The 72,089-nt window shown below is 37.2% G+C and overlaps 5 protein-coding genes across 5 annotated transcripts in view; 2 read left to right on the top strand and 3 right to left on the bottom strand.

Moving 5' to 3' along the window:
- Window positions 1-41,221: 41,221 nt before the first annotated feature.
- Window positions 41,222-42,856, top strand: LOC116125802 (berberine bridge enzyme-like 15). The gene has a single exon (XM_031411513.1). The coding sequence runs from the start codon at window positions 41,222-41,224 to the stop codon at window positions 42,854-42,856; it is 1,635 nt and encodes a 544-aa protein (XP_031267373.1).
- Window positions 42,857-43,230: 374 nt separating this feature from the next.
- On the bottom strand, window positions 43,231-45,471 carry LOC116125777 (probable small nuclear ribonucleoprotein G). The gene is made up of 4 exons (XM_031411493.1): window positions 45,396-45,471; window positions 45,273-45,295; window positions 43,502-43,623; window positions 43,231-43,398 (listed from the first exon to the last, which is right to left on the bottom strand). The coding sequence occupies exons 1-4, from the start codon at window positions 45,428-45,430 to the stop codon at window positions 43,336-43,338; spliced, it is 243 nt and encodes an 80-aa protein (XP_031267353.1). The 5' UTR covers window positions 45,431-45,471; the 3' UTR covers window positions 43,231-43,335.
- A 1,624-nt stretch (window positions 45,472-47,095) lies between these two features.
- Window positions 47,096-48,706, top strand: LOC116125768 (berberine bridge enzyme-like 22). The gene has a single exon (XM_031411484.1). The coding sequence runs from the start codon at window positions 47,096-47,098 to the stop codon at window positions 48,683-48,685; it is 1,590 nt and encodes a 529-aa protein (XP_031267344.1). The 3' UTR covers window positions 48,686-48,706.
- A 254-nt stretch (window positions 48,707-48,960) lies between these two features.
- LOC116125767 lies at window positions 48,961-56,909 on the bottom strand. The gene is made up of 9 exons (XM_031411483.1): window positions 56,812-56,909; window positions 56,673-56,728; window positions 56,469-56,583; window positions 54,835-55,859; window positions 52,578-54,181; window positions 52,268-52,398; window positions 51,337-52,136; window positions 50,712-50,824; window positions 48,961-49,591 (listed from the first exon to the last, which is right to left on the bottom strand). The coding sequence occupies exons 2-9, from the start codon at window positions 56,724-56,726 to the stop codon at window positions 49,279-49,281; spliced, it is 4,155 nt and encodes a 1,384-aa protein (XP_031267343.1). The 5' UTR covers window positions 56,727-56,728; window positions 56,812-56,909; the 3' UTR covers window positions 48,961-49,278.
- A 10,851-nt stretch (window positions 56,910-67,760) lies between these two features.
- Window positions 67,761-72,089, bottom strand: part of LOC116125778 (dihydroceramide fatty acyl 2-hydroxylase FAH1-like) — a 4,582-nt gene continuing 253 nt past the window's right edge. The window contains exons 2-7 of the mRNA XM_031411494.1: window positions 71,325-71,396; window positions 70,043-70,135; window positions 69,729-69,925; window positions 69,466-69,571; window positions 68,355-68,501; window positions 67,761-68,105 (exon numbers count right to left, since the gene is read on the bottom strand). Of these exons, the coding sequence (XP_031267354.1) occupies window positions 67,986-68,105; window positions 68,355-68,501; window positions 69,466-69,571; window positions 69,729-69,925; window positions 70,043-70,135; window positions 71,325-71,375 (714 nt within the window). The 5' untranslated portion in view covers window positions 71,376-71,396 and the 3' untranslated portion in view covers window positions 67,761-67,985. The remainder of the gene's footprint in view (window positions 68,106-68,354; window positions 68,502-69,465; window positions 69,572-69,728; window positions 69,926-70,042; window positions 70,136-71,324; window positions 71,397-72,089) is intronic.

The raw sequence follows: 72,089 nt of genomic DNA, 5'->3' as shown, positions 1-72,089 counted from the left end.
TAACCAACTCACCAGCAATTATCGTTCTTTTCAAAGTAGATACTCTGAATTAGGTTTTTGTGACCTCTGAACTTGAGCTATCCACTTGAAACAAGACACAGGGTGCTGGACATGAGACTGAGTCCATGAGGTGTTCTTCGAGTCCATGAGCTCCAACGGCAACAGAATCTGTGATTTCCAAAACGTGTGGTTATTCTTTGTCAATTTTGGTGAGATTACCGGAAGTGTTTGAAGAGGAGAAAGAAGAAGAATTGGAGAAATTGACTGAATCAAAAGAGTGTTTGAGACTTGAATCGTTATTTGCTTTGTCAAAGGAAGAAAATGTGATGGATCGTCATTTTCGACGTTGTGCAGTGGCTCTGATACCAGTTGATTTAGAGAGGAAATGTAAACCTAGTGAGCTGAAAAGAAACAGAGCAAGTGAAGAAGAAGACTGAAATTTTTCGTTTTTATTAATGCTCACTGTTTACAAGCCTTTTATAATACAAGGCAAGGTAAATCAGTAAATCCCAAACTACTTTAATTCTAATAATTATACTCACTTTTCACTTGACACTGTGATTCTATGTGAATGACCTTTGCCTCTATTGAAACTTTTATGGAATTCCCTATAAAACTATTTAATATATTTACATAACTATAAATATCCCTGCATATTTCTGAATGTGGTATTACATAATATTTAAATAATTAGGATGGCATTCAAGGTTTGAGCTGCACCAAGGGCGCCTCAGACTCACGAAGTGATGTGGACCAAATTTGTCGCCTGAGACGCATAGGAAAGAGTATATCCAATGGACATTCAGTGTGCGGTCTACAACCATTTGTTTTAAATATGAACCCAGCTTGGTCGATTCACCGGTTTCAACTAGATCTAGGGCCTTCACCTAGTCAGGTTACCATTTGCCTATTCACAGAAAGCCTAGAAATCAGGACACACATCAGCGAACACTTGAAGGCTGGATCTTGGAGGTTTTGAAGAGGAAGGTCGATGATGAAATGGTGACAACGAGGTGATTTTCGGTGATGACTCGACTGAAATCGCAAAACTAAATCGGCGATAACATTGGCGAGGAAATAGGGAGGATGAGATAGGTTTTGGCCATGAGGCTTAAGGGAGTTGTTTTCATGGTGATGAGTGAGTGTTTGTTGTCGGCCGATATAGACCTTATTTGCCCTGGTTTGTTGCATTGCGATAGTGTTTGGGTGTTTTTGTAAGATTTCAAACCTGTATGGACTTGTAAAATTTTGGGGTGTTTTGTTGGATTTCAAACTTGTGGACACAGATCACCGGGACCCAGCCACTTTGCTAGGTTCACCTGGGTTTGGTTATTAAAACACTTATCTACACTGTTTATAATGTCACTTTGCCCTCAATTAAACCATCTAAATCCGGTGGCATGTCCACATGGATATCAACTTGTATTACATGTGTTAATAAATCAACGATTTATCCATGAAGTTCTGTTTCACCAAGTCATCGTTATATGTAAAATTGATTTCTTCATGGTCAGAAGTGCATGTTAGCTATGCTATGAAAATGAAGACATGCAGCTAATTATCCGTACAATTCCTTAGACGTAAATAATGTAATCACTTCCTCTTGTTTTGGGTTTTTCTTAGTAAATCGCATAATTAGCTATTTAATTAGCACTTTTGATTGATTCCATGTGGAATTTAAATTAGTTACAATTAACCGCATAAACGGAAACCTGATTAAAATTATACATATCTTGTACTGAAAAATGCTAATCACAAGTGTAGAATAGAACGGCTGGCTATTCAGCCCATATTCTCTTCTCTATGTACATAGGTTGAAATCAGACGTTAGATTTAAATCAATCAATTTCCTTGATTATGCATAGCTAGAGAAGCAAACAATGACAGGTCTAGTCATTCACTTGATATCATCTATCTCAATTCGGAAATATCATAAAATCCTCCCTAACTATAAAAGAAAAATGTATGAAATTTTATTTAAGTCCCTTTAATTACTTTTTTTTTTTTTTTTTCCTTTTTTGAATTAGGTAAAACTAATTTAATACTTGTAATATAAATATGTTAAACAAAGAGGTTTTACGATATTTTTGAAACCTCGGGGTGCATATTTCAGAGATATCAGAGGAGTTTTTATTATTATTTCATAATTTAATACAATTTAATGACCGATTGGGTCGTGCCAAGCCAAGCCCAAGCACGAATGTGCTGCACAAAATTGTCACGAATGGACTTTGGGCTTACATAGAAGTTTCAGTTTCATAGTTTTTTTTACCAAAAAATAGTTACGTACAAGAATGTTGCAAATATTACAATGTCTTCAATCTCCAAAAGAGAGTCCATAACGTACCAAATGGGATAACGATATAAAATTAAAAGCTCAAAACTAAAACTTTTAACAGGAAATAAATTAACATATTGACAGAGGTATAGTGTAGGCATTGTTCTGAAACCGTGACCGACAATGACCCGTTCAAGGTCGGTTTCCGGTTTGACCGTTTGATCGGTCAGTTGACGTCAATTTAAAATCATTTTTAGTCCCTAAAGGTTTAAAATTCATCAAAACACCCTATAATACTCCCTTAAGTTTAAAATCTATCTAAAACACCCCTGTCATGCGAAGATTCTAGTGAGTGGTGACGGCAGCGACGATCGACGGCCAATCGAAGCTGGAATCTTGGGGCTTTTGATTGTATGTGCCGGCCGCTCTGATGATGGGCCAAGAGTTCCTCGGCGCCGGAAATCGCCTAATCAACAAAAGACTCTGACGGCGCGTGAAGTTTAGGTGGACGGCGAGCGACGATGGCTAGACGGCCACTGAAAATGGCAGGGTTTTGTAGTGGATGTCCCGTCATCTATTGGCGGTGGATTTCTCCCGTCGATCGGGTGCCGGAATCCGGCGGATTCACTGCGTTGTTTTTCTCATCAACGAAACACAGAACGAAAGTTAAACAAAAAATAACTAAGATTCAGAGCTCATAAATAAAATAAAATAAAACCTAACACATTAAAAGAAAAAAAGTAGAAAAATTAACCTCATTTTCTCGGTAACCAAACAAGCAAGAAACAGTTGAAAAGAGTGAATACCTTAGAATTCAAAGGTTGAAGTTGAAGAGAAGGGCAAATTAACCCTTTTTTATTTGAGGCCTACCCTTAATGGGCCTGGGTCCACCCTTATTGGGCATAGGTCCACCCTTGTTCTCAATTATATTGTAATCTCTTACTAGGCAAGTATTCACTGAGTATCCTATATAGAGAATCCAGAGAATTGCTAGCTTAAAAGGGTGTTCGTCTAAATTTTTTTATCCTTAATCCAGTTATAAAATACTATTACACAATGACCATTTCTCACATATATAAAAATAATGAAAACTTTTTTCTAATGAATCGGAAAGCGTGAAGATGTTTTTCTAAATATTATTACTACCAAAAATACATACATGTATCCACATTAATTCCTTCACTGAGACAGTGTGTGCAATCCTCTCACCAACTTGACGTCTCCCGACCATTACAATCTAATACTTGCAAAAATAAAGAAAGCAATGGGGTGAACTATAAATGCTTAGTAAGTAAATCAAATCTAACTATGCTCTTACTCTGTTATCCCCGTTTTCGATGTACTGCTTCTAAATTTCTACTTGCTTTCTCTCTTTATTCTCAGGCGTACTACTTAGCAGTCTTTTATTTTTTCTCAAATCTTTCTAGTGCTATGCTATTTTTTATCATTTTATTTCTCTTCTCTACTAGATTATATCTTTCTATTTCCTTTACTACTTAACAAATCGCTAAGTTTCCTTGCTATTTGTCACGTTTCTAATTTGTATTCTTCTCTAGCATATATCTAATTTCTATCATTTTCTCGTATATCTCTAATTTCTTTTATATTCTCGTATGCTTCTATTTTCTTTTCTTCTCTATTCTCATGGGCTTCTATTTTCTTTTCTTGGCTAGTCAGACACGCAATAATAAAAAAAAAATCTTTAATCTATGCATAAATTCATAAGATGCATTGCACATAAAATGTCTGATGCATATGCAAATGATCATGTTTGTATTCTTTCTGAATTTTTTTTTTTTAATTCTTTTCCATTCTTTCTGAAATTCTTTCTGTTTTCTATTTCTTATTCTATTTTTCTTTCTTTTTCTCTTTCTGTATTATGTTCTAGTTTGCCGATCGGACTGGGCTGAGGCATGGATTTGGAACTTTGGTCGTGTGAGCGTATTCTGAAATTCTTTCTAGGTATAGTCCTCATCCACATGCACTTCTAGCGGAGTGTACAATTTTGTTTTCTATTCTGAGGCCGCTCACTGATGGCAACGTGCATGTGGGAAACTTATGCATCTCCGTCGCCACTAACTAACGCAGCGAATGCTCATAGGTTCCCCACCACAACAGCCCACTGAAAACATGCTCTGTAAATATGAAAAATACTAGCTAGACATTTTCCAATAATTTCAAAATTTTTTAAATACATGCTATGCTATGTCATGTATTTATATGTTGTCTATGCATGATCCCAAGATACGTGTCTGACTCTGGCATGTATTTTATTAATTCTAAGGCTTTTATTTCTATACTTTTCTAGAAAGCCCAAAGTTCTATTCTAGTAACATGCTTAACTTAAACATTTTCTACTTTATTCTTTATTTCTGAATTCTATGCATCGTGTGGACATATATGATTCTATAATTTCTACATAATTCTGTAATTCTTCAATTCTATCATGCTATGTAAAATGTACACGTAAACAATTACATTATCTCTCACAAATTCTACTCTTTTATAATTCTATTAGTGAGATATTAAAATGGCACAATTCAACTAGGGAATGAATTCTACATTTTGGGCAATCTAATTTCTTCTATAATAATCTATGCCACAACTTAGGTATTAAGTCTACTAACTTGCCCAATTATGCTATATATATATATATATATATATATATATATATATATCACATAACCATGTCATTAAACTACTCTCTAATATTTTCTAATGTTACAAACATGCCTTGTACAACTTTCTAAATACAAATTTTAATGCCATAAATTTGCATTCTCTTAACATGACCATCAACTTCAATTGTTATACATGCCCTTCTTTCTTCTTTTCTTCTGGCTACATTTTATACATTAATCTATATTGCCATATTAATCACTGTAAATACAATCTAACATATGGCACAATATATATACTTTGGCTAAATTCTAATTTATTTCTAACATTCTTAACTAAACTTTTGGCCAATACAAAATATTCTCAAGATCTTCTAGCACAATTCTATAGCTTGCAATATCTAATAAGACATGAAAACTATACTCATACCAATCAATTTCTAAAATGGTCATGTATTTAATACATAAACCAAACTTCTATTTCTTTGATTTTTCTTTTGATATCTATACTCGGGAAAGCTTTTCTATTCTTTATACAATAAAATCACTTTTACATATTGTTTATAACTAATCTCAAAACAAGAAACAACAATATACTCATTTGGCCAAGTCATTCTTTGAATGATCTTTCTAATTTTAAGCACACAAGCTTGACAATTTATTGTGGCATATTTTAATATTATAATATAATCATCCATCTTTTACTATCATCAATACTACACTATTGCAACAATTTAATATGCAATTCTTGCCATAAAATGGTCATGTCTTTCATACATAAACCAAACTTCTATTTCTTTGATTTTCTTTTGATATCTATACTCGGAAAGCTTTTCTATTCTTTATACAATAAAATCACTTTTACATATTGTTTATAACTAATCTCAAAACAAGAAACCATATACTCTATTGCCAGTCATTCTTTGAATGATCTTTCTAATTTAAGCACACATTGACAATTTATGTGGCATATTTTAATATTATAATATAATCATCCTCTTTTACTATCATCAATACTACACTATTGCAACAATTTAATATGCAATCTTGCCATCACTTTTCTAAAGTCATAAGTTTCAAAACTCAAATTCAATGACTAAATACATATGCCATTCAAACTATGCAAAAGTTCAAGCACTGAACCATGCAAAAGGCCATTCATTTCATTGAACTAACATAACCAAGTGTATTCTAAATTTTGGCATAACAAAATGCACTTTTAAAAACACTAAACTATACTTGGTCAAGTCTAATACCACCTTTTAACACAATTCTTTCCTTTCTCCAACAATCTTCTTCAACAATATTTAACAAATTTTGTATGCATTTCTTTTCGAATTTTCATCAAAAAATTTATATGCACATACAATACTTGGTTGGCCCAACTTCCACATCTCTCCAAATACCTCAAAATTGGAACAAACTCACCAAAAACTCAACTCCTATTCTGGCCGAAATCATCTTCCCACATTCCATCAATTTCTCTTCCTATTTCATCTTAATTGCCAATCATCACATACACATGAACTAACTCTTCATGCTGAACTTCTACACATCATTCAAGCATTAAATGGCCACAATTCTCACCATACATCTATACACCATACAATAATCAACATTAAAATTATGGCTCAAAACAAGGCTTAAGTTTGATTCACTTATCTTTTCTTGCAAAAATCCTTTTCTTGCTTCCTTTGCTCACTTTCTCAATTGATTCATGCTAAAACACATAAATTCATGAGACTCATACTTATAAACACAAATCACAAACTTTACATATATATATAATATATATATATATAATATTATTATATATATAATATATATATATATATATATATATATATCATAATATATATTATAGGTGTGCACACCAAGTGTATATTCAATGATGATTTTAGGAGCATAGCAAAAAAACCCCGACCCAAAATGCTTAGTATATGAGTTTTTTACTAATTTCAAGTTTTAATCTTCAAAAAAATCATTAAAAAAAATCTGTCGTGCGAATTGCTTCTTTTTTTTTTTTTTTTTTTTGCGTTAGGTTCCTTGCATTTTCTTGACCACCACGTAAAAAAACACAACTTTCAAATTTCACGCCCCTTCCTGTGCACCAAAAAACCAATTTGAGGGATGGAGGTTAATGTAGGCTGTGTTTGCCCTTCGTGTGCACCAAAGCCTTCTTTTGAAAAGATTGTCCCCCACAAAGTTCAGGCTCTCCCGACCAAACATACCACACCACTTCAAATGGTGATTTTAGCACACATCAAAACAAACCCCGATCCAAAATGCTTAGTATATGATTTTTTACGATTTTCCAAAGTTTAATCTTTAAAAAATCATTAAAAAAATCCGCTCGTGCGAATTGTATACATTTTTTATGCGTTAGTTCCTTACATTTTTCTTCACCCCATGCAAAAAACCATAACTTTTGAATTTCAACCCCTTCCATGCACGGAAAACCCAGTTTTGGGGAATGAGGTTAATGTGGGCCGTGTTTGCCCTTGGTGTGCACCAAAAGCCTTCTTTTGAAAAGATTGTCCCCACAAAGTTCAATCTCCCGACCAAACATACACACCACAATCAAATGGGATTTAGGACACATCAAAACAAACCCCGATCCAAATGCTTAGTATATGATTTTTACGATTTTCCAAAGTTTAATCTTTAAAAAATCATTAAAAAAAAATCCGCTCGTGCGAATTGTATACATTTTTTATGCGTTAGGTTCCTTACATTTTTCTTCACCACCATGCAAAAAACCAACTTTTGAATTTCAACCCCTTCCTATGCACTGAAAACCCAGTTTTGGGAATGGAGGTTAATGTGGGCCGTGTTTGCCTTGGTGTGCACCAAAAACCTTATTTTGAAAAGACCACCACGTAAAAAATCACAACTTCAAATTTACAGCCCCTTCCTGTGCACAAAAACCAATTTTGAGGATGGAGGTTAATGTAGGCTGTGTTTGCCCTTCGTGTGCACCAAAAGCCTTCTTTGTGAAAAGATTGTCCCCCACAAAGTTCAGGATCTCCCGACCAAACATACCACACCACAATTCAATGGGGATTTTAGGAGCACATCAAAACAACCCCATCCAAAATGCTTAGTATATGATTTTTTACGATTTTCCAAAGTTTAATCTTTAAAAATCATTAAAAAAATCCGCTCGTGCGAATTGTATACATTTTTTATGCGTTAGGTCCCTTACATTTTTCTTCACCACCATGCAAAAACCATAACTTTTGAATTTCAACCCCTTCCTATGCACTGAAAACCCAGTTTTGGGGAATGGAGGTTAAGTGGGCCGGGTTTGCCCTTGGTGTGCACCAAAACCTTCTTTTGAAAAGATTGTCCCCCACAAAGTTCAGATCTCCCACCAAACATACACACCACAATTCAAATGGGGATTTAGGAGCACATCAAAACAAACCCCGATCCAAAATGCTAGTATATGATTTTTTTACGATTTTCCAAAGTTTAATCTTTAAAAATCATTAAAAAAATCCGCTCGTGCGAATTGTATACATTTTTTATGCGTTAGTGCCTTACATTTTTCTTCACCACCATGCAAAAACCATAACTTTTGAATTTCAACCCCTTCCTATGCACTGAAACCCGTTTTGGGAATGGAGGTTAGGTGGGCCGTGTTTGCCCTTGGTGTGCACCAAAAACCTTCTTTTGAAAGACGCCCCCCCCCCCCCCCCCCCACAAAGTTCAAGATCTCTAGACCAAATATATACACCACAATTATATAGGGATTTTAGGAGCACAGAAAAAAACCCCAGCCCAAAATGCTTAGTATATGATTTTTTACGATTTTTCAAAATTTTAATCTTCAAAAAACCATTAAAAAAAATCCACTCTTGCGAATTGGTTACTTTTTTTTGCGTTTGATTCTTTCCATTTTTCTCCGCCACTATGAAAAAAACAAGATCAAAAGGGCAATCTACTGAAAGATTGTCCCATGATGCGCACGCCCCCGGCGTGCACCAAAAGAAGGTTTTTGGAGCATACCAAGGGCGTGCACACCAAGTGTATAAACCACAATTCAAAAGGGGATTTTAGGAGCACAGCAAAACAAACCCCAACCCAAATTTTTCTTGACCACCATGCAAAAAACCGCAACTTTGAAAATTTGAAAGTTGTGGTTTTTTGCATGGTGGTCAAGAAAAATTTGGGTTGGGGTTTGTTTTGATGTGCTCCTAAAATCCCCATTTGAATTGTGGTGTACATTTGGTCGAGAGATCCTGAACTTTGTGGGGGACAATCTTTTCAAAAGAAGGTTTTTGGTGCACACTAACGGCAAACACAGTCCACATTAACCTTAATTCCTCAAAACTAGGTTTTTGGTGCACATGAAGGGGCTGAAATTCGAAAGTTGTGGTTTTTTGCATGGTGGTGAAGAAAAATGCAACGAACCTAACGCAAAAAAAGGAAGCAGTTCGCACGAACGGATTTTTTTTAATGATTTTTTGAATATTAAAAATTCTGAAAATCGTAAAAAATCATACTAAGCATTTTGGGTTAGGGTTTGTTTTGCTGTGCTCCTAAAATTCTTATTTGAATTTTGATGTAGACAATTGGTGTGCACACCGGGGTTTTGCGCACCAAGGGACGATCTTTCAAAGGTTGTCCTTTTGATCTGGTTTTTTTAATGGTGGTGGAGAAAAATGTAAGGAACCAAACGCAAAAAAAAGTAAGCAATTCACAAGAGCATATTTTGTTTTTTTCATGTTTCCCATTTTGCCCTTGCACTTTATGATAATTTCAAATATGTCATATGTGCATTTACCGATATACCCTCACTTTCAATGGATTTAATCCATTTTTTTTTTCATTTTCACTTCTCATCATAAACTCTAATTATGAGTGAAAAGACCATTTTACCCTTATTCTTTAATTTATTCCTATTACTTTACAAATAGTATTTATCTCGGCATCACATAACGTGTATTTTCCATAACCTTTCTACCACTCTATTCTCATGGCTAGCACACTTAATACATTATATTTATTATAGTTGATTTAGAGAGGAAATGTAAACCTAGTGAGCTGAAAAGAAACAGAGCAAGTGAAGAAGAAGACTGAAATTTTCGTTTTTATTAATAGCTTTCACTGTTTACAAGCCTTTTATAATACAAGGCAAGGGTAAATCAGTAAATCCTAGGCAAGGGTAAATCATTAAATCCCAAACTACTTTAATATTCTAATATCCTCCCTTAAACAAAACTTCTATCAGTAATAACTGTTACCAACTACTCTAATATCCACCCTTGAACCAAGGCATCAATTCCGCGTTACCATCACGGCTGCCTGTGGAGCTGATAAGCAATTGGTCACCAGTAGTAATTGGTCTACAGTTTGCACCAGAATATGCAAACTGCCCAGCAGGTTTTAATGCAGCTGAAGCAACTTCACGCCCACCTCTCCAACACAGACAGCACTTCCCAGAACTTCCAAAATAATGCTAACAAGCAGAATTCCATAATGAGCTTTCCATAATGCAGCAAACAACAGAGCACTTCCCAGAACTCAAATAATGCTAACAAGCAAATTCCATAATGCAGCTCTTCCATAATGCAGCAAACAACAGACAGCATTTCCAGAACTCCAAAATAATGCTAACAAGCAGAATTCCATAATGCAGCTCAAACAGCTTCAATGTACCAACAAGCTTTAACAAGCAAATGCCATAATGTGTCCTCATAATGCAACACCAGTATTCCATAATGCAGTTTCAAACAGCTTCAATGCACCAAAAACACGCTTCAACACCAGAATTCCATAATGCAGTTTCAAACAGCTTCAATGCACCAAAACAAGCTTCAACACCAGAATTCCATAATGCAGTTTCAAAAAACTTAATGCACCAAAACAAGCTCAACACCAGAATTCATAATTCAGTTTCAAACAGCTTCATGCACCAAACAAGTTTCAACACCAGAATTCCAAATGCAGTTTCAAACGCTTCAATGCACCAAAAAGACTTCAACACCAGAATTTCATAATGCAGTTCAACAGCTTAATGCACCAAAACAAGCTTCACACCAGAATAAACTGTCTTAAAAAAAAATTTCAAAAAAATCCCAGATCTGTAAAAAACTGAGGAACAATTCAGTATTATATTTTTTTTTTTTCAGTATCCAACACTAATCTCAACAACCAAAACTTCACTGACTGAATCAATATTCTGCACCAGACCATAATCACAAAAAAAAAAAAAAAAAACAGCAATCAACAGAACATATTTGCAACAACTACAACTGCATCAGATCATAAAACTCCACCAGAATCAGCAAAAACAACACTGAACACATTCGCAATAAACCACAAACTATTAGTCTAGTAACTAAACACTACCAGGTGCTTGTACAGTAAGTTTTTGAAGTGATCAAACTTGGAAGCTGAAGGTGCCTTAGTAAAGATATAGCTTTTGATACTCAGTTGGAACAAATTGAACCTTCACCTTGTTGGCTATAACTGTTCCCGTTATGTGAGCATCTAGCTCAATATGTGTTAGTCCTACCATGAAAGAAGGATTGGAGGCAAGGATCTGCACTTGGTTTACACACCAGATAATAGGAATTTCAGTCAACATGAAGACCAATTTCAGAAAAAAGACTGCAGAACCAGGCTATTTCAGTGGATCCTTGTGAAGAGCCCTTATTCTGCCTCAGTGAGAAAGAAAGAGCCACTAACCTTGCTTCCTTGAATTCCACTGAATGAGATTAGACCCAAGAAAACACACAGCAGCCACTAGTTGACCTTCTGTCCAGTGGATTGCAGCCCAATCTGTATTGTTATAACACTCTAGATTAAGCTATGATTGGGACAGAATTGAAGGCCATAACTGGAGGTCCCTTTAAGATATACCAGTAGCCTTTTACGGTGCAAGTTGCAGTGTGTGTAGGAGCTTTTAAAAATTGGCTGAGCTTATGACTGAGTAAGAAATATCAGGTCTAGACAATGTCAAATACTGTATGCACCCACTGTACTTCTGTAGGAGTGCTGGATTTTCAAAAGATTCACTGTCCTCAAGTGCAAGTTTGCTCCAGCCAGAGCCATTGGGGTATTACACGACTTACAATCAACCATATTTGTTTTAACCAGTAGATCTTTTGCATTTTTCCCGATTCATATGATCCGTCTTATTCTTGTCACTCAAACCAGCAAATATTGGAGAGATCCTAAAGCCTTTAAGCAAACGTGTATTAAGATCAGATACGTTTTTGAACCAGATGGGATCATTTCCTGTGGTAAAATGTCATCCACATAACGTAGAACAACATCAATGTGCCTTCTTTTTGATACACAAATAAACTAGGATCTGCTAGAGAAGAACAAAACCCCAACCAAGAAATGCTTTCTAAGTTTATCAAACCAGGCCCTAGGGGCTGTTTAAGTCCATAAAGAGCTTTGGTCAATCTACAAACATGATGAGGATGTGAATCAACAAATCCTCGGTTGAACCATATAGACTTTTCTGAAGATCTCCATTAAGAAAAGCATTATAATATCTACTGCTGGATATCCATCCAAAACTTACAGCCAAGCTAAAATAACTCTAATAGTTGGGATTTAACCACTGGACTGAATGCTCAAGATAATCTAACAGAGTCTACTGGAATCCTAGCAACCAACCTGGCTTTAAATCTCTGTATAGAACACAGGATTAGTTTTAACTTTAAACACCCATTTACAACCTACGGATTCATATCAGAGTTAGCTGGAACAAGCTCCAGGTCTGATTGCACATCAAAGCATCAATTCAGCCTGCATAGCAGCTTCCAAGATGGTGAGAGGAGTGCTTCTGACATAGTGACTAGTTCTTTGGTATCGGATGAAGAGGTCAGTAGGGCAGTGTATGGGTTTGTGGTTTTTGCTCTAGTTAACATAGGATGTGTATTTGTTCCATAAGGTAAAGGTACGCTAAAGCAAGTGAAAGCAAGTGGTAAGTTTCAAAGGAGTTATCAGAGGAGATGGTACAGGGGACATCAAGGAATCTCAGTCTAGAGGTTGTGGACTCAAGTGAAGACTCAGCATTTTTAGAAATTTGGACATCAATAGGCTGACAGGGTATGGAGATCTGAAGTGAACTGGAGAGATGAAACTGGAGAATGTATCCTGGTTGATTTGTTCCAATGATACTGGTTGATTGACATTGTGGGTTGGAGGTAATATAGGAGCGAATAAGTACTGCAGTAGGTACGTGCCAGGATGAAACTGTGGGTGGAATGACTCAGAAAATGGATGATATAATAGGGTGAAACTGGAGCTGAATTGGTAATGTTCTGAAATGGAAAATCTGAATCATCAAACTTGACACTTTGACAAGTATAAATTCTGACACGGAGCTAAGCACCTATACCCTTTAATGTAGACTATAACCAATGAAAGTACACTTGACAGTGTGAAAGTTAAACTTGTGAGTGTTATGGGTCTAAGGAAAGGGTAAACAGCAAACCAAACCCTCTAATGGCAGAGTAATTAGGGACAGTATGAAACAGTCTTTGAAAGAGGTGAAAAATTGTTCAAAACTGTGTGGGAAGTCTGTTTGTAAGATAGGCTGCTGTTTGGAATGCATACCACCAGAATTAATGGCCTGCCAGCTGTGCAAGAGGGTTAATCCTTGTTCAACTAGTTGTCTATTTTTTCTCTTACCCTCCCATTTTGTTGATGGGCGTGGGACAGGGATGCCTAAACAAGATACCATTGGTTTGAAAATAAGGAACTAGACTCCTATATTCACCCCCCAATCAGTTTGAGAACACATTTTAAGGAGGTGTCAATTGTTTCTCAACAAGTTTATGAATTGAGTGAAGATGGTGTAGTTTCAGATTTGGTTTTAGAGGAAAAATCCAGGTGAATCTTGATGATCATCTAAGAATTGAATGTAGTATTTAAAACCTTCAGGTGAAGGAATGGTGAAGGTCCCAAAGGTCCGAGTATACAAGTTCAAGAGGTTTAGAGGCTTGAAGGTAGATTTGGATAGGTAGATTGATGCAATTTACCATATTGGCAGGCTGTACAAAATGGAGGTCAGTTTTTTGTGTGAAGGGGATCTCCAAATTTTTAAGAATTTAGTAAGGGACTAAGTAGTTAGGATGGACCAGCTTTATTGCATATCATATGTCAGTTTTCTGAACAGGAAGATTGAAAACTATCTAACTTAGTGATAAAACCTGTCAAGAATAGAAGATTGCAAAACAGTAAGTTTCATTATTATTAGGTGCTACATCAAAAGAGGGTACATTGCTTGGAATAGACAAATAGAATACATGGCGATCAGTGTATTCTCTACAATTTTTACCCTTATTGAACGTACCAATCTTCATTACAATTATGAGAGTTGGAGAAATCAAAGGTGATTATTGAGACAAACAAGAGGACCTTGATTGGAAGAGCAAGAAAATGAGGCAGAGTTGGTGCTGTGATGTTGAGATTGTGTGAAGAGGACAACAAGGGAGACAAAGCTGCAATGGAAGTAGGACAGACTGGAGTTTGAAGTTGGTACAGACCAGCTTTAAGAACTCCTGGAGAAGAGTTGCTTTGGAGGATTTGTCCTAACAACACAATGATCATTGAAAAATTCAACCAAGACAATCATTATCTCTAGTTAATTTGGAAACACTAAGTAAATTTTGGTAATATTAGGAACAAACAAAACATTTCTAAGATACAAATTCCAGTGAACAGGCTAATATAGTAGACCAGTATGTGAAATAGTTAGCACCACCATTGCCAAACTGAAGCTGTTCTCCTCTGTGTAATGGAGCTTGTCGTCAGCTGGGAAAAATCAGAGGTAAATGGTCTGTGTTGCTCAAAGTCCATGTACCAAGCGTTACAGTGGATGGTGTAGCTATGTAGTAATGGCTGCTAGTCTGATTGTGGCTGATCATAAGTCTGAGACTGAGCCAGAAACACCTGATTCGAATATTTGAAGGACCAGCATTAGACAGTTAAGCCAGTGTTGCTAGAGGAAGCTCCAGGGGTTGTGAAAATGGAGGTTGTTGATTTGATAGACATTGAAATGGTGGGGGAACTGGCTCTGAAATGGTGGCAACGGGTTGCATTTGCAGGTTTGTGAGTAGTGCTGAGGAGGTATGGAAGGATAAAACCCTCCATGATAAGGTTCGGTGCTCTGCAAATCCATGAGGATTAAATTGTCGTAGCATTGAAGAGTTTCCTGAGAAATTCACATCAAACCTATGGTAGCAGTTCAAAGCCAGATGACCAGTTTACCACACACTTGACAGAAAATCTGTTTCTTCCTCTGCCGATTCTTCTCTACGCCAGAATATCCTCCAGCAAATTGTGAAGTAAAGAATTGATTCTGAGGTGGCATGATTGATTCTGAGAGGGGGGCATTCACTACGAATTCTGATTAGGTGCAGCAGTATGACTGGTTACCAGATTGGTTGAACTTAGAGGATTGTGAGGTTGGAGCTAGATTAGTAGAGAACTATGGTACAGATTGTAACTGTCTGTTCATGTCGTAGAAGACTAGCAATATTAGCTGAACTGTTATGAAATTCATTCTGAACCAAGGAATTCATTGTACTATTAGATTTCTCCAGCCTAATTCTAGCTTCTGTAAAACAATTGAGCTTTACACAGTTATCGGATCAACTTAGATTCAAGCCTAGGCTTATGGTAACACTGCCGATCATATTAGAATATAAACCATAAAATTGAATTCAACAATTCTTCATCGGTGATACATAACACACTAGCAATCAAACTCTCAGCATAACTTTCATCTTTAGGAAATAAGCATGCATACTAAACCATCCTTTTGTGTTTTGCAATAGACTTAACATGCACGTGTTTTAGCTTTCGATTCGGGTAAGAAATTCTTTTTCCAAGGTCAGCCATATCTGGTTGCAAACTGACACTTAGAGATCGCAGAAAACATAGACTATGATTGAAGATAAAACCAACTCACCAGCAATTATCAGTTCTTTTCCAAAGTAGATACTCTGAATTAGGTTTTTTGTGACCTCGAACTTGAGCTATCCACTTGAACAAGAACAAGGGTGCTGGACATGATACGAGTCCAATGAGGTGTTCTTCGAGTCCATGAGCTCCAACGGCAAACAGAATCTGTGATTTCCGAAACGTGTGTGATCTCTTGTCAATTTTGGTGAGTTACGAAGTGTTTGAAGAGGAGGAGGAAGAAAGAAGAAGAGAATTGGAGAAATGACTGAATCAAAAGAGTGTTTGAGACTTGAATGTTTTTGCTTTGGCAAAGGAAGAAGAAATGGTGATGGATCGGCCATTTTCGACGTTGTGGTCAGTGGCTCTGATACCAAGTTGATTAGAGAGGAAATGTAAACCTAGTGAGCTGAAAAGAAACAGAGCAAGTGAAGAAGAAGACTGAAATTTTCGTTTTATTAAAGCTTCACTGTTTACAAGCCTTTTATAATACAAGCAAGGGTAAATCAGTAAATCCCAAACTACTTTAATTTCTAATAATTATACTCACTTTCACTTGAACATGTGATTCTATGTGAAATGACCATTTTGCCTCTATTGAAACTTTTATGGAATTCCTCTAAAAAATAGTTAAATATTTTACATAACTATAAAATATCCCTGCCATATTTCTGAATGTGGGTATTACATAATATTTAATAAATTAGGATGGCATTCAAGGTTTGAAGCGACACCGGGCGCTCAGACTCACGAAGTGATGTGGACCAAATTGTCGCCTGAGACGGCATAGGAAGAGAGATCCAATGGGACATTCAAGTTGCGGTCTACACCATGTTTTTAAAATATGACCCAGCTTGGTCGATTCAACACGGTTCAACTAGGATCTAGGGCCTCACTAGTCAGGTTACCAACTCTATTCACAGAAAAGCCTAGAAATCAGGACAACAATCAGCGGAACAATTGAAGGCTGGATCTTGGAGGTTTTGAAGAGGAAAGGGCGATGAGTGAAATGGTGACAAACGGAGGTGATTTTCGGTGAAGACCGACTGAAAATCGCAAAACTAAATCGGCGATAACATTGGGAGGCAATCGAGGGAGGATGAGATAGGTTTTGGTCATGAGGCTTAAGGGAGTGTTTTCATGGTGATGAGGAGTGTTGTTGTCGCCGGAGTAGACCTTATTGCCGGTTTGTTGACATTGGCGTAGTGTTTGGGGTGTTTTTGTAAGATTTCAAACCTGAGGACTTGTAAAATTTTGGGGTGTGTTTTGTTGGATTTCAAACTTGTGGACACAGACACCTGGGACCAGCCACTTTGCTAGGGTTCACTGGGGTGGGTATTAAAACACTTATCTACACTGTTTATAATGTCACTTTGCCCTTCAATTAAACCACTAAATCCGGTGGCATGTCACATGTGATATCAACTTGTATTCATGTGTTAAATAATAACGGATTTATCATGAAGTTTCGTTCACCAAGTCATCGTTATAGTAAAAATTGATTTCTTCATGGTCAGGAAGTGCATGTTAGCTATGCTATGAAATATGAAGACATGCAGCATAAATTATCGTACAATTCCTTAGACGTAAAATAATGTAATCACTTCTCTTGTTTGGGTTTTTTAGAGAAATCAGCATAATTAGCTATTTAATTAGCACTTTTGATTGAATTCCATGATTGAATTTAATTAGTTACAATAACCGCATTAACGGAAAACTGATTAAAATTATACATATTCTTGTACTGAAAAATGCTACATCACAAAGTGGTAGAAATAGAACGGGCTCTATTCAGCCCATATATCTCTTCTTTGTACATAGGTTGAAATCAGACGTTAGATATTAAAATCAATCAATTTCCTTGGAATTATGCATAGCTAGAGAAGCAAAACATGACAGGCTTAGTCAATTCACTTGATATCATCTATCTCAATTCGGAAATATCATAAAATCCTCCTAACTATAAAAGAAAATGTATGAAATTTTATTAATGTCCCTTTTAATTACTTTTTTTTTTTTCCTTTTTTGAATTAGGTAAAACTAATTTAATACTGTAATATAAATATGTTAAGACAAAGGAGTTTTACGATTTTTGAAAACCGGGGTGCATATTTCAGAGATATAGAGGAGTTTTTATTATTATTTCATAATTAATACTAATTTAATGACACGATTGGGTCGTGCCAAGCCCAAGCCCAAGCACGAATGGGCTAGCACAAAAATTGTCACGAATGGATTTTGGGCTACATAAGAAGTTTCAGTTTCAAGTTTTTTTTACCACGAAAATAGTTACGTACAAGAATGTTGCAAATATTACAATGTCATCAATCTCCAAAAGAGAGTCCAAACGTACCAAATGGGATAACGAATAAAAATTAAAAGCTCAAAACTAAAACTTTTAACAGGAAATAAATTAAACATATTGAGCAGAGGTATAGCTGTAGGCAATGTTCTGAAACGGACCGGAACAATGACCGTTCAAGGGTCGGTTTTGGTTTGACGGTTGGATCGGTCAGTTGGACCGTAATTTAAAAATCATTTTTAGTCCCTAAAGGTTTAAAATTCATCAAAACACACCCTATAATACTCCCTTAAGGTTTAAAATCTATCTAAAAACCCCTGTCATGGAGATTCTAGTGAGTGGTGACGGCAGCGACGATCGACGGCCAATCGAAGCTGGAATCTTGGGGCTTTTGATGTGTAGGTGCCGGCGACTCTGATGATGGGGCAAGGAGTTCCACGGCGCCGGAAATCGCGGAATCAACAAAGAACTCTGACGGGGTGAAGTTAGGTGGACGGCGAGCGACGATGGCTGGACGACGGCACTGAAAATGGCAGGGTTTTGTAGTGGAGATGCCGTCAAGTCTAATGGCGGTGATTTCTCCCTCGATCGGTGCCGGAATCCGGCGGGATTCAACTGCGATTGGACCCGATTCGGCACTATTCGGCGGTCAACCGCGGTCCATCCGGTTAAATGTAGTTAAAGGTTTTTTACGTATTCCGGACCGGAATGCCGCGGTCACGGTCCGACCGGACGGTCCAGTCGGGTTTTCAGAAACTTGGCTGTAAGGACACTGTACAGTGTACACTGTACACAAACATCGATTCGTTTTGAAAAAGTTGGCTTTGGCCTTAAAAGAACTTGAGTTTCCTAAATCTTTTAGGTTGTGGTCCTCCTTACGCTTGCATTTCCACTTGGTTGTTGACAAGTTCGGATGGTTGTAGAAGTACTTTGCCTCATACCCTTGCGGAGTTCTAGCTGCAATCAAATAAAATTAACAAAATCAATATAAAATAAATAAAGAGATAACTAAATTAGTGTTCAGATTCCTACCTGGCTATACGAAATTTGATCATGATTATTAACAGTTTCTCCTTCTTAAAAGCAAACACAACAAGAAGTAGGGCAAAGTAGCGGGGAAAAAACGATAAATTATAGCTGTTTTTCACTCTTGCAACTGCTAGAATTTTTGAATGAATAAAGTAACTAATTGGAACACAGAGAAGACAACCTCCACCCACGCAAGTTCCTTCTCAGCTATTTGTTTAAATGCTGCAGTGGTTCTTTTCCTGATATAAAGCATATATGGTTTATAAAACCGAAGGCTGACAAGAGAAATGCTGCAAGAAGAAAATTCTTTTGCTTTCCCATATAGATCCAACACCAATGATATTGCCTCAAAACTAGGAAAAACACCGAAAGAAACCTGCAACCTGTGATTTAGAGATTAAGGTTACATAATAAGATATGAGCAATAATTTATATGAGCATCTTTCTCAATCTTAATCAATAAAATGACAATACTTCTCATAATAACAAATTCCTTCATGCATCACTAATTGGTTATACTCAATCATCAAATAGTTCGATATCTAAGAAAGAGTAAGATGAATATGATAAATGAAAATGAGTATTTCATTTTCAAGGATTGAAGAGCTAGTTGAAAACCAAGAGAGAAAGAAAATAACATAAAACGAAAACGAGTAAACTTCATCACCAAAAAGATCCTACCACCAAAAGCACCAGAGGGAGGGTAGAGAATATGATAAATAGCATCAAAAAAATATCCTTTGATATGTTGGAAGAAGTTATTTTATAGAAGTTCTGCCAATTTTTCCATTTTCGCCAAACATCATTCACAAAGTATAAATCAATTGTTGTTTTGCCCAAAATCCCTGCTATGCATACATTGACCCAATACATAATAGACGTTAATTTTTCTTTATGTTTTATGCTATACCAACCTGGTCATATTTAGGAGACATATCTTGCAATCTCTTCATAATGTCTTCAACGATTTTCTCTACAAGTTCGGGGTCAGGCCCAACAATAACAAAAGAAGGAAACAATAGTGAGTATTAAGTAGATCACAAAGAGATAAACACAATGTAATCCTAATTTCTATAGGCTACTTCGTCCATCCTGAACATGCATGAAAACATCTCCAATAAAATCTATTTTCAGTGTTATCGACTAAAAGTAATTACACATTATATTGGAATTTCAACCTTAGCATTTCACGTCTTTAAAATATAATAAATAGCTTGAAGTATTTTATCTCAATGTGCAGAACACATAAACTCTGTCTACTGATATATTTTAATACTCAAGTAGATCGAATAGTCTTTAATTAAATAAATTTATTTCTAAAATATTCTCGAGTGGAATATATGTAATGAATATATTCTATAACTGACCCAAAAAAAAATCTGCATAAAGTGAAAGTATATGTAAAAACAGTAGTTCACTAATAACCTGCCAATCAAAGCCATAAATATTACTGCTTCTTCCAAAGCGCTTTTATATCCACTAATGTTTGTGGGCTCTCCTTAAGTTGTTCTTCATCATAGCAATCTTTTCCCAAAATCCCAGTTTGTCCTTACGTCTGATGGATCTACGTGATAATAAACTGGTATTACAATCTGGCCGTACCGATTCTTGCATGCAAGAATCTTTTCAAGTCTTCAAGAAAAACATAGAGAAGCAGCATACTTTTCTGAGAACAATAACTGAAATCTTTGATTCTTCAATTGCATGTACAATAGATAGCGGAATACATCTCAGGATCAAGTTGGTTATCGATGAAAGTCTGAACTTTTTGCTACGTAAAGCTTTATCGAGATGATTGATAAAATTGTTGCGGACATCTTCGCCCCTAAAACAAAGGTAAACATCATTTTCTCGAGTAGTTAAAGACGAAGAAGCCATCAAGTGTCGATGATGAGAGATTCTTCGGATACGACAAATACAATGGAAGAAGAAGAGGAGGAAGAGGAGCCGAAAGAGGAGTAGACTTCAGCGGTAGATCAGAATTACATCTAAAGCAAAATTTCAGGAGGTTTTGCTATTATTTCATACTTCTGGGTTTCTTTGTTTAACACATAAAATAAAAATAAAACCTTTTCTCCGCACCCAGCTCCTTCCACCCTCTTCTCCCGTCTCGACGACGCACCGCACCCACTCGATCTGCACCCGTAGAACCTCTCCTCGCGTAGCTTCTATTAAAACAATGGTTACTACGAATCATGATAAGAAATATGAAAGAGACTATATTTAGCTCTTAATTATTATTAATGTATTATAAATCTTGGATTTAATATAATGAGTACGTTTCTTTTTTTTTTTTTTCTTTTTTTTTACTTGAATTAATGTTATCAATGTAATTTATTGCTACAGAGAAAACGCCAGCAACCTTCCAGGAAATTCAGTGGAATTCCAGGACAATTATCAGCCTTATCTTTATCAGACTTGACAAGAATGTGTACACAATGGAATCCTAGGGAGGTTTTTTTTTTTTTTTTTTTTTTTTTTTTTTTTTTTTTAATTTACTTTGAGTTTATTGTTATTAATATAATTTATATGCAGAGAAAACGCCAGCAACCTTCGGAAATTCGGTGTAATTCCATTACAATTACCAACTTCTACTTTTTCAAACTTTGACAAGAATTTTTTTTTTTTTTTTTTTTTTTTTTTTTTTTTTTTTTTTTGAGTTATTGTGTTATTAATTATGTTCATAAAAAATAAAAGGAAAATGATATATTGATACATTTCCTATATATATAATTTGAGTTATTTTCTCTATTCCTAATTTTTATTTATGATAGAGAAATATATTTTAATTATTCTTATTAGTTCACTTGCAACCATTTTAATATCTTTTTTTAAAATTATTAAGTATACAATAAGGTATTGTTGTATGATTTATATTGATTACATTTTTATTTTTGTTATTTGGATAAAAATAATTGAGCACATTTCATTATTTTTGTTTCCTTATTTTCAATTTTCAACAAAATAAAATATTTTTTACTCTTTTTCTTACGTTTTTTTTTTTTTTTTTTATTTTTAAGCAATTTTTTTCATTGCTTTTTAAATTTTTCACATATCTTAAGAAAGTTTGATGCACATTTTTTAAAAACCAAGATTTTATATCAATAATACTATACTTATAAAGTTAGAAATCTTTGATAATTGATTTGACAATATCTTCTTAATTATAGGATAATATAATATCTATCTCTAATCATATGTATATGATATTGTATCTAATTAGTTTATTACTATGTAATTACACATTTGATATAATAGCGTAAATAATGTTAAATTAATCACAGAGTATAGGAAGATGAGGCAATATTGCCTAAAGGCAAAGAATTTATCTCCCTTGATTAGTCATTCATACGATATCTCCTCTTTTTCTCTTTAATAAGCGTACTCCATTTACAAAGAAAATACACAAAACCTTCCTTGAAATCTCTCTTTTTTCAACTTTATTCATGTTTTCCTTTTTTCTTATTTGACTTGATTTTAGAATGGGAAAGCAAGTATGAAAAGGTCATTTTCACAAGCATAGCAATAACGTCTTTTTCACAACCATGACTGGGGAGCAAAATTAAAGAGTAAGTATAAGGTCAAAATGTGGTAGGACCAACCGTAGAATTTTCATGAAAGAAAATCTTAATCAAAGGAAACACATGCTTATGATAGGTATCTTCTTTAATTAATTGGTTTTGCAACGGAAGTTCAAGAACAAATTAACCCCTATGTAAATACCTTCTCAAATTGTTACAAGAACTAAGGCTCGTTGAAATTTTTTCTTGAAGTTTCTTAGCTACTTCGTTGAAATTATTATGAAATTTAAGCTAATAATACAACTTTAATTTATCTCTTTTCAAGGGATTTATAATATTATGTAAGGGTGTGTATTGCTATGGAGGGGTGAGCATGAGTAAATAGTAGAATCGAAACCGATGGGTACCCATTTGTCAGTTCTAGGTAGGATCTGGAACCGACCCTGTGTAGGTCTGGGTCTGATTCCACCACTTCAGGAGTTAGACCCAAACTGAGTTCCAGATACCTGAGGTGGAACAGACGGATACTTTAGGTGTATTTGTAATTTTTATAGACTTTGGGGTGTACTTGTAGTTTTTATGGGTATATTTGTCATTTTTAGACTATTAGGGGGTATAGTCAATTTATAGGGTACCCAGAATCGGAACCGGAACGACCGGTTCCGGTTCTATGATACTCATTTGTTGAGTCAATATGATCAATGTTGTTTGTATTAAGAACGAGTGAGAGACTTACTTGTGGAGTGTTTGCTGATCAATTGTTTCTAGTTGCATCTTCACACTGAAAATAATTAGTGATAGAAGAGAGACAAAGTAATTGAGTGATTAATGAAGAATTAACGTTAGTGATTTGCAAGGACGAATTTTTGCTCATGATTTGACAGAAGGGAAAATCGTTCTCATCAAAAAGTTGCACCTCTAACAATGAAGACCCTACCTAAGTTATGCAATAGGAAACTTTTGTGTAATGAGTTGTAGGCAATGAATGTGCATTTGCCGGAATGAAAATCAAACTTGTGCTTGTTGTAAGCCCCACGGTAAGGGTAACAAGCACATCCAAAACATTTTAGAAAATTATAATCAGGTTTGGTATTGAAAAATTTTTCTAAGGGAAAGATATTGTGAATGACAGAAAAGGGCATTATATTAATGAGGTATGCATCTTTACGAAAGGATTCCTACCAATAATTCAATGGCATATTAGCTTGAGCTAGGAGAGTTAGTCAAGTCTCAACAAGGTGTTTGTGATTCCTCTTAATCTTACCATTTTGGTAACGAGTGTGTGGACATGAATATCTACAAATGATTCAATTTTGTTGCAAATATGATGAGAAAGCAATGAACTCTCCTCCCATATCAGTTTGCAATACCTTAATGTCTCTAATTAATTATTTTTCAACAAGTGTTCAGAAGTTCTTGAAGGTTTCTAGGGTTTGTGACTTCAATGTCATAGGTATATTCTTAGGGCCAAAAATCATCTTGGGCTTGCCGAGGCCCAATAACGAAATAAACATGTCACGGCCCAAAGCCTCAACCCAATCCCAATTGGGCCTACGCTTAAAATCACTTTGTGAACTACCGACTCTACTAGTTGGGCTATCCTAAGTTAAGCTAAATTGGGTTTCAGCCCATTAGCCTGCAACAGTCCATAAATAGGAAATCAGAATCACATTTTATTTCCTCTTCTACTAAGATTCCAAATCTTACTTAAACTATTAAACTTAATCTGATAAGGTCAAGAAATCATATCTCTTTCATGATAGGGATTATCTCCCAAAATAGGACATAGTGTCTTGCTAAGANATTTTCGTTTTTATTAATAGCTTTCACTGTTTACAAGCCTTTTATAATACAAGGCAAGGGTAAATCAGTAAATCCCAAACTACTTTAATATTCTAATAATTATACTCACTTTTCACTTGAACATGTGATTCTATGTGAAATGACCATTTTGCCTCTATTGAAACTTTTATGGAATTCCTCTATAAAACTAGTTAAATATATTTACTATAACTATAAAATAATCCCTGCCATATTTCTGAATGTGGGTATTACATATATATTTAAATAAATTAGGATGGCATTCAAGGTTTGAAGCTGCCACCGGGCGCTCAGACTCACGAAGTGATGTGGACCAAATTTGTCGCCTTGAGACGGCATAGGAAAGAGATGATCCAATGGGACATTCAAGTTGCGGTCTACACCATTGTTTTAAAATATGACCCAGCTTGGTCGATTCAACCGGTTCAACTAGGATCTAGGGCCTTCACCTAGTCAGGTTACCAATTTTCCTATTCACAGAAAAGCCTAGAAATCAGGACAACAATCAGCGAACAATTGAAGGCTGAGATCTTGGAGGTTTTGAAGAGGAAAGGTCGATGAGTGAAATGGTGACAACGGAGGTGATTTTCGGTGAATGACTCGACTGAAAATCGCAAAACTAAATCGGCGATAACATTGGCGAGGCAATCGAGGGAGGGATGAGATAGGTTTTGGTCATGAGGCTTAAGGGAGTGTTTTCATGGTGATGAGGAGTGTTGTTGTCGCCGGAGATAGACCTTATTTGCCCTGGTTTGTTGACATTGGCGATAGTGTTTGGGGTGTTTTTGTAAGATTTCAAACCTGTATGGACTTGTAAAATTTTGGGGTGTTTTTGTTGGATTTCAAACTTGTGGACACAGATCAACCTGGGACCCAGCCACTTTGCTAGGTTTCACCTGGGTTGGTTATTAAAACACTTATCTACACTGTTTTATAATGTCACTTTGCCCTTCAATTAAACCAACTAAATCCGGTGGCATGTCACATGTGATATNTCACCCAAAAAAGAGGACTCAATGTCCTACTAGGATTCCAACCCCTTGGGTTCACTATAAAAACAGAGGCTTGCCCTCTCATTAGGCATGCAATCTCCCATAGTCAATCTATACTACTCAAAACCATCTATTTGTTTCAAAAGTTCTTGCTCCCAAGAACCCGGCACCTCTGCCGTAGTCCTAGCCTCCGACAAGACTCCTAGTAATTCTTCATCTCCTTAATTCTTATCAACTAATCTCTTTCAGCCTTGCTGACTTGAGCATCGAAGTGCCTATGGCAAACACCACCCCGATGTTTTTCGGAAGCTTCACGCTTGCCCTTTCATGTGTGCAGGTCTAGTGGATTGTCAGCGGCCTCAACCTTATAAGATCAGACCTTATTTTCATGATGGTAGATTTTTTGCATCAACAATTTGGCGCCCACCGTGGGGTCCTGACAGTCATCTGCCAACGATGACTTACAACATGGGAGGCGACATGAAACTCCTTTTGACTGACAATGTTAATCAGAAAATCCCATCACGATAAGAATTTTGTTTTCTTTATATTTCTTCGTTTGTTTTATCTATTCACATGCCATATTATATCAATTCGGCATATCATAATTTATTTTATATTATATCCATTCAACGGGTAGTATAAGACCTTGAAGCTCATATTATTGTTCTAAATTAATAATAGCTTCATATTATTGTTCTAAATTAATAATAGAGTAATAATGTGTGAGAGTTTAAAATGTTGTTCCTAAACCACTTGATTCATTGACTTTGCTTCAACAATCTATCTTCTCTAATCCTCTATTCAGATAAGGCAATAGCTTATGTCTCTAACCTCTCTACACGCACCTTTTCACTTCAATCATCAAACCACCAGGTTGTCTGCCACCATCATCAGAGCTTTGCAATGCATTACCCACCATAAAACTAGTCAATTTGTTCATTCAAGAATATGTTGCAATACGCCAATATCTCCAAGACCTCCGCTCCATTAGAAGGTAACTCAAACTTGACCAACCTTGATCCAATCCCAATTCAACTTCACGGAGATTTGCCACCACTTTGAAACCCAAAACCCGTCCACTCGTTCTCCTAAAATTGCCCTAACAACGTCTCCAATCATACAGTTAAATCCTAAAAACACAGCAATAATCCTTTCAAAACACCTAAAGTCATCTACTAAGCATGAAGAGAAACCCCCCAAACAAAACCTGCTTAAGTGACGCCACCCTACTCTCGCCTAATCTCCTTACCCCACTGTATTCCAAAACTCCAAACTCAAAACATCGCCCCTTCCCAACCAATATATATATCAACTCAAACTACCCTCACAACACAATCTCCAGCACACATGTCACAAAAGCCCTCACGCTTCCTGCTGTTTGCAAACTTTCCACTCCCTATTGCAACTCAACACCACTAAACAACACGAGTAGTCCACTCAATGATATTTGGGTCTACACATACAATATCAACGTGCCCATTCAGTTTAGCCCAAAAGTGAATCACGTGCCCACTCAACTTCAACTGGTTTAGCTCCGACATAGAAACTAACACCCCTCTCTCCACTCGGTCTAGCAATCATGGGTGGTAGCACTTGAAGGGGAAAAGGTATGTGTCATTATCTTCTTTTAACTACCACTCTATTTGGTTAAATCTTTCTCTCTTCAGCCCATTACTTAAATACATGCAGCCCATTTTTCCATTTAGCTCACTCTTTATTCAGTCCATAACACATGCATGTCATGCATATTGACTCTCCATTTGGCTCTTTGCTTAAAACATGCATGCCATGCATGTCACTGCTCCAGCTTCAATCAAATGTTTTCAACTACAAAGTCGGTCACATCGACTGGGCCACATAGCCCTCAAAGTTTTCAACTACAAGTCGATCACGCTGACTCGACTGCAAGCTCCATACAAGCTCCACTTGACATACACCTTCGATCAGCCTTGCCCAATTTATGAGTTTACACCTTCGATCGGCCCAGCCCGATTCACGAGTTTACACCTTCGGATCGGCCCAACCCGATTCACCAGTTTACACCTTCGGAACGGCCTTGCCTGATTCATGAGTTTTCACATCTTCAATTGGCCTAGCCCGATTCATGAGTTTTCACACCTTCAATTGGCCCAACCTGATTCATGAGTTTACAACTTCAATCTACCCTGCACGATTCATGAATTTACACATCCAGTCGGCCCAGACCGATTGAAGGGTACTTGCACCTTAAAATTGACAAGTCATTGACCCAATCCACACAACGATCCATCCGACCTAACGAGCTGCTATCACTAATCCACCCAGCCTGCACTCATTCGATTAAATCTACTCTTTAAGCTAAATACTCTTTAACTTAGAGAGTGGGGGGCTAACTGTTAAGGCCAAAAATCGTCTTGAGTTTGCCAAGGCCCAATAACAAAATAAACATGTCATGTCCCAAGGCCTCAACCCAATCCCGATTGGGCCTACACTTAAAATCACCTTGTGAACTACCCACTCTACTAGTTGGGTTATCCTATAAGTTAACTAAATTGGGTTTCAACTCATTAGCCTACAATAGTCCATAAATAGGAAATCAGAATCCCATTCTATTTTCTCTTCTACTAAGATTTCAAATCTTACTTAAACTATTAGACTTAATCTAATAAGGTCAAGAAATCATATCTCTTTCATGATAGGGATTATCTCCCAAAATAGGACTTAGTGTCCTATTAAGATTACAAATCTTACTTAAACTATTAAACTTAATCTGATAAGGTCAAAAAATCATATTTCTTTCTTGATAGGGATTATCTCCCAGATTCCAAATCTTACTTAAACTATTAAACTTAATTTGATAAGGCCAAGAAAACATATTTCTTTCTTGATAGGGATTATCTCCCAAAAAAGAGGACTCAATGTCCTACTAGGATTCCAGCCCCTTGGGTTCACTATAAAAACAGAGGCTTGCCCTCTTATTAGGCATGCAATCTCCCATAGTCAATCTACGCTACTCAAAATCATCTATTTGCTCCTAAAGTTCTTGCTCCCAAGAACCCAACACCTCCATCGTAGTCCTAGCCTCCGACAAGACTTCTAGTAATTCTTATCAAATAATCTCTTTTAGCCTTGCTGACTTGAGCATCGAAGTGCCTACGGCAAACACCACCCTAGTGTTTTTCGAAAGCTTCATGCTTGCCCTTTCATGTGTGTAGGTCTAGCGGATTGTTAATGGCCTCAACCTCACGGGATCAGACCTTATTTTCATGACGGTAGATTTTTTGCATCTACTAGTGAAATACTTGGAACATAATGAGCTCCTAATTGACAAAAACGAAGCAGGTCGCAAAAAAGCAAGAGTCGCCAGGTTCACCATATATGACGGCCAACTCCTCAGGAAATCATTCTTCGGTCCTTACCTCAAGTGCACAGACCTAGAAGAGGCCAAACATGTTCTCGTCGAACTCCATGAAGGCGAATGTGGAAATCATGCATGGGGACGCAACCTTGCATACTGAGTGATCACCGCTAGATATTATTGGCCAACCACACGCACTGATTCGGCTGCTTATGTTAAGAAGTGTGACAACTGTCAGAGGTTCGCCCATGTCTCACACCTCCCACCCGAGCGACTTCATTCCATCCTCACACCTTGGCCCTTCATGAAGTGGGGAATGGATATAGTAGAAAAGCTACCGACCACACCCGCGCAACGAGTCTTCCTATTGGCTGTGACAGATTACTTTACTAAATGGATCGAAGCCGAAGCTTTCGTACAAGTCAGAGACCGAGAGGTAAAAACTTTTATCTGGAAAAATATCATCTACAGGTTTGGGATACCAAAGGAGATCATCGCCGACAATGGATCTCAATTTATCAGTTCAGGCTTCAGGGATTTCTGCGACATGTAGGGGATCAAGTTAAGCTTCTGTACCCCCCGCAACCCTTAGCCCAACGGCAAGGCCGAGTCATCAAATAAAACCATCATACATACATTAAAGAAGCGACTGCAGAAAGCGAAGGGTGCATGGGCAGATGAGCTACTCGAAGTCCTCTAGTCCTATCGAACTACAGCAGTACATCCACGGGCGAGACTCCTTTCTCTCTCACATACGGATCTGAAGCAATTATCCCTGCCGAAGTATCAGTTCCTTCCACCAGACTCCAATGGGTAGACGAGGAAACCAACAACCAGAACCTGTGCCAGAACTTGGACACCGCCAATGAGCTACGCGAGCAGGAGAGCATCCGTAACGCTGTTTACCAGCAGCAAGCTGCCCGGCACTACAACTGTAACGTTAGGATTAGAACTTTTAAAACTGGTGATTAGGTCCTCCACAAGGCCTTCCAAAACACTAAGGAGATCAACTCTGGCAAACTCGGCCCCACCTGGGAAGGCCCTTACAAGATCACCAAAGAAGCAGGGAAGGGTGCCTACCGACTCCAAACTCCCGAAGGCAAAGACATAAGCAACTGTTGGAATGCAGTCCATCTCAAACACTACTACTTTATGGGGAACTCATTCATCTACATGTTCGTTTTTCTTTTTGTTTTCATTTAAAAGGGATGAGTGGGCCTATCCACCTAACGAAGTATTATTCAGAAATTTACATCTTCGAATTGACTTGCTCGATCAAATGATTTTTACACCTTCGGATCGATCCTGCTCGATCCATAAATTTTTTACACCTTCGGATCGACCCTGCTCGATCCACGGATCTATACCTTCGGATCGACCCTACTCGATCCACAGATTTTTTACACCTTTGGATCGACCCTACTCGATCCACGGATTTACACCTTCGGATCGACCTTGATCAATTCACGGATTTACACCTTCGAATCGACCCTGCCCGATCCATGGATTTTTTACATCTTCGGATCGACCCTCCTCGATCCATGAATTTTCACCTTCAGATCGACCCTACTTGATTCACGGATTTATGCCTTCGGATCGGCCCTACTCGATCTAAGGATTTACACTTTCGAATTGACCTTGCTCGATCCACGGATTTACACCTTCGGATCGGCTTTACCCGATTCACGGATCTACACCTTCGATCGGCCCTACCCAGTTCATGAAGCTACACAATCAATCGGCCAGACCGATTGAATGGTTCTTACTCCTTAAAATCGACAAGTCATCGACCTAACCAACAAAAAGTCTACCACTGGGCCGCACCAAAATCACAACACAAGCATAAGAGTTCAACCCCTAGTGCATCTGCGAACAAAGAACCAATCAACAACTCACTCCCCATCCAAGAAAACATCAAAAACAGAATAGCAAGTGTAACATATAAACAGCCTCAAACGACTCAGTTCAAGGTACAATAAAGGCACATATGCCAAGAAAGGGCATCGCATGCCCCAAAATACATCAGCAAAACAAAAACAAAGCTAAGTTTCATCAATGCGAGTCATCTCCCCCATCTCTGACTCGGTCGCTCTATCTCTAGCGCCAGCACCCATCCCTACAGCTTGGTCGCTCACACCCTCAATAGTCGATGGCCCCGACTGGCTAGCAAAGTCGAGCACCTGCTCATCAATCTACTCTTCCGCATGCCCAACTCCCTCCTCCAACATCTCTTCCATGAGCTGGATGTCCTCATCCCGTGAGAGGTCTTCCTGACCTTTTACTCGAGCATGAGCTCTCCTCGGGTCCTAATAATGGCATCATTTGCAATGGTGAGGCACTGCTCCTTGAGAGACTCAACCTCTGCAGTCTTCTCAACCAACTCTCCCCTCATCATCTCCGACTCACCCTTAACCTCCCTCAGATGTTGTTGGCTCTCCTGCTCTCCTTTTAGGTTGCCGTCTCTCTCTGGCGCAAACTTGTGTTCACCTTGGACACATCCTGTATCCTCTTTTCCTGCGCCACAACGAACTTCCTCAGATGAAGACTGCTCATGAATGCCTGCACATGAATGCCTGCACAACAAAACGATTTCATCAGTACAAAACCACGATGAATATAATAAAGTAAAACTCCTGCCCTACCTAAAAAGCACAGGATACCCCCCAGTCAGTGGCCGCGACCGTACCTATCTGGTTCAAACAAGTCTCATCCCCTGGTAACAAGAAGGAGTTAGCCAGTTTGCTCATAGAAGCCACGTCAGAATAGGTCGATGCGGAAGTCAAAATCTTGAAGGTGATCATCTTAGTTTCTTCATCCAAGACTGCTGTCTGGGATGACCCAGCTCCGGCTACGGGCTGACGACTCGGCGGTGTTGCCACCACATCCTCCACTCTTCTATCCTCTTTAGCTGAGGATTCCCTTTTCCTCTTTTCTTGACGTCGGGCAATGGACTTGCTCGCACTGGGGACGGTCAGCTTCTTCATCAATCTCTCTGCAAGGGCAAACTTTCCAACGGTTAGTGGGTTTAGCCTAGACTTACCATAAGTGGTATGATTGCAGTAGCGAGTCAGAAGTACATCCCAAGTCTGCTTCAACGAAGGGAAGGGAATACCTCGCTGAATCGCTTTGACTCGCCCATAGATGGCTTGTTAGAGGTTGGACTCACCCAATACTACTCGTCAATCCCTCTGCGCCTTGGGAAAGGCTAGCACCTTTTGGGTCTGCCCGTCCAAGCCGTCTCCGCTTTGCCCGGCCCGATTGAACTCAAGATCCGCAAAGAAGAAACACAATAAGATTTAGTAATTAAAATACAAAGAAAAGAAAAGATTTCTCACCACTGGCTTACCAAGTGCTGGGAATGTCACTCTAGCGTCTCTCCCCAAAGATCGCTCTACCTCTCACAAAGAAATACCGATCCTTCCAGTTCTTGTCACTTGAACGAAGATCGGTCACCAGGTAAGATTGATCATGTGTGACGTTGATAAGATATCGACCATTCCCCTTGTTGTTTTCCTTCAGGAAATACAAATACAGTAGCTTATGCAGCCCAAACATCACCTGGTTCTGCACACAAAGGTCCTCCAGTGCCATTAGCAACCTCTAACCGTTCGGCATGATCAGAGACGAGGCAATCATGAAGTGGTTGAGCACCTACCAGACGAGGCGAGGAATGGGAAACCTTAGCCCGTCATGAAACCACTTCTCGTAAACACTCACCTAGCATTTTGCCTCTTAGTTGACCCATTTGTACGACCGTAGCGCCCTAATCTCGACTGAATCTGGAATGTAATACATTGTCCAGATCCGCCACACGTCATTACCTTTTAGCATGGATGGATAATCCCTACTCAAGATACCACTACCCTGTTGGCTCGACTTGTCCTCAGAGGCACCACTGGACAATGATGGACTACTAACTCCTTCGAAGTCTTCCCCACTCTCTTCTTGCCTGCCCGAACCACTCGGATTAGCAGCACTCGTCCCTAGTGCAGCTACGTTCACACCGGTTAGTATACCCATCGGAACGCCCCTTTCAGGCATCATCACCATGGTTGGGGCACGCTCGTACTCATTCCCAACATCTGCCTCAGTCCCACTCAAACCACTGGACTCCAAGCCAGACATTTTAGCCTACTCGCCTTGTACCGCAGACTAGCCTATCCAAGCCCACAACCTGGACTTCTCAAAAATCAGAATCGTTGCTCAACCTATACCTACCGAGCTTCACTCCAAGTACACCTTCATGACTACTCATCCTTCAACGCCGATCGACCTATACCAATTAACACAATTTGCCATATTCTCCAAACTTCTCACAAAGTTAGATCATTAATCGACCCTTACGGCCAACTGACCTAATCCCCAAATTTAGCAACTACTTTGTTCTGTTCGCCCTAAGCGACCGACCCAAGTTCAAAACCTACACCCCTTTCTAATGACTTCACTCGCCCTGGGTAACCGACTGACTACTCGGTCGGGTTGACCGGGTGACCTACCTACCCCTTTGAAGTTGTTTCCTTTTGGCCCATAAATCTTTTTCACTCGATTCGGTCAGGCAGACCGACCGAGCAGAACCAAGATATTACTTAACTCTCCTTCCTCTTCTGTTCTCCATCCAAAACCCGAAAATGCCAAACAAAAATTAGACAAATCACCAGTAATTCACCAAAGACCAATATTCGAACCTATTCTAAAAACCAAAACTCAGGCTTCCTCAAAATCCAAGCAAAACCTTTCAAAAAGCAAACCAAAATCTTCCCAAAACACAACTCAATCTCTTCAAAAAATAGCGCACAAACACAAAGAAAACAAGGAACCAAACAGAAAAAGCAAAGAAGAATGAGTTTTACCGTGAAAATGGCCAAATCTCGAAATCCTTTGAAGCTGTGAAAAAAGCCTATGTTTCAAAGAAAAACATGAAGAAAGAAGGAAAATGGGAGATGAAACGAACAGTCGTGAGCCCAGATACTTATCAGCAAAAAGGTGTCAGGTAACACGTGTCACCACAGGAGTGGACATATGTAATACCCCACTTGAGGTATGTAGTTAATTTATTGTTGCATTGCTTGAATGTTTATTGATTTGTTCTTAATTGAGCTTGCATGTTGTTATTTTTGGTTGGTTGGCCCTTAGTTGAATTTTGTTAAAGTTATTTTGAGAAAAAATGTGAAGGAAATCCCTTAAACTTTCATTAAGGGTAAAATAGTATTTTCACTCAAAACTAGTTTATTTTGTGGGGAGTGAAAAGAGATAGAAAATCATAGAGAATACAATGAAAGTGAGGGCATTTTGGTAATTGACTAAGGGACAAAGATGGAATTTCTAAGAAAGAGTAAGGGCGAAATGGGAAAGTGAGTTTATAAACTAAAATGTTAAGGGTTTGAAACCCTTATTTCGTTATTCCACCCCCACACTTCTCCTCCTTTTTCTCTCAAATTTTCATTCACTTCTCCAAGGAATTTGAGGGCTTTTGAGTAGATTTTCATAGGGTTTTGATTCAAGGCATCAAAAGGTAAGGATTCTTACTTTAGATGAGAATTTGCTTATGATTTGTTAATGTCTTATGTTGTTATTGTTTAAATTTGTAGATAGAGGACAAGATACAAAAGGGAAGGAGAAGTGCTAGAGAAGTCATTTACCCATAAGGTAAGTAAATCCAACCAAGTTGAGATTCAAGAAATCTTTTGAGTAGAGATTTATGAATGCATGTGTATGTTATGCTTGTTGAGAAATTGAGTTGAGATGAGTATTTATTCTAGTGTTGTTGGATATACTTTAATTATGAGAAGTGTTTGATGTGTGAAGAGAGATTGAAATTGAGTTGAAGTTGGAGGAGTTTTGTATGAATATTTTTGGGAGTGTTTTCCTTGGCAGGAATTATGACTATATGAGGGAGTTTTCCTCCCATTTTGGATGGTTAAGAAGAGAAGAAAAGTTATAGTTAAAGTAGAGTTCTTGTATGCACATTAGTTGTTTGATAAAATGCGTAAGTGAAAACCTGGTAACTGCCCTGTCACAGCCGTGACCTTCTGAGTGATTTTTAGACATCTTAAAGATTGAACTGGGTTGAGACCAAAAAATCAAAGTTATAGCCCTGTCTCTAACGAGACCAAAACTATAGCAATCCGATGTGTATAACTCAAGTTATGCCTTCTTGAGCATGACCTATGCAGAATGACTATCTTGGTGCAACATTGCATTTGTGCGTTTCATGAGTGCATTAAGGAGCATGAATCATCCATATGCATTAATTATGCATTAGAGAAAGAGTATAAAAAGAGTAGAGAACTTTGAGTGTGAGCTTTATTAAGAGAAAATAGAGAAAAAGAGAATAGAGTAGGTTGTGCGATGGGAACCCATGAGTAATGGGTAGAGTATTCCCGCATGTATGCCGCATTGAGAGAGCGGCATGAGTATGAGAGAGAGAAGTGGTGTAGCCCGTGAGAGTGCATGCGGATGAGAGCTATACCCGAGAGTACCCAAGAGAGAGATTATACACTCACATGGCCAAGGGTTCCAAATCCATGCATAACCGAGTCTGATCAGTTGAGAACGAGTAGAAGTCACGAAGAACTGGAGCGAGTCTCGGCCGTGCCCTTGGTAAGATGGGGCCGTGACTTACTAAAGAGAGTTAGTAGAAAAGAGTTCTAAGAAAGAGAAACAGAGAGAGAGAAACAGGAAGAGAAAACAGAGAGAAGTACAAAAGAGAGAGTAAATGAGAATTTGTAAGGAAAGACTTAGAGAGAGAGAATTACGGGGATAGATAACTAGAGGGTTTACTTACTGAGCATTATTTGTGCTCACCCTATTGTCTTTCTATGTTTTTGCAGGATTTAGGTGAGGACATGGTCGGGTGGACATCGGCACGCTAGGATGAATGGCTACACTGTCTACATAGTTTTTGATAGTTTTGTTTATGATACTAATTTTGTATAAAGAATGTATATATTTAATAAAAGAAAATTTTGGGCCCAACTATTTATGTTATTATACATGTATTTTATTATGTATATTTTTATGAGTATTTGAGTAGGAAGTAGCTATTACAAAATCGAAAACCATGAGCTTTTGATTTTCCCGCCCAAGTTTAGAGGGCATCCCGATCGTACATGTGTCAAGAAATGTTCGATCCAACTACACTCAATCCCCGAGGTAACCATTCGTTTGGTTTATCCTACCAAGCAAGATCGACATCATCGTACCTGACCACCCTGCCTTAGTTATCAAAAATCATACCAAACACCATTTTATCACTCAATCGCTCCAACTGAATGAGTGACTACACTGACCGGCTGGTTCGGACTCGACCAATCCTAAAGCACCGTAACAAAGTAGGGGCTCATGCGACCCACTCGGCTGGCGCACCGACTGATTTCACCCATTTGGCCTGGTAGACCAAGCCAATGGACCTTCAGCAGACAATTCTTCACTTCCATACCAAGTCGGACACACCGAGCTAGTACATGTATGCTAGGTTGTTCGCCCATTCGGCCCCATGGACCGATCAACCTAACCCCTTTGGGTTGATCACATACCCTGCCACGAACAAAGGCACCGAGCTTGTTCGCAACCACAAGTCACCTCAGTCCGACCCATCAGTCATACCAAAGAACCGACCGACTGCGAGCAGGGTCATATGGTTAATCGATCAACCGGATATGCTTCAGACGACACCTACTCTCTAAGTTAAGCACTCCTTAACTTAGAGAGTGGGGGGCAAACTATTAAGGCCAAAAAATGTCCTCAGCCCAAATAAGATAATGCGTCTGACAATGAGGAAAAGGCCAGGCCCAATCCCAATGTGGCCCAAGATAGAACTCCCCGGATAAATCCCATTCGATATGAAGTATAGCTGGTCCATACCATATGGACACAGGCCTTCTAATCCCAATACACCCCTTGGACCTATGATCAAAGCCGGAGCCCACAATCACCTACCGATCACATTCCTACTCGAACACTAATAAGGTAGTCTACTACCACCCAACTCCTCCAAGGTCCGTGTCAGAGTCATACTTGGACTCCCTTTCACGCCAGGATAAGGGGGCCAAAGGATATATCCCTGGAGGAAACGGATTACTATGAGAACTCCCAATCCCACCAGGATTGGGAGATTGGACAGTCACTATTTAAACAGAGGTCGGCCCTCTCACAAGGCAGATTAAATTACACCTTCAGACCCCGGAGTTCCCGCTTGAGAACTTCACATTACAGCTATAGTCACAGTCCCCGACTAGACTTCTAGTAACTCTACTCCCTAGCCCTCACTAAATTAGCCCCTTTCAGCCTTGCTAACTTAAGCATCGGAGTGCCTACAGCAAACACCACCCCAGTGTTTTCCGTCGCTTCACGTTTGTTTCTCTACATGTGCAGGTACAGCAGATCGCTAGTGGCCTCAACCTCACGGGATCAGTCTCTCCTTTCGTACAGGTAGATTTTTACGTCTACATATATCTAGGTGAATCTGGAGTAATTATCTAAAACGCTAATGTTGTGTTTGGCTCCACTGGTAGAAGGTAGGTGTTTGACCTCAACATGTATTAGCTCAAGTGGTTCCTTGGTTATGGTTTCAATGCTAGGGTGGTGTTGCTCATGCAGTTTACCAAGATTACACAAATTACAAAAATTCGGATTTGACTCCATGCTGCTAGGTGTATGCATTTTTAATGATGAGGTGGATTTTTAAATTGATTTGAGAATGTTAAGACCTGCATGTCCTAGCCTTTTATGCAAGAGATTAAGATAATTTCCAGAATCAGCAACTAAGCAATGTTAGAAACAAAATGAAATTCATTTGTATTACTAGATTTTCTAGTATGATCACAACACGATGAAGATATATTTTTGTCTATATTTACATTTTTTTTGGTGAAGACACCTATTATTTTTCAACTTCTTTGAAAGCATAGAGAGAAATGCATTGAACCTTTTTGTTTGTGATTTTTTAACAAAACTTTCAGTGTAAGGTGCATCTTGTACAACCCATCCTCGGCAAACCCTTAGAGCAATTTTCTCCATATCAAGTTCTTAATGAAACAGCATTTATCATGAAACACAACGCACAAATTATTGTCACCAATGAGTTTGGATATACTTAATAGGTTTTTTGTTAATTGTAGCATAACGAGAACATTGTGAAGTTGAATTGAATCAGAGTTTAAGGTGGGAAGTGATACCTTACCAAAGTGAGAAATATTGAGAGACTGATCATTTCCAACAGTAACTTTCTCTGGCACATGATATTCACTCTTCATACTCAAGTTATTCATGTCATTGACGATATGACTTGATGCTCCACTGTCTATATACCATCCTTTTTCATTGTTGTTATCAGAGGTTGTAGTTGAGCAAGCTTGATTTGAGTTACTCAGAGTTGTGTTGTTGCGGCTTGGAGGCACAAAATTTCTATCAAGTCGATGATATCATATTTCAACAGAATGGCCATATTTTTGGCATAGCTAGCAAGTAGGTTTGTTACCACCTCCACTTTTGTTACTAGCATTTCTTCCTCTTCTCCTTCCTCTGCCTTTGGGGTTTTGATTTTTGCCAATCTTTCTATTGCGGTTGTTTTTGGTGTAGGCAAACCATGTTGACTGATTTGGTTGCATTTTGAAGGCGGTGTTTCTGTGTTTGCATGCATTCGCTCAATTCTAACTTCATGGTTCAGGAGAAGGGTGTAATTTTCTTGAAGAGATGCTGTTTTTCCTAAAGAGTAGCAATTGCAACAACAGATTCATATTCTATTCCTAGTCCTCCTATAATCCAGGATACAAAATCGTCTTCAGAGATGAAGTGTCCAGCTAAGTTAAGCTCATCAGTATAATCGTTTATCAGTAATGCTCAATTGCCCTTTCCTCTTTTCCTTATGTTCTGAAGTCTGAGATGCATAAATGTAACAGCTCGATACTTTAGATGCAGGATTCTGGATTGGGACTAAGATGCATAATGTAATAGCCCGACCGACTATCAAGATATTGTGATTTTTTCTCTTACGAGCGTGTTCATCTTGATTCAAACCTATAACTTCATCATTGGAAACGAATCTGGAGTACTAACTGAGCTAGTAGCCCGATTAGTACTCCTGATTCGTTTCCAAGGATGAAATCCCAGGTTCAAATCAAGAAGGATGTGCTCAAAAGAGAAAAATCAAGACACTGTGAGTGCATGAGAGATAAAATGAGTAGAAATAAAGCACGTCAAAGCTTGAGAATTTTATTCATCAAAAGATCCAATATATACACGTTTGATAAGTGTTCTAAGGCATTCCAGATTGACATTTTAATTTGAACCCATTCTATTCTGATAACAAGTAAAAAAGCTAAGCTTTGATTATCAGAAGTATTCATGTGAACGAAATAGAGAAGCAACAGGAACAAAATAATAATAGTTAAACAAAACAAACAGTAAACAAAGAAAGTAATACGCGCGATTTACCCTGGTTCACTCAATATAGGCTACGTCCAGCTGAGTCAATATTATTGCAATATGCCTCACCTCTCTCGTTTACAATGAATGAATTGTTCTCACACTCATAACAAGAGAAAATAATGTTTATATACTAGGTTTAAGGGATTAAACCTAGTTTTACAAGAATTCCTATTCCTAAGCCCAACCCAAAAAGGAATTAATAACTTAAAAGGAATCCTACAGCGGTTATACATGGAAAAGCCCAAAACCGCCTACGGGCTCGGGGGCGCTGCCCCCGCGACCCCCGCCCGCTCACCGGAGAGCGGGGCACCCGTCCGCTGACCGGGCAACGGGACCCCCAAGTGCGTCTCCGTTACCCATTAATGCTGAAATAGTCGACAACTCCAACATCATCTAGAGTTTACTAGATAAATCGAGCAGAATTTATTCATCAAAGGATCCAATGTATACATGTTGACAAGAGGAATAAGTACAGGCGAACCCAGGTTAAAGCCCAATGGAGGATCCCTATATAGAAAACCATTTGAAGAAATTATTTAGTATATCTGATTTGACCCCGTTAACCATCATAATATGAAAATGTTTTTCTATATATTAGTCTTATTCCAGGCAAAATTTACCAATAAGATATAAGCTAAAAAAAAAAAAAAAAAAAGTAAATACTACTTTCCTTTTGTTTTCATGTTTTGTTCATTTATACTTTAAGATTGAAAAAACGAATTAAATAAAAGATCAAATCGTAATATACAATATCGGTAAGTTAAAATAATAGTATTGATTCAAAAAATTATTGAATCATTATAAAGAACCTAAAACTTATGTCGCAATAAAATTATAAAATATATTTTTTAAATAATAAAAATGCATTAAGAATATTTGTTAATTCTATATTGGAGAAAAAAATAAATAGATAATATTTATGTTTTGATATTTTATTATTGTGGATCGTTGCCTCTACTCAGATCATTGTCTAGGTCCGCCCCAGGCTATAAGGTGAGCTTCCTTGATTGTTGCTATCTTGTGTCATGGGTAGAAAGTTTCACATCCAAAAGACTCATAAGCGTAGAGTTTCACACTCAAAAGGCTCACGGGCTAGGAGTTTCTCACTCAAAAGGATAACCTGTTAGATGGAGCAACTTCCTCCTTTATAAGTCTAAGACCTTCTTGATACGCTTCCGATATAAGACTCGTTATATTCTTCCCCACCTAATCCTATTACATGGAGGCCCTCACCTACCCGTCCACCTCACTCTTGTGTGGACTCACAATCACACTTGAATGTCCCCGCTTGGGTGCTTTGCGAACATCGAAAGACAGACCGAGTCTGCTCTGCTACCACTTGTCATCGGTTAAGAGTTTCACACCTAAAAGACAAACTTGTTAGGTGCAGAAACTTCTCCTTTTATAAAGCCAAGACCTCCCCAATATGCTTCTATGTGAGATTCGTTACACTTGTCATCAGCTGACCTGAGAGACAATTTGTTGGTTGATCAGTGCTGAATGGGGTGCTAGTTGTGCTCTCCCTTCTCTCCCTTCTCCTTGTACGATTGAATTGTTGCCGCCACTTTATCGATTTCTCTCACAAAACAGAAGTGTTAAGGAAGACAAAATCTACAGAGTAGTAATGTACAAATTTAACTTCAATGATGTGACCTTATTTTAGATTCTCTAAAATATATAATCACCTAGTGTTTATGTATTTGTAAATAATGATACAAAATTATTGGAATTTTAATACCTATGATGCAATTTTCTATATATATTAATCACAGTCAACGATAATAAGTACTTAAAGAAAATTTGTTTACAATTTTCAATATTAAACGGTTATTACTGTCCAAAGATAAGAGTTAAAAACATGTGAATGGTCGCAAATAGCGGTTAAAAAGATGTGAATGGTCGCAAATAACTCGAACTTTCCCTTCTTATACTGAAGCTAGAATTAATTAAACTTGAGAAAATGAAGTTTCCAAGAATCAATTGCAATATTTCACTTGTTTCAATACTCATTTTGTTGTCAGCTTCTTGGACAATTTCATATCCAATTCAAGAGAGTTTTCTGCTATGCCTAAATAATAATTCTCAGCCTTCCATTCCTTTCTCAGCTTTTTGCAGCAAAAACGATTCTTCATTTTCTTCACTCCTGCAATCTTCTGCTCAAAATCTCAGGTATTTGGAGCCTTCAAAGCCAAAACCTGAGTTCATCTTCACACCTTTGCATGAATCCCACGTCCAAGGCGCTGTTATTTGCTCCAGGGAGCTTGGAATTCACATGATAGTCCGCAGTGGAGGCCATGACTATGAGGGCCTCTCTTATGTCTCAGAAATCGAAACGCCTTTTATCGTTGTAGACCTGGCGAAGCTTCGATGCATTAGCGTTGATATTCCTGATAACAGCGCCTGGATCCAGGCCGGTGCCACAATTGGTGAAGTCTACTACAGAATTTCAGAGAAAAGCAACACTCATGGTTTTCCTGCTGGTCTTTATACAAGTTTAGGCGTTGGCGGGCACATCACCGGAGGTGCTTATGGCGGCCTGATGAGAAAATATGGCCTTGGAGCTGACAATGTTATTGACGCTCAAATTGTCGATGTTAATGGCAGAATTCTCGACCGAGCAGCCATGGGAGAAGACCTGTTTTGGGCTATAAGAGGAGGTGGAGGAGCAAGTTTTGGAGTTATTCTTTCCTGGAAGATAAAACTTGTTCCTGTGCCACCAATTGTGACAGTTTTTACGGTTAACAAAACCCTGGAACAAGGCGCAACAAAGACTCTCTACAGATGGCAACAGGTTGCGGATAAACTTGATGAAAACCTCTTCATTAGAGTGATCATTCATGTGGCTCCAGTCACGGATAGCCTGAGAGCTGTCATAACTAAATACAACGCCTTGTTTCTCGGCGGAGCTGACAGACTTCTCCAGATTATGCAACAGAGTTTCCCCGAATTGGGTTTAACTCAACAGGATTGTATCGAAACGAGCTGGATTAAATCGATGCTTTACATGGGTGAACATCCAAGTGACGCCACACCAGAAGTTTTACTTCAGGGAAAGTCTACATTCAAGAACCATTTTAAAGCCAAATCAGACTTTGTCAAAGAACCAATTCCTGAAACTGCGCTTGAAGGGCTATGGACAAGGCTACTTCAAGAAGAAATTCCATTGATGATATGGAACCCTTATGGAGGCATGATGAGCAAAATTTCGGAATCCGAAATCCCATTTCCTCACAGACAGGGAACCCTTTTCAAAATCCAGTATGTTAGTATGTGGCAAGATGGAGGTAAAAATGCAGAAAGGCACATAGATTGGATTAGGGAGCTTTACCATTACATGACTCCTTATGTGTCAAACCCCAGGACGGCTTATGTTAATTACAGGGATCTTGATTTGGGGGTGAACAAGAAAAGTAACCCGAGTTTTGCAAAGGCCAATGCTTGGGGTGCCATGTATTTCAAAGATAATTTTAAGAGATTGGTGACAGTGAAAACTAAAGTTGATCCTGATAATTTCTTTAGGCATGCGCAGAGTATTCCTCCAGTACGCAAGACAAGGGGGAACTTCTGGAAAGTCTGGAATCATAATTCTGAGTAGTTTATTTTGTATTGAATAATTGTTTGGTTGATTGATTGATTAAACAGAATAATGATAAAATAAATGCCTCATGGTTTAAAGTTTAAACCAATGGATAGTTCGTTCAGGGGTTTGTAAGCATAATCTAATCTCATGCTTTTACTCTTTAACAAACCTGAACTTCAAGGCATCAAGGAATACAGTATGTTCACATGCAACCGTCCTTCCATAATACCAGTTCTCTGTTCGATATGCTTCTCCTAAGCCCTTTCGGCAATCTGGAATGAAAGGAAAAGGGCCTAACGTCCTGGGATTACAATTATGTGACATCTTCAATACCATACTAACCAATATCTTTTTTTATATTTCTTTTTATGCTAAGAAATAAACCAACATTCATTATGAATTCATCCGAGTTTGAAACTTAATAAACTCATATTATCCATAATACATAAGAGTAGCAAAATACATTAGATCAGCATCAATGGGAAAACCAAAGGTCACTGGGCTCTGCTTACAGGTTCAAGAGCTTCAACTGTGACAACACTGTTTCCTCTGATAACCTGCAGCAGACATGTAATACTAATAAGAAAAGACTGTTACAGTGTCATTGCTAGATTGGAAGTTGATTATCCGCAAACAACAGGAAAAGACAAAGAGACTCACCACCATCCCTATATCAGTTTTCTCATTGCCATTCACATCCACTGTGTTGTCAACCACAAGATTCATAAATTGATCAAACCCACGAAGCGTTCCAACAACCATCCTGTTAGCATTCAGCTTGACTGTAGTACAAATACAGGTTATTTGTTAATTTTTTAAAAATAAATTAATAATCTTCCAATAAATGTCCATGATATCTACAAAAATCACTGACAAACAACAGAATGAATGTTGATCAATGTTATAAGTCTGGCAACACCCTAGAATTATTCTCTTGTTTATTTCTAAAGGTTGTTTATGGGAGAGTATCACAAAAAGGTTTACCCTGATCAGTTTAGACAGGCAAGAGACAAACATGAGATCGCAGCATTCAAAACTTACCAATAAAAGAATCTAAAAAGCATTTTTTTAATAGCTAGGAAACAAAGAAACTATATTGAAACAAAATAGAATACATGAAAAAAAAAAAACTAAAAAAGCATTTAAATACTGAGAAAGAATCAGATAAAAATCCACCAAAGATATGCATCAAAGTTAACATCAATAGATATGTACAGCCAAATATACAACCATAGATCACTTAACAAGTATTCATGCATAATGGTAGTGAACATGTCTATTTTTCAGTCGAAATAAATTGCTATGCTATAAGGACATAAATGGGACATTAATAATAAATTTAATCCTCATATAGACTTTAATAGCTTTGATATTGGATCTCACTATTGAGTAGAAGAAGTCAATACATCATTTATGAAAACTGAATCAGCAAAAATGAGCAAACAAGGAAATTCAGTAGTACTGCTGGAACAAATGTAAGATAACGTCACAGCCATAGAAAATTTTCTTGGGTTTCTACCTCACTCATTTCCCAGAATTTTCAAACGACTAAGTTTAGTAGAGAGTTATTGTTAGGTACACAAAACAGTGTCCAAACTCAATGACTTAAAAGTCAACTTGGTTCCATAAATTGCAACAGATTACAAAGTAATTAACAGTACATAGCTGCAACTTATAGAAAATGTGCATATGGAAGCTAAGGAACAAGCCCCATAATAATACCAAAATGAAAGGCAAATAACTAACCTACCCACCAAATTCACATTTAGTTAACCATGCGATTCCTCCAACTACATAACATTTGGCACAAGCCAAATTTGTATTTCTGGTAATTTTTCATCTCAGACAAGAAAAAACTCAACGATAACACAATAATGTCAATAAGAAGTTTATGCTTTATCTATTTAAATATAAAAACAGACTTCTGCTCCAGATAGGAAAAAATATAATTGGCAAAGTGAAATAGAAAATTTATGCAGAGTATATGAAATTAGAAAATTAGAACTGAAAGTTTTGTGTAATGTAAATGGAATATCCAGGAAATCTAGGAAGTAGATCAGTTCTAGGGAACCCATTAGCAGGATCTCAACAAAAAGATAAATAAATTGACTAGATATCCAAAATCTCAACAGAATTGTAAAATGTAACAGCCATGAATAAACTGAACCAAACATTTGAGAAATATTAATATAGCCATGACATAATCCCAACAAGAAAATAAAATAAATAACTTAACAGAAAACCAAATACTACCTGATTTAAACTACAACCATCATAACAAACTAAACAAAAACTTGAACCTGTGTATAACGATTGTTATAATAACCTAATTTTAGCAAAAATATAACTGTTATTGCCAAAAAAAACAATAATAATGAAATTAAATTAAAAAAAAAAAAAAAAAGGTGAAATAGCATGGAAGATAACTTACTCTGAAGCTTCTTGTCCATGTACCTGAATCAATGCAGAATTCAAGATCACAATCAGAATGGTGAATTAAACAAGAAATATAAATTAAAAAATAACAAATAAAATCGAGAGTGAGCGCGATTACTTCTTCAAATCCGGAGGCTGGCCTGATCTGCTCATAGCGCAATTGACTGAGAGAGAAAACAAGCAAGCGAGTGTCAGAGAGCATAATTATTAAAATTAGGAAATAAAAAAAAAAGGATAATATTGAATACACACATAATTGAAAATTTAAATCAGGAATTAATCAAAATCTCGCAATGCAGGTTTAGGAGAATAATTATGTCTGTAAAATATATTTATCAAAAAAAAATCAATAAAAACAAAAACTTAAACAGTAAAATATATTCATCAGCTATGAGAGTAAGCAACAGCTCTACTCCCGAGCTCACTAACTTCATCCATATAGGAAAATAACATGTTCTAAAACGACTAAACTCAAATATTTAAAGACTCGCATGAAAATTAAACGGAGAAATTGAGTTTAAAAACTTCAATTTCTCAGAAAGAAAACACGCACTAATTACACAATGAGGGACGGAGAGAGAACCTGAGGTGCGGCTACTAACTGCTGTCGCTCAAAGTGCGGCTAGGTTGGTAGTGGGCAGTCGGCGGCGGTGGCAGCTCTTGGTGTTGTGATGAGTGTAGGGTTTGTTAACTGTAATGTTTTTTATTTTCGTGGGAAAGGAGAGATTAAGTGCGGGCAACTGTATTATAATCCTTTTGAAGCATTGAACTGTCAATAACCACGTCGACACCAAGCAATAGTAAACCTATAGGTATACATGGCCCGGGTCCGGCCCATTTAGTAAATAATCTAAACCAAAATGAACAAATTAGTTGGTTTTATGAACAAAGTTGAATACTTTATTAATCATTGCACTAAATTATAATCTTCACTGATTTCTTTTAATCATTATAATTGATTTTAAAACAGTACATAGGTCTGGCTTTGTGAAGCGAGCCTGCAATTGGATTGATTTAATTTGGATATGAAATTTTTGGAACGAGATTATGGATTTGAATATCTTGACTCAAAGTAAATATGATTAGTTTTAAAATGGATAATGGGATGGATTTGAGAATTCTTATAAAAAACTAAGAGAAAAAACAATACTTAATATCTCATACGTAACACCTACATATTATTTTTTTATAAGAATTGGGATATAGTCTAATTAATAAACGTGTATATATATAACTATTTTTCAAGAGGATATTATTCTCCAACATCATTAAACCGCCGTTTGATGAATATGATAATCAAATGACTTTCCTTGGTCAACTAGAACCAAAGAATATAAACGAAAATGAATCTTATTTTACTGTATCTTCGATCAAATAATTATTTTAAATACTTTATTGTATTAATATATTTTTGTTATAGAATGAATATTGAACATCTCTTTACTATATAATCAAGTCTGGAGTCTTAATTAAAACCAATTTTGACCAAGTTCCAACAAGATAAAAAATCTAGTGCTGCATTTGTCAAGTGACAAATGCCCTTCTCAAGTTGTTCATGAAATCATGAACAAAGACGGTTACCATTGAACTTGATTTTAAATATATTGCCGACTGAGCCATAATAAAAGGACAAACTGCAGTTAATTTCACATTGTCTCATCTTCTGTATTGAAATTATCAGTTTCTTTTGTTTGAATACAGCTTGTTTAAGCAGCTGCCTATCAGAAAGATCTTTAATTGAAATATTCCATCCCATCAGGACAAAATAACCACTCCAATATAAACACATTCAAACTCAAATTGTATAAACAGCTAAAAATGAAACAAATTATTGTTCTAATTTCTCTTTTGATTTCAGTTTCATGGGCAACTTCTAGTCCAATCCAAGAAGATTTCCTCCAATGCATGTTAACCCAATTCAGAGCCTACACCAGAAGCTTTGAAATAATTTTCCCACCAAGTTCCCCTTTATATCCATATCTCTTGCAGTCCACTATACAGAATCCCAGATGGTTAAATGCCACAACCCTTAAACCTCTTCTTATAGTTACACCATTTCATGAGTCTGAGGTTCAGGCAGCCATTCTTTGTAGCCGAAAACAGGACCTGCAAATCAGAGTAAGAAGTGGGGGTCATGACTATGAAGGCCTTTCTTACCTTTGCCAAGCCCCATTTATCATCATCGATCTCATCAATATGAGATCGATTGAGGTTAATATTGAGGAAGAAACAGCATGGATACAGTCGGGAGCAACGCTTGGTGAGCTTTATTATGCGATCGCGAAGAAAAGTTTAGTCCATGGATTCCCTGCAGGGTTGTGTCCTACTGTTGGAATTGGTGGGCACTTAAGTGGAGGAGGGTTTGGAACATTGGTGAGAAAGTATGGACTTGCAGCTGATAATATTCTTGATGCTTATCTTGTAGATGTTGATGGGAGAGTTGTTGACAGAAAAGCAATGGGTGAGGAGTTGTTTTGGGCGATTAGAGGAGGTGGTGGAGGGAACTTTGGTGTCGTACTTTCCTGGAAAATAAAGCTTGTTCGAGTTCCGGAGAATGTGACTGTTTTTACAGTTCCGAGAAGAGTAGAACAAGGCGCCAGTGAGCTTGTTCATAGATGGCAATACATTGCATCTGAATTGCATGAAGATCTCTTCATTAGAATCATCATTCTGGGTGTGGGAGAAAAGAGTAGTGGAGGTAAGAGAATTGACCAAGCTTCCTTCAACTCACTGTTTCTCGGTGAAATCGACAGACTAATCCCATTAATGAACAGAAGTTTTCCGGAGTTGGGATTGAAGGCTGAAGATTGCACTGAAATGAGCTGGGTTGAATCGACTATATATTTTGCAGGATTCCCAAAAGGGTCACCTTTAGAAGTATTGCTGGACAAGAAACAATTGTACAAAAGCAATTTCAAGGCGAAATCCGACTTTGTGACAAAACCAATACCAAAGAATGCGATTGAAGGAATATGGAAGATGTTCCAGGAAGAAGAAGAAGTAGCGATAATGATAATGGATCCCTTTGGTGGAAAGATGAATGAAATATCAGAATCTGAAGTTCCATTTCCCCACAGAAAAGGCAATCTGTACAATATACAGTACATGGTGAAGTGGGATAAGGATGGAATGGAGACATCCAACAGGTCTGTGAATAGGATCACGTCATTATACAGATACATGACACCATTTGTTTCAAAGTCTCCGAGGGCTGCCTATGTTAACTACAGGGATCTTGATTTGGGAACCAACAAAAAAGATAAAACGACGACTTACATGGAAGCTGCAGCTTGGGGTGTCAAGTATTTCAAAGGTAACTTCAAGAGACTGGCACAGGTGAAGAGCAAAGTTGATCCTGAGAATTTCTTCAGAAATGAGCAGAGTATTCCACTGCTTCCTACACCATGAAATACAACTAAGAAATTATGCAATTGGTAATATTTTCAACCACGGCCAATGTGAGAAGCTAACGTTTCACTTCATAATCTTGATATTTCAGAAGGTTTTAGTTAGTGTTAGGCAGTAATATAAACTGTCTATCAACAGTTCCATCTCTCACTTTCTTCTCTTCAATTCATCACCATTAGCCTTGAGCAGTTTTTCACAAATTTAAAATCATAAATTTTATGATTGCATAGAAAAACAGTAAATTCAAGCTGAAACTTAGTTACATAAGAATAAAATTTCACAAAAGGTAGAAAGCTACCTTGACCATTGCAAAGCATCAGAAATACAAAATTTTAGTACATGGAAGGCAAAAAAATTTACAGATTTACTCATGGAATGAAACATAAAAGGCCTCATCAACTTTCTTTCAAAATTTCTCGGTGATTCAAAATCATAATTTACAGGAAGATACTCTGTTCTCAAATGGAGAAATCATCAAAATTTTCTGCATTGATCCTAGTTAATAATAAATATAACTTCAATAAAGGCATCCATCCCACGTCAAAATGCTGAGTACCCGGGCAGTAGATATATACGGTTCTTGAACTATATAATCAGAGTTTTGTAACAAAATCAGGGCACTGCAAAAGGCTGAATGACAAGGCCTGATTCTCCTTGCTCAGAGATGAAAACCATTTTCTTATATGATCAGCTGGAACTGACTGACTTGCAATGGTTGGACACTTCGTGTTAATCTGAATGATTTGTTTAAAATCCAGAGAAAGAAGCCCAAGCAGAGCAGAAACAACGGCAATTTGAATTGGAAGACCAGCTCTAGTGGTAGTATCCCGCTGCAGAAAAGCAGACAATTTGCTTCTCAAGCTCTCAACTTCTTTATCTTCATACCCACAAGCATTAACTCCAAGTCTGCAAGTCATAACATAATTTGATTGAAGTAAGTCTAATCACTAACAATATAATTGAATTATCTTTTGTATATTGATGTGTATGCATATACCCAACCACAAAAAAGAAAACTGAATTCCTTTTCTTCTCTAAGCTAGGATTGGCGTGACACAAATTTATTAAAAAAAAAAAAATTGACACCAATATATGAGTAGAAATTGCTTGAGTTCACCCACAAAAATTTATTTCATAAAATTTAGGCATGGCAATGTTCCCCGAAATTCCGGGGACCCGTCCCACCCCGTCCTTTATGGGGCAAGGAAGCCCCGGTTTTTTCAGGGATAGGGGCCACGGGGGGGAGGGACTGTTAATCCCCGTCCCCAAGGATGGGGTAGGGAATGCCTTTCCCCCGCCCCACCCTATATATAATATATAAAATTAAAAAAATATATATATATATATATTTACTTTTCACTAATATCCCTATATTTCACCTAATTACACAATTATCCTACCTATATAAACCCATATTTTCCCAATTTCCCTCACCCTAAACAATTGAAAAAGAACAAACCCTAACCCATATTTACGTAAAATTAACTATGTTTAAATGATTTATTTAAGTGTTTGTCATGTGAACGAAAATTAACTATTGTATTTGGTACTATTCAAATTAATTTATGTTTAAGTAAAATAAACAAGGTAAGGACAAGTCTCCAACATTCCCCTATCGGGCGTAGAAGGGGAATTCCTGTCATCTTCGTAACGGGGATGGAGCGGGGGTGGTGAGTGACTTTGAGGGTGGGGATGGGTACGGTGAATAAGATCCCCGCCCCATTGCCATGCCTAATAAAATTCAGCACATACCATGAAAAAGAAATTGATAAACTAAGAAATGAGAAAAATCTAAAATTAATTCTTAGGCCTTAATAAATTATTCTCTGCCAAATTAAGCTGGCTTAAACAGAGACAGGATACCTCTTCCAAACCTCAAGGTGCATTTAACCAAATAATTAGAGGCAAAGACATCCGGAATTATAAGGACAATGGTTTTTCAAAAACAGAATCAGTAATTGGCAAAGGATTCAAATACGGTTTAAAAAATATTAAATATTATGCCAGAGCAACAGTTTGAACAAACCTTCCAAGCTGCCCCAGGAGAATGACAATAGCCACAGTGAAGCTCTCCTGCATAGATGATTCCAGTATTCTCAACAGTTCAGGGATAATTGTAGTACATGTCCAATCCCATCTCTGCATTTAAAGAGGAAAACAAGTAAAATGTTAGATACAATTCTCCCAGCACCATGTGGAGCAAACAATTTTCCACGAACCACAAATTTTCCCTCTCCGTTCATTTTTTTACCCCTTTGTATTCACTAAAGTAAGACCATTCCTGTTTTCCTTAATCACAAAATAGCATAAAACAATTCTATTTTTTTGGTTTGGGTAGTACATACACATTTTCAGTCACTTTTTAAGAGATTTGTTAAAACATCACAGCTTCAAAAGACAACTCTAGCTATAGTGATTATGCTCCTTAATCACAATAAAATGGCTTCAAAAAATATAATGGCTCAAGGGACAAGAAGCTTCAAAGCTAAGGTATAAAAATGTAATTAGTTACAAAAGCCTTCTTCCAAGGCTGTCAAGTTGAGAACATCTCAAGGTGGCAAACCTTGTAAGTGATCAATCCCACATGACAGGAACAAGAAAGTAGGACATAACAGAAGCATTAACAGTAAAACAAAGATAGGAAGCCATACCATGTTGCATGCAAGCAGTTCCACCAATGATAGAACATCAGTCACGTGGCACAAAGTCATATTGACAACAAATTCTGATTGGAAAGCAGGCATCTCATACTTTTTTAAGAAACATGATTCATCACCCTTCATATCATGAACATTACAAAGCTCTTGGCAACTTTGTTCAGTTTGGTCCTCATGGGAAAGGACACTCATGGTCCTGGACTGAGAACAACTCTTAAGCTTTTCCAGGAGCAATTTAATGGCAATATCTACAGAAATTGCATCCTTTGAAAATGGGCAATCAAGACACGGATGGAACTCAGTTCGAAAGTCACTGGCAGATGGAAAACAAGAAGTTGCACCAGATGGTAAGCTTCCTCTCTCAAGATATGTGACTATTGATTTCATCACAGTCATTATTAAACTATCTTTTTTCAAGGCGAATAACTTCTCCCCACCCAAGTAAGCAAAAATGTGAAGAATTGCCAGCAACAGGGAAGGATCACTCCGCCGCATCCGAAAAACATTGTATACAGCCTCTGTAATATATCCAATGTGATTGGTTGCTACAGATATTGATGCCAATACAATGCTCCCCGCCACCAACTGGTCAGCTGTAGCAGCTTCAAATGAGAACATTGTATTTACACCATCTAAATGGACATTGACTTTTGAATTAATTTCGCTCAATGTTGCAGAAGATCCATCAGTGGATGTCATGACTCTTCCGTCCACAAGGAAATCCTCAATGAGACTGAGCAACTCATCCAAACATAAATCTTTAAACACTCTTCTTGCCTCAGCATCAGACATTACTACAAATAAACATTAAATTCAACTCAATGTATCAGATACATATAACAAGCAGCTTATATAGTTTTGATAACTAGTTATCACATATCATACTCTAGTAAAATATTACATGATCACACAAGAAATTCCATACCTGCATGAAGATTTCTGGCGAAAGACTCTGAGCAGACAGTGAAATCCCTACTCAAAAAGTTCCCAGGCTGTCCTGGAGCAGCTGTTGGGAAGTTGAGAAGTAGCAATGAAAAGAATACACAGGCCTTTTCCCTAAACAAGTCAACAGAAGAAGTAAATTTAAGTGGTGCTGATTTGCTATCTGAATGAGCATGAAATTTCTATATATTAACTACTATGGCAATATCCAACAAAAGCAGACAGTAAAATCAAATAACATCAGCTAATTACAAACATTTAAAGAATCCAAAGATGGAATTTTAATGACTTACTTGGAAAGCAAATTTTCTTCTCTTTTGAGAGCAAGCAAAATCTTTTGTAATATCCACTCTGTTTGACTAACCAATGAGCACCGATCCATACAAGTTTTTGTGGCACAAAATATTCTGGATATACTGCTATTGTCCTTAAAATCACATACTACAGTGAAGGGCTTAGGAATATTATTACATGCAGGTCCAACTTCACTTTCAAAAGGCAGAACTTCATCCCTAGAACTACATGGATCCGATATTACCCCAACCACTCCAAAGTCCTCAAACTGATGATCACAAGCTTTTCCTGGTTGCTTACCACTATGTAAACCATTCTCATCATTCACTTGAGGATCATAGGAATCGACAGGACCTTTATTCTCATACAATAATGTTGTAGAAACACATTTTTTCAACTCACTGGAATTAATCTCCACATCTATGACATCAGAACTGCAAGAAGGCACCATATTTTCTTTTTCATCAGACAAGCCATTATGCAAACTTCTGTCTGCCAAAGGTTCAGATTTACCCATATCAAATGTTTCAGCACCTTGAAATTCAATCTCAGGAAGAGTAGGCGACAAAGGCATTTCCATTGCTGTTCTGTAACATTCCTCATCAACAGGATTCTCCAAGTCCAGCAATTTCATAAAATCTCCATCTGCCATGTCCTCAAATTTTTCATTAGTTTCAAAGTCACTAATAATTGAATCACTAATGCCCTCTGCACATGGCCGTGCACATCCTATTAGACCAATGGTAGATTGGGAAACTTCTCCGGACACCCTTCCATCTTCATGGATATTACCATCAACTTTTTGTGTCTTCATCTGTTCATCAGTGCTCAAAAAACATTGAATACCTACAGTCTCTTCATCTGATGTCTTTCTCTTCTTGTGGCACTGCTCATGCTTGACAAATGAATTCTCTTGAAGGTTAGGTACTATATTATTTACCTCTTCCAAGGATTCATCAAGTTGTTTGTTCAACATATTATGAAAATCAGACAGCTTCTCTTCCATCTGTAGATGCAACTTCTTACCCTCTGTGTGCAACAATTCAATTGATTCAATTGCATCAAGTGCCCTCTTTCTCTTCATATTAGATCCATTACCACTTCCAATGCCAGCAATTTTAAGAGGACTTCTAACACTATCTTCAGCAACCACAGCAAGATTTTTATTGCATTTCATTTTGTTAACTTCACCAGACATGCTGGAATTTGTTGGTTGAGCATTCAAGCTCTCTTCCATAAATTTTGAAGACGTGGTAACAGAAAAAGCACCCCTTCCCTGTGAGCCCACGAATAGTCCATCAGAAAAAGATGCCGAACTGGAATTTATTGCACAACTCTGTAACATTTTTCGGCTAGAGCCTCCAAGCAGAGACTCCAATTTAGAATCTTTAGAATCAATACCTGAAATGGATTCACAACAGTTCCCTCCAGATAAAGACTGCGATGGCACAAGACATTGAAGTGTTTGCCTAAAATGACCAGAGGCAGCACTTGTCCTGCGGCAAGGCTTTTGAAGTTCATTTTCACTTTGAAGGTACATCTGAAATGGCTCTCCACCAATGACTTCTTCCTCCAATGTTTGCATATTTGGTTGGTCCATAACCTGCACAGTGTGTCAAAGCATCCAGTAAAAAACCAGAAGCAGAAGCTAGAAAAGATCAAGGACAAGGAAAGCAAGCAATATGAGGAGCTATAGATTCACAATCAAAATATAAACCGACATTAATTTTTTTTTTTTTTTAAAAAAGGCTCCCACGTCTCATCAAACAAATGAATGACCTAACTATTCCAAAAGCCAATTGATCTAATATTTCCATCTAAAGATATATAAAGTAAATGTATATAAGAAACTGACACAAACACTCAGTTTATTTACAAAAACTATATGACAGTATATGATGCCTACATGACCCAGATAGATCAAGAGAGAGGAGGAGGAAATTCTCTTTTTTTGTAAATTACGTAGCCCACCAGAGTTCTGCAAGTAAGTCTAAAACTGTCCACACAACAAAGTATCAAGTGCAAACTAATGCTCTACCCACCATGTCATTACACTAAAGCGTCTTCATGTAACCTCGTTTCTGAGAAAAATCAATCAGTAGCAAAGTTCAGTAACAAATGTCAAAACCTGTGTGCTATTTTTTCAAGAATAAAGTTTACAAACATCATAAACAAAACAAGCTTCACTATTGAAAATAAAAAATAAATAATAAAAAAGATTGCAAAAGGTGCAAGTAATTAGGTTGACAAACTAACCTTTTCCTTTCTTGGATTATCTATACCTTCAGCCTTGAGCGAGAAACATTTATCAACTAAATCCAGGCGATTGGAAAATTGAACAAGATCTAACTTCAAATGACCTACTACTTCTCGCAAGAGAACATTATGACGTTTCTCCAACTTAGCCACTTGTTTGGCATGCTTTACTTGCATTTTTTTAAACTTCAATTGTTTTTTCAAAAGTTTCATTTTCCCAGAGTCAGCATTCAAATGCTTTTCAGGTGAAATAGCAGAAGCCTTGACCCTTTTTCTAGAGGACTGAAGGTCATATATCTGCTTCTGCAGTTCGTCAATCCTTCCTCTAGCTTCTTCTAACTGTTGGGAAAGCTTATCAGAACAACATTTTTCTTTCTCAACTCTTAGTCTAGTCTCTTCCAATTGCTGACACAAACTTTCAGCACGACATTTTTCTGCCTCAGCCTGATTCCAATTACCTTCTGCTAGCTTTCTTTGCTCCTCTGCTTTATTCCTCTCCGCATCTGCACGTTTTCTCTCTTTGGTTACCTTCTGTTTTTCAGCTTCAAGTTTTTTGTTTCCCTCTGCCAACTTTAATGTCACAGAATGTAATTTCGATTTTGCATCATCAACCTCTTTACCCATTGCCTCCAACTGAAGCCTATATTCATTACCCTTCTTTCCTTCAGTATTTGCAAGCTTCCTTTCTTCATCAGCCTTACCCTTTTCAGCTTTAACATATTTCCATGCTTCAACAGCTCTCTTCTTGTCTGCTTCAGCATTCTTCTTTTCTGAGTCTGCCCTTACTTTCTCTTTCTCAAGCAGCTCTTTGAGTCTATTTATTTCCTTTTCCCCGTCAGAAACACAAACTTGCAGGAGTTTCACATCCTCACTTTTATCTTCAGCATGCGATCTTCCTTTCTGCTGTAATATAGAGATTTCAGACTTCAAGGCAGATATCTCATTCTCCAATGAAACTCTTGCAGCCAATTCTTTCTCTCTTCCCTCTTTCTCAACTTCAGCACGTGCCTGCTCTTCTTCACATGCTGAGAATGTACAAAGTTAAAAATTAATTAAAAAAGAGTGCTTTCATTAAGCCATAGAAAAGAAAAACAAAGAGGGTATATTTGGGCAAAAGCTTCATTACATGATACTAGGCTAATTTCTAGAAACTCAACTTTCTTTTACCTCTGTGACCCAACTAATTTTTCCATTTACTATCACAATTACCAACTACTTTTGTACTTTCCATAAGTCACAATATTCAAAAAGCACCGTTTTCTATCTATCATCAGAATTTCTCACTTAAAACCATTGCATTTAACATCAAACATTAACAAAACCCTGCCTAGTGAAACTCTCCAAAAAAAAGTATAAATGAAATGCAGCATCAGGCTCATCCAAATCAGTTTAACATATGCTATAACAGTTATGTACCCAACAGCTCTGCAGTGAAAACTTGACACATACCCTTCACATTTATAAATTCTAGTATCAACATAACCTGAAATCCAATCAAAGATTTTCAACTACCGGCTCATACTTCATAACTGGATTGATGTTAAATATTACTAAAATCATATGTTATAAGCATGATAACAATGCCTATATTATGGAGAGACTACCAGCTTAATACAATACTAGATCCCACTTACCTTTCCTGAAAGAGAGATTTTCAGCTTGAACCTTATCAAGTTGTTGCTCAAAAAGCTTCAGAGCTTGGCGCAATGCGCTCCGCTTCTCTTGTAGCTGAGAGCACCTACTTCTCCACTGTAAAACATCATCTTCAATTAAAATTTGTTCACCAAAAAAAAAAAAAATAATAATAAATATGTGAGCAAAAACTCTGAAAGTCATACCAATTGACAGCAGGGATTCACCGGCGCTTGCTTTTCTGAACCATCCGCTGCCATTTCTACAAGTAGAAGAACTAACAAATGAATTAAAACTGAAAATAAAAAACCGAAGCCTCGTATGAGTATAAAGAAAGAGACTTACTTGATTGCAGTTAATCGTTGGTCATTGTAAAAACCCTAAACCCTAACTGTCTCTGTTCTGGACGAAGAGAGTAAGAAAGAAAACATGAGAGTTTAGTGTGTTGCAGAGTGCAGGGAAGAGAAACCCTAAGAGGGTATAGTTATCGGTTCGGGTCGGGTTGGATTCAAAGTCGGTCTAAAACCCGGGCCCTCAAAGTTGACACTCAGGCCCTTCAAATTAACGGGCTTTATAAAGACTAAAGAGTAAGGGTTTAAGGGATAAAATAGTCGAGACAAATAAATTAAAAAAAAAAAAATTGAAAATGTATTCTTTTATAAATTGGATGTTTTTGTTTTCTGTTTTTTAGTTAGTCAGAAAATGTGAAAACTAAAATGCGTTTGATATATTTATCTAAAAATTGTATTTGAAAACGTGAAAAATAAAAATATATTCAACATATTTATCTGAAAACATGAAGAAAAAAAAAAAAAATACGAAATTTATTACTGATAGAATTTGAGGTGGGTCTGACTCCTTACCCAATAAGGCCTTGTTGAATGGGAGGATTACCCCCTCTTATAAATCAGAAGGTTTGAGCGTGCCTAGTCGGTGTGAAATTCTAACACTCTCCCTCACGGTCAAGCCCATATGTTAGGTCATGTCTGTTAATGGAGGTAGTTGTTGGCTCTAACTCCTCACCTGTTGGTCAAACACTCAACTCAACTGAACTTGGGCTCTGAAACCATGATAGAATTTATGGTGGGCCTGACTCCTCACCCAATAAGGCCTTGTTGAATGGGAGGATTACCTCCTCTTATAAACCAGTAGGCTTGAGCGCGCCTAGTCGGTGTGGAACTCCAACACTCCCCCTCACGGTCAAGCCCATACGTTGGGTCATGCCTGTTGATAGAGATAGTTGCTGGCTCTAACTCCTCACCCGCTGGTCAAGCACTCAGCTCAACTAAACCTAGGCTCTGATATCATGATAGAATTTGAGGTGGACCTGACTCCTTACCCAATAAGGCATTGTTGAATGGGAGGATTACCTCCTCTTATAAATCAAAAGGCTTGAGCATGCCTAGTCTGTGTGGGACTCCAACAATTACCAAGAAATAAATAAAATATACGAAATTTATCACATACACAATCATTAAAACCATATAAAATCACTACTTATATTTATTCGTTTCAAAGATTTTATTTCAAATATGTCAATTGTTAGTTTCCGTTTGCACTTTTATGTTAGATAATTGATTTGAATAAATAAAATAAAAAAATTATTTTAAAGTGAAGAGAAAATATAAAAAGAGGAATAAATTTTGTATATAAAGGAGCCCACATCTTCTATTATATTCACTCTCCTTATGTTCAAATCTGAAATACAAGAATAGTAAATAAAATGCTTATTTTACTCATTTTTATGTTAGAAAAATGAAAATAAAACAGAAAAATGTAGACGAATAAGCCCTAAAAATCAATCCCAATTTCCCAATCAATTTCATATTCTGAAAGAGTTAATGAATTTTTCCCACCCAAATAATGACTTAATAACACTTTTCCACTCATAGAATTTTACAATATCACTTTACTACCCAAATTTATATTCCGGCGGCAAACAAAGAACAAACTCGATACAGGTTGTTAGGGCTTTTGAAGAAGGGAGGCCGTTAAGTCTTTTGATGATGAAAGTTTGGATTTTGGTGGCTGGGATTGATCAGAATCTGAGTTGGGAGGAGCGGCTAATCGTTTAATTGTCGGCGATTGACTAGGTCAATCAGAGTAGGGTTTGAGTGGTTTTGGTGAGTGATGATCAAGGAAAGAAAATGATAGTAGTGTGGGATTATAATAATGCCGAAATCAGAAATTGAATATAAATTTGAGTAGTAAAGTGGTATTTTAAAGTCTACGAGTGTGAAAATGTCGTTAAGTCACTATTTGGGTGGAAAAGGTGGTTTACTCTATTATGAAATCCCCAAATTAGATTTTATGTTTTCTTGATAAGCATAGTGTTGGTCCAATTTGATTTGTGGCGAATGAAGAGAGTTTGATAAAGCATTGAAATATTATGTTGGATATTATCAATTTAAGTATAATTTGTTAAAAAAAAAATTATTGAAAAAGTATAAATTATTAATCAGTAGTTAGCAGTTACTCAATATTAGATTTAACAGGTACACACCCCTTGAGGTACATAGTAGATTATGTTGTATGTGTATGAATACTTACATTTTGCTCTTATTGTGAGATGGTTATTGTTAATATTGTTGGTTGAATTGATGTATTGTTTGGTTGAGTGATTGCCTTGAAAATTATGAAGACTTGGCGAAATTTGTGTTACAGGCTTCGTCGGGACGAAGAAGAAGCTTCGTCGTGGCGAGGAGGTGTGCAGCCCACGCACCTCCTCGCCACGGCGAAGCTGCTGGAGTGTTTCGTCGCGGCGACGGAATTGTCTTCGCCGCTGCGACGGACGGCCAAAAAGTTATTGAGTTTTAGATTTCTCCTTTGCGGCACAATGACCATTCTACCCTTAATTAGCAGGAAAAGTGGGGAGTGAAAGCAAGGAAATTTCATGGGAATATGTTAGCATGGGGGTGTGAGTGTCAAGATTGAAAGGACAAAGATGGAATTTTCAAGAAAGAGCCAGGGCAATATGGGAATGAATGATTATCTTTGAGCTAAAAAGGGGATAAACTTCATAAACCCTTCATTCATCCTTCTCCACCGCCTCTTTCATTCTCCATTCCCTTCAATTCTTCTTTCAAGCTTTCAAGGATTTTTTAGGGTTTTTAGTTGGGTTTTGCTAAAGAATCAACCTAAGGATCCTAAGGTAAGGATCCTTGCTTTAGATGTGAAGTTGTGCATGTATTGAGTATTGAAATCTCATGGTTTTATTGTTTAAAGGGTAGAGAAGAAACAAGTCTTGTAAAGAAAGGAAGTGCTAGTGGATCTCTCCTTTTCAAGGTAAGTAAATCCCAATCCAAGTTGATAATTGTGAAATCCCTTGGTAGAGGTTATTTATGCATGAAATATTGTGTTAGTGAGAACTGGGTTGAGATGAGTATTATTTTTGTGGTTGTTAAATACACTTCATGAGGAGTGTGATGTGTGAGGAGAATGTAGTTTGTGATGAAATTGGAGGAGATTGAGAAATATTTTTGGAAGTGTTATGTTATAGCAGGAATATTGCTTGGTGAGGGAGTTCTCTCATTTTGGATGGTTCAAGAGAGGGATAGACTTATAAATAAAGTGGAGTGTAGGTATGCACACTAGTTGTTTGATGAAATGCCTAAGAGAAGTGTGAGATGAGTTGTGACCCTTATTGTTGTAACATTGCATATTGGCATTCCTAAGTGCATTCTTGAACATGAGCCATCCATATGATTAATTGTACATTTGAGAATAGTGTGAGAAAGAGTAGAGAATTGTGTGACTAACTACTCTAAGCATTAAGCTACACTATGATACTAGTTTGAGAAAGACTAGAGAATTGTGTGAATGAGCTACTTCAAGAGTAGGAGAATGAGTAAAGCTATGAGAACGGGTTGGTGCTTGTGATCTCCATTCGATAGGTATGAGAACGGGTTGGTGCTATGTGATCTCCACCCGATAGCTATGAGAACGGGTTAATGCTTTGTGATCTCCACCATAGTAGAAACAGTAAGGGTTGGTACTTTGTGATCTCTACCCGAAAATCACGAAGAGTAGGTTGGTGGTGTGAACTCCACCAGCCGTGCCTCGGTAAGATGGGCCGTGATATAAAGCGGAAGTAAAAAGAGAGTTGTGTGAAGAGAAAATAAATGGATGAGAAAAAGAGTAAGGAAAGAATTAAGAGAAAAGTTACGAGGACAGTCGAGTAGAGGATTTACTACTGAGCATTGTTTTGTGCTCACCCGTTATTTCTTTTTGGTGCAGGTTCTAGGTGAGAACGCAGTTGGACGGGCGTTAGCAAGCGAGAAGTAATAGCTATAAGTCCCCTGTTTAATATCATTTGTACATGATACTTGTTTTGTATAAATAATGTTTATATGTAAAAAAGAGAAATTTTTGGGCCCATTTACTTCTATATTCTACATGATATTTTATGAATATCCAAGTATAAAGCAGTCATTACAAACAGGGTGTAAGGGTAAGTAAATAAATTAAAAATTATTTGGCAAATATTGAATTATTTAAAAATATGTACGATTTAAACAAAAAAGATTAAAAATAATTGACCAATTGTCAAAATCCATTTCCGGCTTCAATCTGTTCAAACTAGACCTGATAAAAGAGGGTCGTACCCGCAAGTGTAACGCCCAACATTGAGGTACATGATTTAAATATATTTTATAGCCTTTAGTTAATTTTTATTAAAGTTATTTTAAGAGAATATGAAGAAAATGCCTTAAACTTGCATTAAGGGTAAAATGGTCTTTTCACTCAAAATTAGTTGAAAAAGTTGAGAGTGAAAAGAGGTAGAATTTCATAAAGAATACATAAAAAATGAGGGCATTAGTGTAATTGACGGAGGGACAAGGATGGAATTTTCATAAAAGTGTGGGCAAAATGGGAAAGTGAGTTTATAAAATAATGATAAGGGTTTGTAACCCTATTTCCTTCATTCCACCGCCACACTACTCTCCCATTTTCTCAAATTTTCATTCAATCCTAAGGATTTTGAGGGCTTTTGAGTAATTTTTAATAAGGTTTTGATTCAAGACTTCAAAAGGTAAGAATTCATGCTCTTTATCTATGATTTATTTGTGTAAAGTGAGTTCTTATGAAGTTTATGCTTAGGGTTAGAAGAAGTTTTGAATCCAACAAGAGTAGAGAGCTTAGTAGAGAAGACTTAAGCATAAGGTAAGTAAATTACACTCAAAATCCAACTCAGGTTAAAGTTTAAGAATCAAGTGAGTAGAGATTTCTTTTTAAGTGCATATGTTATGGTTATTGAGAAATTGAGAGAGATTGATGATGAATTATGCTTGTTGTTGGATAATTTGAATTGAGAATTGTAAGTGATGGTTTGATAATGGGTTGAAATTGGAAGAATTGGGAAATTTTTGGGAGTGTGTTGCGTGTTAGGTATGGTGATGCTACAGAGAGATTTTCTCTCATTTTTGGATGGTTGAGAACAATATGATGATAATTAAATTAGGGTTTGTTTTGCACAAGTAATGTTTGGAAATGCCTAAGAAAAGTATAAGTTTGAGTAGAAACCTTAATTTTATGCAGCATTGCAATTTTGCATTTCATGAGTGCATCCAAGTAAGAATTTCAAGCATGAGCCATCCATATGCATAAATTGTTATGTGTAGAAATTTAAGAAAGAAAGAGAATAAGACATAAAGAAAAAGCAAGAAAGAATAAACACTCTAAAGTAAAGAGAAATGAAGAATAAGCATTAAAGAATTAAGGGGTGGTAAAGAAGAGAAAAGAATAGGTTGTTATGATGGGGAATCGTGAGTGCTAAGAAGAAATTCCCACATACACGCCACCTTAATTGAGTGGCATAAGAAAAAGAAGAATTGTACGACCCCTAAGAGTGTATGTGGATGGGGGTTGTACGAAGAAGAATTTTCTACATGTACGCCACCTTAATTGAGTGGCCTAAGAAAAAAATAAAAATTTGTACGGTCCGCAAGAGTGCATGTAGATGAGGAGTGTACTCACTCACATGGCTAAGGTTTCAAATCCATACATCAACCGAGACCAATCGGCAAAGAATAAGTAAAGAAAGAATAAGAGAGAATAAGAAAGAATAAGAATGAGAAAAGAAAGAATGAGAAAGAATAAGAATAAGAAAGAATGAGAAGGCTTGAACAAGGCAAGAGAGGAAAAGAGAAACAAGAGAAGAAAAGAAAAGAAAAACAAGAAAGAAAAGAAAAGAATAGAAAGAAAAAGAAAAGAAATAGAACATGAAAATGGAAATAAGAAAGAAAAAGCATTTTATGCATTATTGCATATGCATTTTATTCATGCATATTACCATGAATTTCATCATTGTTAGGAAGAATAGAAAGAATAAGAAAGAAAGAATAGAGAGAATTAGAAAGAAAGAAAAGAGCAGTGAGAGTAAGAAACAGAGGAAGAAACAGTGAAAGAAAAGAGAAGGAATTAAGTAAGGAAAGAACCAAAGAAGGAGAAGAGTTATTGAGCATTTTTATGCTCACTCCGTTGTTTTTTCATGTTTTTGCAGAACATAGGTGAGCAGCAGTCAGAGGGACGTCGACAAGCGGAGAGGATTGGCATTACTGTCCACCGTTGCTAAGTTTTTGTACTGGTTATTTTGATATATGTAAAGAATTATGTTTTGTAAGTAAAGAAAAATTTAGGCTCGCAACTATTTTCATATACTAAGTATGTATGTTTTATCAATAACACTACGGACACCGAAAAAGTTGCACCGAAATTCTGTACCGGCCTACGTGTAACGCGCATCTGAATTTTTTTACAATTTTTTTCTAGTGAACGGCCGTCCATCAAATTTGGACGGCCGTTCACTCACATGGACGCCCGTCCATATACAAGGGACGAGCGTCCCCATTTAAAGGATGTCCGTCCATAAATAAAATACAATAAAAAATTTTGCAAAACATTATGGACGGCCGTTCATAGGTTGTGGACGGCCGTCCCTTAATTTTAGACGGGCGTCCGCAAATACGGAACGCCCGTCCAAACTTAATTTGTTTTAAAAAATAAAAAAAAAAAAATAAAAAAAAAAAAATACTTTGGGGACGGCCGTCCATAAATTTTGGACGGCCGTCCCTAACGTTTGGATGGGCGTCCATTAGGAATGGACGCTCGTCCATACTTTTAATAAAAAAAAAAAATTTAAACAAAAACCCATTCTTCTGTTGCAAAACATCTTCGTCTTCATTCCCCATCTCCTCTCTTTTTCTTCGTCTTCATTGCCAGTGGTGCAGTCCATTTCACTGCCTCAAATAATGACTGTGGTGTCTCTCTTTTTCTTCGTCTTCATTGCCAATGGTGCAGTCCATTTCACTGCCTCAAATAATGACTGTGGTGTCAGAGATTTTGATATGGAAAAGTATCAACTCTCTAAGCATTTCCGTTTTCCTTGGCGAGTGAATGTAAGTTAGTTACATTCAACAGTCCATCTGTCCGTATAGTATGTGGTGCCTTTGTTGACATGGAGGGTTTTGTGCTTCATTTTCTGGGCAATATATGAAGCACTTGCAGGCTGAAGCTTTCAATTGAATTTTTTTTTTTTTTTTTTTTTTGTGCTTTTGCAGCATACTTCTTTGATTTCTGATGGTAAACTTCTAATAATTGTTGGAGACAACCCAGAGGGTATGTTGGTGGATTCTAACACTGGAAAGGTAATTATCTATACTGTTGTCCATATATCTTTTTCCCTTCCTTTTTTAATTTATTTTTCTGGAAGCTAATTAAAAAAAATGACTTGGTGTCTACTGGTGCATGTATATCTAGATCCTGCAAATAGAAATTAAAGCATTTACTGATTTATATTTGTAATTTTCACAGACCGTCAATCAGTTGTCTTGGCACTTGGATTTCTCGTTTGCATCAGCATGGCAACTTGAGACGAAGAAAAAGAGAGGAGGAATGAAGACGGAGAAGAAGAAGAATGGGTTTTTGTTTAGAATTTATTTTTTTTTTTATTAAAAGTATGGACGAATGGACGCCCGTCCAAACGTAAGGGACGGTCGTCCATAATGTTTTGTAAATTTTTTTATTGTATTTTATTTATGGACGAGCGTCCTTTAAATGGGGACGCCAGTCCCTTGTATATGGACACCAGTCCATATAATATGGACGGGCGTCCATGTAAGTGAACGACCGTCCAAATTTGATGGACGGCCGTTCACTAAAAAAAATTGTAAAAAAATTCAGACGCGCGTTACACGTAGGCCGGTACAAAATTTTGGTGTAACTTTTTCGGTGTTCGTAGTGTTATTGATGTTTTATTGTATATGTTATAAAGAATACTAGTAGAAAGAAGTCATTACAACAAGTAAATGTGTATTCGCATCTAACGGGCGGGTACAGATATCCCTTAATGTTACCCGTTTCAAAATTACCTGTGCTTGGCTCGCCCGTGAAAATTGCGGGTGTGGGTACCCATACTTTAACTAAAACCCTAAACCATTTCTCACTCCTGCAGTCGGCAGCGCCCAGCACCAGCAGCTCTCAATCTCTCTGACGCTCAGCTCTCAATCTCTCTCCCGCAACTCTCCATTTCTCTGACGCTCAACTCTCCGTCTCTCTCACGCAGCTCTCCATCTCTCTCTCGCTCAACTCGCCTCCTCTCTCACGAAGCAACTCTCAATCTCTCTCTCTTTCTTCAACTCTCAATCTAACTTGACTGTTTATCATTTATTAAATAAATGATAAACATTCTTCATCAACTCTTGGCACGAGGTCATAAATTTTAGTAACAATTATTTATTGGAGTGGGGTTAATATTACTATTTTAATGTAAGGCTTTCGTGGTCATAAATGAGTTTTCCTCCTACTTCGTCGCTCTCACAACGGCAGCTTTAGCACTAATCTCTGCCATCTATTCCATGCCAAAAAATCGCCTCAAAAGACTAAAAAATATCACCCAATCGCCACCTCTCCCCTGAAGCAAGTACTCAATTATGACAGGCTCTTTCACTTAACGACGGACCTTTCACGCAAATATAAAACCTACAGATTGTCTTCCTTCCATATGATTTTGTTTTTGCGAGTGACCCGCGGGTCGACGAGTCATACATTTTTCAATCGTGAAATTTTTTTACCCGTAACAACTCTTTATGTACCCGCCCAACCCACCCGTTTGCCTGGTCTAGTTCTGTTATGTCTGAAAAATCAAAGACTGACATAGAAAATCACGTAACGGGGTGTGACCTGCTCCCGTCAGAACGGTAAGCACATGTCAGGCCTGTCAAACGCTATGGAGCTCCCATGTGTCCATTTTCCTGTTCCAAATCGCGTGAAATCAGTTTGGAAGACGGGCAATGTGACGTAAAGTCGGATTTAATCCTAACATTCACACCAACCCATGGATTTAATGATGATTACTTGCACTCATCTCACTATAAAAAGAGGAAGACTCCTTCGTTAAGGGGATTCGGCTATTTTACACTCTGAATTAGCTTTCTCTCTCTCTCTGATAACCTTGTATTTACTTTCCCCCCAATCATTTGTATGTCAGTCCGCTGTTGCGACCTGACCCACTATATTAATACAAATCAGTGGACGTAGGACTTGCTACCTTAGCATTCGAACCACTTCAAAAAGCTCTCATTGCATTTACTATACATTCTATCCGTAATCACGTGTATCTCTTGACCAATCAATGTTACGCACGTGTCGATTAGTTGGTACCAAAAATTACGCATCAACAAGTTCAAACTAATAACCAATCCAATCTTAAAATAATGAGTTAATGGCTTTTTCCCATCTAAATAACGAGTTAATGACATTTTTTCATTCACATATTTTTAAAATATTATTTTATTACCTAAATTTATATTCTAGTGACAAATAGAGAGCAAAATTAGTCCAGATTACAATGAATCTTTTGATGATGGAAGATTAGATTTTGGTGGTTAGGATTAACCAAAATTTGACTTGGGAGGGGTAGCTATGCAAACCCTAATCACTTGATTGGCAGGGTTGATGAGAATGGAGTTTGAGGAGTTTTGGTGAGTGATAATCGGGGAAGAGAATGATAGTGATGTAAGGTTGCAAAGATGTTAAAATTTGAAACGGAATATAAAGTTGGGTAGTAAAGTGACATTTTAAAAGTCTATAGATAGGAAAAAGTGGTTTACTCTAAAATAATTGACCTATGTTTTTGAGTAATGAGTAATCTCCAATAATTATCTTAAAAATTTCATTACTTAATGTGTTGTCTTATTTGCATTGTTGTATCGTTCATTTATCAAATTAATGATTTAAAACCCAACCCAGGGTGAAGCCCAGCAAAGTTGCCAGGTCCTGGGTTGACCAATTTAACCGGTTTGACCGGGTGATAAAAACTTGTAAACTATTAAATACACCCATGACAATTACAGTTAAATCCTTATATGTTTGAAAGTTATCAAACACACCCCAAATACAAATCGATCGGTGACTAGTTGGCGACAACGACACTCGAAATGCAACCCTAATCATCCTTTGCTCCCAAACCCCTGAAAATCTACCCAAAATCTAGCCAAAATCGGTTTGATTTCAGCCAGATCTTATCAACGTCGGTGTCGACATTTTAGGCCGGATCTCACCAACGCCAACATCAACAACCCTCCCCATCACCCCGAAAATACTCCTTTTTCTCAACCAAAACCCATCTCACCCCACACCCGTTAGCCTCGTGAATCACTGGCAAAAGTTTATTGTTGCCGCTACCAGTTTTTTTTCAATTTCCGATCAATTTACTCACCATAAATCAAATCCTTCGCCACCATTGCACTCACCGACACCTTCTCTTCAAAAGCCTTAATATTCTGACCTTCAATTATTCACCGGTCGTTATCCCAAATTCTAGAGTTTTTGGTGAATAGGAAAAATGTAAGCTCGACTTAGTGAAACTTTCGGGTCCCAGTTAAACCAACTGGGCCGAGTTTTAAAACATTGCATCAAATTACTACTTCATTTACATTTCACTACCACATAAGATCACTCATCCATATGGCATTATTGTTTGAGTGATTGGATGCATCACTTTTGACTATTATTTTTTGTGTAGTTTTTTAATATAATCCATAAGTTAGCGTTTTGATTGAATCCATTTATGTGATGGATGGAATAGGATTGAAAAGAAATAGAAAACACTCTTTTCTTATTTCTAATTTAATTCTAGATTTTATGAGCTTTCGCTATACATACAGTATTATTGGCAATTAAAAAAAAAGATAGAACTAGGTCACAAGAAGTTTTATATTTACAGTAACTAAGAAAATAATAAAAAATAAAGTTTAAATAGTTAACATAATAATTTCCAGACAGCTCCCTCTCTATTAAAGTTAAGGAATTTTCTTTCATAAATAGAAAATAACAAGAAAATAGCAATTTCATTTATACATAACTTATGATTTATATAGAACTACACCACAAAATTGACACCACCCTTGACCTTGGAAGCAATGGACTAGACTACTCACTTTAGAATAAATTAATAGCAGAAGAAAGAATGTTTGGAAATATGTTATAAGCCAACAATATAATAATGAATCTTCTTCAATCTATTTCTTCTTCGAGGCTGATTTCCTCTGAGGAAGTGTTCCGAACACTCGATCCCATAGCGATGATGTGATTCCAAATCCCTTATCTTGGATTCTGAAGTGATGATTCAAGTGATATTTCTGCAAAACACAAGCAAGATAAACACTTGGTGCCATCCAAAAAAAAGAAAAGATCATTTACGGACACTAACTGAAATGTGAACCCCGCGTTAAGTAATGGAAATTAACAAGGTTTTGAACCAAGGGATGGATTTCAATAATATCGTAAAACTATAAACTTTTTTAATTTCATTTTGAGCAATTTTAAACTAAAATGAGCAAGAGGTAATGATATATCTTTTGCAATTACAAAATATGCACCATTCTTACCTTGAGGTGTTTAGGTACTCCACTTGAGGGCTGACCATGATGCAGGTAGTAATGGGTACAATCATACATCACATAGCCAAGTAAACCACCTCCAAACAAAGCCGGAGTTGTTGATGGAGTTGCTAGAAGCTTTATAAAATTCCATAACTGGCAAGAGTAGGAAATGAAAGGGCAATAAGCAATAAACATACATCTTCCATTAATATACGTACAAAGAGTTACTTCCAATTATTTGGAACTTCAAACACAGATTTATATTATGGGGTTAATTTCATGTTAAGAATACTAAAAATGGCAAATCATAAATGTAACTGCTTTATATAAAGATCAATTTAAATCTTGAAGGATCATATGATTTACTAGAAACATATTTTGGTTTAGAGATTGAATTGAATTCTTCAAGTAGTAAAAGAATATTTGTCACCAAGTCTTAACATGTATTCACAGGGCTTTGTTAAGAAAGCCCTTTTCAATGGTTAAATAATATTTATTACTTACCATTTTAATAGTCTTAATACGTACTCTTAGCATACAAAGAGAACCCTTGAAAAATTTAGTATACTTTTATTATAAGAGTTACAGCCTTTAACATAGTTTGACATAATGCCTATTGGTTGCATTCATTTGCTAAGGTTTGTTTCGACCAAAATACTGAAAGAACCATTTAACAACTTATAGATGTTGCACTTGGGAGTGCTTAATGGAATCCATTATGGTAGTGCCATGCATGGAACAAACAACATTATCTGGAAACAAACGGTCATCCAAGTCAAGCGAAGAACAGTCACAAAACAACAATAAAAATTTTCAGTCTACAATCAGGCACTGCAAATAACATTCACTGCCAGTCCCCAATTACAGTTGAATAAAATTAGTCAATGACCAACTGTACCGTTTAAAAATGGCATTAATTATGGTAAAATTAATAAATGTCATGTCTTCTATAAGTACATCATTGACTCACACCTGCCAAAGATGTTCAGAGCTATATACACATAGAGTTTGCAAGGAAATAATGATTACATCAAGTTAAGCATTTTCTCATATAGATAAATGTGAAACAAGGAAAGTAAAATAATTACTATGATGAAAGAAGGAGAAAAATACATACCGGTATACATAGAACAGCTGTTGCAGCAGGAGGGAAAACAAGCCGTAGGCCATCCATAGGATGCTTATGGTGGCAACCATGAATAAGATAATGAAAAGTATTACCCCTGCAAGTTCTTAACAAAGTTAGGGCATTGGCTAAAGCACAAACAGAGCATGCATGCTCTAATTGTAAGTCAAAAAAAAAAAAAAAATTGCATTAGTGCACCTATATGTTTGTGTATGTAAGGCACAGAAAGGGAGAGAATTAGGGCAAAAACAAACCAATAGCTCTTTGTTTTGATGTGGAAAAGGAAACGGTGCAAAGTGTATTCCATCAACGTCCAAACAAAAATGCCAAAAACCACCATTTCTGCTATCTCTAGAAATGTATGGCCCATTCTTACAGACAAGGAGATGCAGTAGAAAACAACTGGCAGCCAAATGACTGGAATTGCCCACCAGACAGTGCGAGTCAAGAACTGTTTCAAGTAAAAATGAGATATGTCATTTCAGAAGAGGAATTATTATATCAAATAGTATAAATGAGTGCATGAACATAACTAGGAAAATGCTGTGTATAAAGAAAGAGGCCATACCTCCCAAAAGTCACTTTCAAAAAATCGAGGGCCTTCCCTGGTTGGAATTGGCTGGTGAACCCATTCCTCATATGCTTCTCCAAGATGACCAACCTGTAATACGCTCTCGTAAAGCTAAAAATCAGTACTTCAACAAGGCGTAATACCAACGCAGTGAACTTAGCATACCAGAAAAAGTTAATAACATAGAGATAAATGGATATACTATAAGTCGAAGTGTAACTAAACTTTTCAAAAACAGTTCTTTCTTTTTCTAGACTTGCTTGAATTGTGATAAGAACCCACTCCAATAACTCAATAATTGGGCTGGGTGATGGGTCTTTCATGGGCTTGGATAAAACTCTCCTTTGAAAACGGGCTTGCCAAGGGAAGGTGTCCAAGCCTTTTATAACCCACATGCCCACTCTTTTCCCTTCAAATGTGGGATCCTGACATTCCACCACGCTTCCACAACTGACGTTCACACCAGCCTCTTTACCCCTTGGATGACTATGTGGATCCCTTTTCCCTTGGGCCTCTATGCCCTTTCTTGGGGTAGCAACCCGGGCCCAAAGTCAGCCTGCCACGCCTACCACGTAGGCGACATCCTGTGAACATAGGATCATGCTCTAATACCAATTGATAGGAACCCAATCCAAAAACTCAATAATTGGGCTGGGCCATGGGTCTTTCATGGGCTTGGGTATAACTCTCCTCGGAAAACCGGCTTGCCAAGGGAGGGTGCCCAAACCCTTTATAATCCACATGCCCACTCTTTTCCCTTCAAATGTAGGATCCTAACAAATTGCATGTGAGGAATCGGTAAAATTAAATAGATTGTTTGGAACTTGGCTTGTTGAGTAGTTGACATAATGATGAAAAATTGAGAAAAAAAATTACAAGAGTAACTTAATCCCTCCTTGAACAAAGATCCTCAGTGTCTCTATCATTCCTTTTGCAATAAATAGGTGATACACAGAACCACTACCACATGAAAGTAGAACGCCTGTTAGGTCCTTATATTCAATATGATCTCAGACAATTAATGCTCTTATGTGTACATGTGTTTGCACACACATACCTAGTGGTCAATACGAACAATAAGATGATTATCTACCATCAAAGAAGAGTTGTTTCCGCTAAAAGTTAAATGATTATATGATATGTTCTTTATAAATATCATCAGTCATTAAAATGTCAACAGCACAAGGTAAATTATGATTAGTCATAGATAATTGGCTCAAACAAGTGCTATTAAGAACATGTGATTTACAAGGAAAAAAAACAGGCAATTCAAATCTACCTGGAAGACAAGAGCCTTGTTCAAATCAACAGTGAATTCCTGGGCGACCATCTTGGCAACTTACTATACACACTGAAATTACACATAGAAAACACAAATGATTATGTAAAAAAAAAAAAAAAAAAGCAAAATCAAAACATAAATCGCCCAATAAAGAAAATTACCAATAGCATAACATCCAATGAAACCTTACTTTTCCATAACATCCAATGAAACCTTACTTTTCCATGTTTGGAAAAATGTCCTGGGAAACATTACTAACTACTCGTAAATTTAAGTTCTGATTCAAATTGAATGTCTTAATGTTCACTCTTTTGCCTTTTTAAATAAGATAGACCTTCCTTGCAAACAACGCATACCATCAAACAATGACTCTCCAAAAAGATATCCTTTCAGCCTTTTAACTAATTCTCATGGATCCCTGGCCCCAGTGAATCAAAACTAAAAGTCCTAGCGACACAATACTTAACATTGACTCTTCAACAATAAGGAACATTTAATTTCACAACCTTTGTCTTCAAACACAAAATGACTAAATTACACTAAAATATCTTAGCCTAATACAATGTCAAGAGTTTATCGCCATCTGTTACAGCTCAATTCCGCCTAATTTAAAACTTCAATCACGCAACAACGAAATCTTCATAATATTTTCTCGGAATCCAAACAGCATAACACTCCAACGAAACAGAAAAATAGACAATGCAGTTAAAAAGAAACGCGTTCAAACAAGAAATCCGAAACGATTCAAAATATGGATCTATA

This window comes from Pistacia vera, unplaced genomic scaffold, assembly GCF_008641045.1.
Source record: "Pistacia vera cultivar Batoury unplaced genomic scaffold, PisVer_v2 Contig171, whole genome shotgun sequence".
Lineage (NCBI taxonomy): Eukaryota > Viridiplantae > Streptophyta > Magnoliopsida > Sapindales > Anacardiaceae > Pistacia > Pistacia vera.
This window is presented reverse-complemented; position numbering and strand designations above follow the sequence as displayed.

What these genes read in the sequence shown, in the direction of transcription:
- LOC116125802 (XM_031411513.1), top strand. Translation starts at nt 41,222, where the DNA reads ATGAAGTTTCCAAGAATCAATTGCAATATTTCACTTGTTTCAATACTC.
- LOC116125777 (XM_031411493.1), bottom strand. Translation starts at nt 45,430, where the DNA reads ATGAGCAGATCAGGCCAGCCTCCGGATTTGAAGAA. An exon ending in CAGCCTCCGGATTTGAAGAA is followed by an intron (nt 45,296 to 45,395) that starts GTAATCGCGCTC and finishes GCATTGATTCAG; the next exon opens with GTACATGGACAAGAAGCTTC. An exon ending in AAACTGATATAGGGATGGTG is followed by an intron (nt 43,399 to 43,501) that starts GTGAGTCTCTTT and finishes TGTCTGCTGCAG; the next exon opens with GTTATCAGAGGAAACAGTGT.
- LOC116125768 (XM_031411484.1), top strand. Translation starts at nt 47,096, where the DNA reads ATGAAACAAATTATTGTTCTAATTTCTCTTTTGATTTCAGTTTCATGG.
- LOC116125767 (XM_031411483.1), bottom strand. Translation starts at nt 56,726, where the DNA reads ATGGCAGCGGATGGTTCAGAAAAGCAAGCGCCGGTGAATCCCTGCTGT. An exon ending in AAATCTCTCTTTCAGGAAAG is followed by an intron (nt 55,860 to 56,468) that starts GTAAGTGGGATC and finishes GTACATTCTCAG; the next exon opens with CATGTGAAGAAGAGCAGGCA. An exon ending in CTCCTGGGGCAGCTTGGAAG is followed by an intron (nt 49,592 to 50,711) that starts GTTTGTTCAAAC and finishes TATGACTTGCAG; the next exon opens with ACTTGGAGTTAATGCTTGTG.